The sequence below is a fragment of the Canis lupus genome, chromosome 16 (assembly GCF_048164855.1).
Source record: "Canis lupus baileyi chromosome 16, mCanLup2.hap1, whole genome shotgun sequence".
In the NCBI taxonomy this organism is placed as follows: Eukaryota; Metazoa; Chordata; class Mammalia; order Carnivora; family Canidae; genus Canis; species Canis lupus.
In genome coordinates this window covers 10059967-10129996 of record NC_132853.1, presented here as the reverse complement: position 1 = coordinate 10129996, position 70030 = coordinate 10059967, and the positions used below count along the sequence as shown (strand labels likewise).

Genomic DNA, 70030 nt, shown 5'->3' with positions numbered 1-70030 from the left:
CCTTTCGCTGTCATGAATCCTGCTGCTGTGAACTTGGACATGCCAGGATCTGTTCGAGAAGCTGTTACGATCCTCTCGGGGACATGCCCAGACATGATGACAGGCCCATGTGATGGCTTTCATTCTGAGGCTCTGAGGGAGGCTTGGGCTGTTCCCCGTGGCAGCTGCACTGGGAGCACCTGCTCACACGCAGGGCTCCGGGCGCCCCACAGCCCACCAACACTTGCTGTTCTCTACCTGTTTTTTTTTGTTTTGCTAATAGCAGTCCTCACTTCTGCCCGGGCATTCAATGCCTTCTCCTGGACTCTTCTTCCCTAAAATGGGAAATTATTGACTTTTTATTTTGCAATTAACCAATTCGAGGGTGAGGATAGTTGGGTCAGAGGAGCTCAGAATGGCCCATGTCGCATGCTCTGAGCTGGGCCCCAGCCTCCGGCCCAATGGCGACCCTCAATCTTACCTTGTCCCAGGAGCACGGCCGTGAATAAATGAATGAATCGTGCAGGGATGAGCACCACCATGTGTGGGACTGGCCAGTGGTCACCACCGAGAGTGGCCTGTGGCTCTGCAGGGGTGAGGCTCAAGCTGACATGATGAACAGCCAGTGGCTGGGGTCTGAGGAGGACCATCAGGAGCAGGGCCCTGGGAGGCAGGCATGCAGACAGAGCAGAAGAGGGGAGAGCACTCACGCCTGAGCTTCAGGCCGTCACAGCCAGGCCGGAGCAGGGACGGCCAGCGGCTCGGGCAGGGGCCAGGGGAGTGAGCCCGGGGTAGGCGAGGGCAGCAGGCAGAGGGGAATCCACTTGTCCCCAGAGACCCGGCAGACCTTTTAGGACGGAGAAAGGAAGGATTTTGACGGGAGGGAAAGTCAAAGGCACGTTCTTTGATCGATAGATGAATTTGTTGACCTTGATTTGCAAACTAGTCTGCTCCCACGTGCCTGGCTCCGGCTCACGGCTGCACCGCAGTGTCCAGAATTAATCAGCGTTGCCAGTGCCCAGCCCACTCACGGCTGCAGTCAAGGTGGGGAGAGATGTGGCTGGCAGGGATGGTGGGGGGATATTACCTAACCCCAGAGCGGGGTGCACCCCATCCCCTGTGTCTGGGGAAGGCTCCCCCAGGAATGAGTATTTGGGGTGCCCACCTTGGACAACCTAAGTCCCTGCCTAGATAGTCATCACAGGATTCTCCTCGGCTGGCCAGGGACTGGCCTGGGGGCTTCTAGGGGAAGGAAGGTGGGAAGGGGCCCCCGCGGCTAAGAGCTTGGTGCATTTTTCCTGCATATTATGTATCACCTGGGAGTCTGCCCACTGGCCATGGGCAAGGATGGGGTGAGAAGGACCAGAGGATCTCAAGCTGATCCCAGTGCCAGAGCCAACCCCTCCATGGCAGTGCTACCAGGAAACAAAAGTTTAGGGCTGGAGTGGCATCCGGCACCCTCCCCTCTCTCCCCAGGAGAGGTATGTGTACACATAGTGCTTGCACTTACTCATGCGCACACGCACAGATACTTGTATACATATGTGCACATGTATGTTCTTGAATCCTCGCCCTGGGTCCGAGCCATGCCTGTCTTCTCTCAGCCTCGGGGCTGAGGATCCCACGTGCTTCTGAGGCCGGCCAATCTTTGGAGGCCCAGGCAGCCGACTGCAGCCTCCTGTGAAAGAGACCCTTCAGACGCCTTGTCATGTCTCTGCACCAGTCATCGTGTGGACGCCTGGGGCTGGGAAGCACCGTGCCCCCATGGAAGGAAGAAGGCCCCCTGGGGGAGGAGGAGCATGCCATGGATGGGGTTCTAGTTGCAGGGTGAAGGGGTCTGGGGACCAGCTCTCAGAGTTCTGAGATTCTGAGCCTCGCAGATTCCTTCCTGCCCCAGGCCACTCTGTGCAGATGGCACCTGCCTAGGGGCCCATGGGTCAGGCAGGGGAGGGCACAAGAAGGTGGCAACCAGAGGGGCCCACGCATGGCCCATATGTGTGGTCTTTGCTGCAGTCACAGTGGCCAGTCCTCTATGTGCGCCTCGTCTGTGCCTAGCACTGTTCTGGGCCTTCTGTTAGCCTTACCTCACCAAGTAGCTCTGAATTGAGGAAGCTGACCCTCGGGCGGTGGGGATTTGAGACCCGAAGCCGAGCTGCCTGGAAGGGGACGGGAGCGCTGGTGTCTGCTGGTGTGGTGGGGCCACAAGGAGGGAGGGCCGACTCCCAGAGGTTCAGTGCATGGCCGGGGCCCAAGCCCCATGGTCCTCTGATGGCTGGTGCTCTCATTTCCCGTTGTCTGAAATTTCTCTGCTGTGCATATATTTGACTTCGAATCCAAAGCCTGCACACGCTGCAGTTTGTCGGCGGGTTTCTGGGAGCTCCTTCAACATGTAGGTGATCTAGACAGACTGTTTGCATCCCGCCCCCAAGTCTTAATTCATATGTTGAAGCCCAGACCCCCAGCATGAGGAGGTGGGACCCTGGGAAGTGGTCAGGGATTGACAAGGTCCGGAGGGTGGGGCCCCCAGAATGGGATTAATGCCCTCAGGATACTCAATGCCAAAGAGCCTCCCCAGACCCGGGTGGGGTACTAGCCTCTGCTGCTCAGGCCACCTCAGGACAGTCAGGGTCCCCTCCTCATGCTGGGTGGTGTTCTTGCCTTTCTCTTTGGTTGGAGGAATGGGATCACTTGTCCTCTGTACCACCCTCCCACCGCAGACCAGAGTCTGCTGACTACATCTCGTGCTCCTCTATCCCTGTCCTCCTGGACCGTCCTCTGACCCAGAGCCTGACAAGAGCCTTGGGTGGGCAGGTGGGCACTTTCTTCCGCATTGCCTAAGAGGGGGGCACACAACGTCTCAGTGTCTCTTCCTGGGGAGTGAGATGGTGTCAGCCCCGCCTATTCTCACAGACCCATCAGCCTTCCTCCTGGGGGTCCAGCATGGCCTGTGTTGGTCTGTATCCCACTGGGCAGCACGGGGTGTGGTCACCCCCCAGCTGTACTCCGACTGAGGCTCAGTCCCCACAGGAAAGGGCAGAGGGATGCTTGGCTCTCCCTGGGCCATGTCCAGAAGGACCAGGATGGCCTTCCTGAGCTTGAGCTTGGTTCTGAGCTCATAAATCCCCACATTTTTGGCCCTCGGTGTGTCCATCTTACTACAGTTGTTTTGTGCCCAAAGTGTCTCATCATCGACCTAGTGGGTGCACCTGCAAGCTGTGTCCTTTTGAAAAATGCTTTGCTTGTAAAAAAAAAAATCTGTATCACTCTATTATGATTGAATTTTCAGTTTGTACAAAGCCAATTTCTGATGGGCCCACAGGTCACAATTCCCATGACCCCTCAGCCTCTTCCCGTCCCCAGTCCAATCTGTGGACACTGCATCCCTCTGAAGATCTCTGGCTCTTCCACACACCTTCTCTTGTGACTCACCCTCTCAAGGGCTGAGATGAGAAGATCCGACCCGGGCTCTCCCAGAAACTGCTGCGTGGCCCCGAGGATGTGGCCTCTGGGAAATGTGCAAGGAGAGGGAACGACCTGCCCATGAGCTGTGGGCCCCCGGCCTGGCCCGTCTCCATCCCGGGCAAAGCCCAGTGGTCACAATTAAGCCAGGTCTCACCTGAAAGATATATTTATATGTAATCTCTCCTGGGGATTCATTAGCCAAACAAGAAATGTGTCATCTTTTCAGCCTGGTAAACACCTATTCCCATCAGGAGAGTCCTGGGGGTGCATCTTCCTGTTATCCTTTGTGCACGGATCACAGGTCTCTGTGAGGTGACTGGGGTCAACCCACAGGGTCTGTAGAGTCTCCCCATTCCCAACTTCCTCTGGGAGCCCCGGGGTGGAGGAGGGGACGCAGACGCACCAGGGTGGGCACCTGGCCAATGTACACAGTGGAGCCACCTCAAGGCCACCTGCGGGTTCCAGTTCCTACAGGGAACAAAAAGAGCTGGGAGCTGACAGTGACTTCACCACCCCCACCCCAGACTCACAACTCAGAGCTAAGCTTGGAGGGTTCTAGAAAAGTGCCTGAGGATATGCAAGTCCCCGCACACCCTGTAGCCCATCCCACCGCCCCTCCCAATTCTGCCTCCCCGGGTGGCAGCCCGAGGCAAAGTGCAGGGAATGCAGGACACACGGCTGCGGCTGCGTGTCTCAGTGTCCAGGCAGGCTCTGGACACGCCCACATCCAACGTGCTGCAGGTCACCACCTGGCAGCATGTGGAAGCTGCTGGCCGTGGCTGGCCAGGCCTGTCGGCCCCTGTGGCACACGCTTGGTCCAGGCATCGTCACGTTGACCAGGACGACCAGCCTCCTGGGTCAAGCTGGGGGATCCTTGGAGGGGCACCGAGACACAGAGGAGTGAGAACCCAACTCTCTCTCCAGATGCTGGAGGTAGGTGACACAGAAGTGCTTGAAAATGGCCCGGACACATGGGACAGGTCAGCTTGCAGATGTGCTGCCAAGGTGCCTAGACACTCACCCTCTGGGGGCAAAGTATCCCATTCAGTGTCAGCTCCTACTCACCAATGAGGCAACCAGATCACCCAGACCTAGTTTCTCCCAGGACCAGAAACACTCTGGAAAGAGGAAGACCCCTTGTCAGCCTCCATCTGCACAGAGGTGAGGGTCTGAGACACGTGCAAAGTGCACAGCTTATGAGGGGCTCTTGGCAGTCCCCAGGGCGGGGAAGATCATCCCCTTCCAGGCTTGGCCCTGTGTGCTCGGGACTGGGGGCCCTTCACGCAGACAGCCAGTTCCAGGGGCATCTGGACCCCTTGTTGACCTCTTACCTGGAAAGTAGAGATCCCATCTTCCACCCAATTCACCTGCTCCCTCCTTTGCTTGGATTTCCAATAAAAATCCCATCAAAACAGAAGTGAGGGTTCATGGGCTATGCAGGGCTCCGGGGTTTCTGGGCAGTATGTTTCGGGTTCCGTGCCTGTCCAACCATCATCCAAAATTGTGCTGGGCACCTGCTTTCCGCAGGAAGTATGCGTCCCCTGGCTGACAGGAAGGACGCATGCATGAAATGCTAGTTAGCATTCCTCCTTTATAGATGAGAAGCACCAAGTTATTTCCTTTCATTTGTGGTACAGAATTTTATTTTGAGTATGATTTAAAAAAAAACATTGAAAGGGGGAATACGAATACGCATGCCTTTTAAATTCCATCACATAACCAACATGCAAAATTATAAAAAGAAGACAGGCCCAAAATATTTTCATTACATAAAACTCAAAAACTCAGCATTAATTATTCATAACAAATTCCTCCGAGAAAGTCTGCCACAGAGACATGTGGGTCCCTTTCTCCCAGCCTGTACGCTCTAGGTCTGGTAACAGATTAAAAGGGAAATGATGGCAGAGCGGGGTCGGTGTGTAACGACTCCTGAAGGTTGGGGCAGGCTGTGTCCTGTTGACGGAAACCCTGGTGTCCTCCACATGCCACTTGCTTTCATCCCTTTAAGATGCTCCAGGGTCAACCTGACTCCCAGGCCATGTTCCTCCCTAGCACCTCCGCGCTGCTTCTTCTCACCATGTAAAACATAGGCAACGACTTGTGTATGTGCTTGAGAGTGTTACCCACACCTGTAGCCCCTTTTTCAGATGGCAGGTGCACCCACAACCACACAGAGATACATCCCTCTCCCTCTGCAGGACCCTGGGGCAGTGATGGGGGGTAGATAGTCACCAAGGCAGCCAAGAGGTGCTCCTGTCCAAACCAGATCCTCCTCTGCTGCCCTGGGGCCTAGAACCTTCCTACGGGTCGTTTCTGAGAAGTCCATGCTCTCTTTTGAACAGAGCTTTTTAGGGTCACTTGAGGGCCTGGAATGTGGGACAGGCAGGTTTGGAGATGATCAAAGAGAGACCTGGTACCTGGCCAGAGGGCCCCGGGGACCCTTGCATGCTGCATGACTGCAGAGGTGCCTGGCCACCCAGGTCTGGTGTCCGAGCACAGGCGGCACAGACCGAGGTTCTCTGCAGGTCGGATGCAGCATGGGGAAATCCTCAGGGGCAGGGGCCAGGGCCTGCCCTACGCATGGATGAACACATGGGCTGGGGATTGCACAGTCACCTCGAGGGTGCAGCCATGTCTCTAACTACGATCTTAGAGCACAGAGGTCCTAAAAACAGGGAGTCGTGAAGGAAAAGATGCATAAGCACGCTGTCCCTGAAATGTGATCTTTTCCCAAGGCAGGAAAGTCACACGTGGCGTGGGGAACCTAGAACAAGGGGTCTTCAACATACCACAAAGGGTTAATATCCTTGCATTTAAGTCCTCTTACAAATCCATTGGGAAAGGACCAAGAACCCAACAGAAAACAGGAAAAGTGCATGAAAAAGAGTTAACACAACAGGACAATTGAATGACTTTTCAATGCCAAGAAAATTATCAGTAATCATATCAGAAATATCAATCTGCGACACCGCGGCTGGCTCAGAGCCCACCCGTGGGATGTCGAGGAGGTATGGCGGGACACCTTGGGTGGCAGGACAGCAGCTCTCAGAAATAAGGATGCACGTGCTTGAGGGGTGTGGCTGTTTGGGTCCGATGCAGACACCTGCACCCCCTCCTCGTACATCGGAGGTGCCGTGTCCCTCCTCTCCCTCCTCCCTGGTGCCATCCATCTTCTGCTCAGGAAAGGGAGGGCAGAGGGAACAGATTCTGAAGGCAGGATGGAGGCCCCCAGAGTTTGGAGCAGGGACGGTCAGCCCTGTGTAAATGACACGGCCCTGTGTGTGGCGTCCCTGCTCTGGATGGGGTGTGTGGTGCGTCTGCAGTGAGGTGACGAACTGGTGTGAGCAGCGTAAGGCGGATGCCTCATGAGCACCTGTGCTGGCCAGGGCAAGGTGCCCAAACACAGATGCCCCCTGAGCGGCGGCACCATCAGCCTGCTACACCAGTTTGAGCGAGACCCTTGCGTCCCTAACTCCGCACCATGGTCCACCCCACATTTGCATAGCTCCTGGCTCCATGTCACACTCTGTAGAATCAGCTTCAAGGGTAAGGAATATCTTTATTTCCCCTCCTCTCTCTACACTCCCAAATTCACCTGGTGGATGGTTCACACATCTATTTTCTCTGCTGTTTGAGGGGCAGGAGGCTCCGAAGGACAGGACAAAAAGAAAAACCCTCTGACCTACAGATGCAGTGGCTCCCCAATGGGTGTGGGTTAGAGAAAGCGCCCTTCGCTCAAAGAATAAATACTCCACATTACAGCAAATGGCGGTAAGTGGACCCACACCTGCTGGGAGGATTCAGCTGTTCAATCAGTGCTCTTCCTCTGTGACCAAACACAGTCTATGATGAAGCTGGCCGCCCCTCCCCGGAAGCGGACCTGGGAACCCGGTTTTGGAGCCAGTCTGGCAGCTGTCTGTACAAGGGACATGGGGCAGGCTCCACCTCAGCTGACCTCGGGCCTGGGTGGAATCGTGGGGGGCTCATGCTAATTCTGTTCCCATTCCTACTCCGCCCCAACACGACCAGAGTGCAGGAAGCCCCCTGTGCCAGAGCAGCCACCACAGTGCTGTGGGCAATGCAAGCGTGAGCCTCCGAGCGTGGCCGCCAGAAGACCGCTTCCACAGGCACATTTGTTGATAGAGCCCAGGTCACAGGGTCAGTCGCTTGCAGAGGAAGGCAGGGTTTCTCACTTACCACAGGACAGAAGGGCCAGGATAAGGTCGGGGTGTGGGGGGTCACCCTTATCTTGGGCACACAGAGAGTAGGGAGCCGTTTGGAAGTAATAAGCAAGATGTGCAAACCAGTGCGGTCAGGAGACCCTTCCAGGTGGCCCCAGACAGGGGCGGGGAACGGGAAGGGGCTCAGTGCACCACAGCGGTTCAGGTGACCGTGGTGAGGACCTCTGTCTTGGTCTTAGTCTCAGGACAGGCAGGATGAGACAGATGAGCTCATGCTCCCGATCCTCACAGAACCAGCACCTGCAGTGTTAAAGGATCCTGTGGAACCATCACAGGTGTCCCCCGCCCGATGGGGGGTTGTTGACTCAGCAAGCCTCTGCCAGCACCTGCGCCAGATCCCAGGCACTGGCCCAACACCGAGCACATGGAAATGGCCCACCTCTCACAGTTTGTGATGCGCCTGCTCACAGCCGACCCCAGTAGAGCCAGGCCTCTCTGGTTCTGGTTCAAAGTGGGTTATAGAGCTGGGAAGAATCACCCAGATATTTTCAGCTAAATGCCCCTCTCACCCGACACCCCTGCTCTGCCTTCTGGAGAACCTGGTTCTGCCTACCTTGAGCTCTCACCTCATGCAGCAAATTTAAGTCAGGCCTGCCCTTGAAACTTCCTCTGCTCCCACGCTAGGCCTGGTGCACTGAGTCCTACATGCTTTGAGTCATCAGACCACCCGCGGCCCAGACACTCAGGACAGTGAGGGAAAGAGGAACATGGTGAACCGGACACTGGTGTGGAAAATGTGGATACCCAGTTACCTATGGGTGCCTTTCACCTGGTTTTCAGATGTCACATCTTGGTGTTCAACGATCTCAGATACAACTGGCAGGTACAAAACTAAATGAGTCAAGGCCTATAAAACACTTTAGAGGGGCCTGGCACTATAATTACTATGGAAGCATTGTTTTATGTAATAAGTGGTTGCTATTAATGGCTAAAGAATAGGAAACTTGAGGGATACCTTCAAGCTGCAAACAGATTACTTGTTTAGAAAAATGACTATTTTTCACAATCCATTCTGAGCTCTATAAATCAGAAGACAGAAGAGTTGCTTATTCATTAATAATTATTAACATTCACTCACTCATCAGATAGTCCCTGTGGCAGATTGATTTACCAAATGTGGTCAGGATGTTATATCCCATCTCCTCCATTCTTTCTATACTATTATGGTGGCCTCACAATCATCTCATGGTGAGGCCTGTGTCCCCTCTCCTTGAACCTGGGCAAACTTTGTGCCACCTTAACCAATAGGGTACAGAGGAAGTGATGCCAAGTCACAAAAATGCCATGTCCTTACTTCCACCTTGTTCTCTTGGATGGCCTCCCTTGGCACCCTGCCGCCATACTGGGAGGAAGCCAAGAAGCCACATGGGGAGGCCACGTGCAGGAGCTCCAGCAGACAGCCAGTGTCAATGGCCCACATGTGAGTGACGAGTGCTCAGGGGAGTCCATAACATTCGAGTCTTCCCCAGCCTTCGGGCCACCCCAGCTGACACTGGAATGGAAGCAAACTGTCCTTTCTGAGCCCCACTAAAATGGAAGATTTGTGCCATTGATTGTGAAGATGTTTTCCGTTCGTTCATGGAACATAGTTGCAAATGGCTGCCTTGTCTAGAAATTCCAACGTTGGGTTTATCTCAGGGTCGCACCAAGTTGGAGTAACCTTATGCATGGTAGGTATGGGGCAGAGTGTGGTTCATAGATGGGGCTGCCATCACCCAAACCTAACACATATGAGGTTGGCTCTGATTCCAGGCAGCAAGAGGAGGCTGGAGAAGCATAGAGAGGGCAGAAGGCATGTGAGAGACTAGTGGGCCATAGAGCCCTGACAGCCAGAGTGTAGGTAGTCAGTGGATGCCACACATTCTTTGTTATGCCAGGGTACAAGTCTGCCACCACTGCTGCCTGTGGTTTCATGGAGTATCAGAAATAAATAAACTTAGCAAACTCCATGAGCTACTGAAGGAGTCCCCAGATAGAATATTCAAAGTGCCACCTAGTTGTTCGTAGTGGCCAATGACAAAATACCAGACGACAGGGAGAAGGTGAAGGCTGGCCTGTTCCATATAAGGGACTAGGATGGGCTGCATCTGGAGACATGACAACCTCTCCTCCCTGCGCCTCTGGCTGGTAAACACATCTACAAGTAACAAATGGCTTCCAGGGTTCTATTCCCAGTTTAGACAAACTAATCAACCAATCTTGTCCCCAAAAGCAACTATAAATACTAGCACTCTGGATAGACCCCGAAGCCTCAAGCTCCAGGCAGAGGGTAAGTAGGCTGAGACTTGTACTCCTGCCACCCACAGGTGTGACAGAGTGCGCAGTCTGCGTCTATACGAGTAGGTTGGAGAGATGTCACAGAATCCAGAGTCTCACCACAAGGCAAGTTCCAAAACTGTTCAACAATGAGTAGTCAGGAAAGCGATACATTTGCAAGGAAAACGACCCTGAGATAAACCCAACGTTGGAATTTCTAGACAAGGCAGCCATTTGCAACTATGTTCCATGAACGAACGGAAAACATCTTCACAATCAATGGAAAGATAGGAAATCAAGCAGTAAATGTAAAAAGCATCCAAATGGAAATACTAGGAAAAATAAAATATCATGAATGAAAAGATTTACCTGATGGGCTTAAATAGCAGATTGGACATGATTGAGGAGAGACTCAGTGAACTAGAATATACACTAGAGGATAGAAATCACCCAATATGAAGAAGAAAGAAAAAGCACTACAGAAATAAATGGCACCTTAGCAATCTGAAAGTGCTTCTCAGCTAAGAATTCTATGTCCAGCGAAAGTAGCCTCAACAATGAAGAGTAAAGACATTTCCCATCAAGTACAACTAAGAGAATCCTCCTCTAGGATCCTACAGCACAAGCAACAGCAAAGGAGTTCCCTTGGGCAGAGGAAAATGATGCTGCATGGAAAAGTAGGTCTTCAAGAATGAACGAAGAGCGTCAGAAGTGGCAAGTATACAGGTAAATAGAAAATGAGTATTTTCCCCTTAACTTCTTGGAAACACACAAGACTGGTTAAAGCAAAATACAGATATTGTCTTGGGGGTTTATCATGCATGTGAAGTAATACATTTGATGATGATTACATAAAGGATGAAGGTGTGAACAGACCAGTAACCCAGGTAGACTGAAAAATGGGGGGGCATATGTTGTATCCCTAGAGTAATCCCCCTAAATAACAACACAAAGATGTGTAACTTGAAAGTCAAGAGGGAATTTAACAATAGTCACATAATCCAAAAGAAGGTAAGAAAGTAGAACAACAACATATCTAAAAAACCAGGATTTCAGAAAATCCTGAAAATAAATATAAAATAACACACCTAAATGTTAATAGAACAAACATACCAATTAAAGAGGCAGAGGTTAGGGATGCCTGGGTGGCTCAGCCGTTGAGCATCTCCTTTGGCCTAGGACATGATCCTAGAGTCCGGGGATCAAGTCCCATGTCAGACTCTCTGCATGGAGCCTGCTTCTCTCTCTGCCTATGTCTCTGCCCTTCTCTCTCTGTGTCTTTCATGAATAAATAAATAAAATCTTTAAAAAAGACTTTAAAAAGGCAGAGGTTATCAGAATGGATAAAATGAAAAGTGAGACCTGACTCAATACAGTTTACAAGAAAAGCAGCTTAAATATGAAGACAAAACAAATGGATGGTGTATGGATGGAACTTATACCCCATGTAGATGGTAAGGATAAGAAGTTAAAGTAGTTTTATTCACATCAAATACAATAGACTTCCAAGACACAGGAAGTTATCAAAGATAAAGATGGACATTTCATAAAGATAAGAGGGTCCACTTGCCAGAAAGAGGAAACAAGCACAGAGTCTCAGAATACATGAAACATTGATAGAACAGAAAGAAGAGAAACTAGTCCACAGTCAAAAAAAAAAAAAAGAAAAAAAAAAGGGCTGGCAAGAAAAGTCAATAGAAACATAGAGGACCTGAACAACATCATCCATCAGCTTGACAAAATTGATATTGAACTCTAAACCCAACAACTGAAAAATGTACATTCTTCCTAAGTGCACGCAGTCTGCTCACCAGACAGACCACATTCTGCTGCACAGAGCAAATAAGCCAAATGTAAAAGAATCGAAATCAGAGTGTGCTCTCTGGCCACAGCAGAATTAAATTAGAAATCAACAATAAGAGATCTCTGAAACTCCCAAATGATGCCGACAACATCTAAGTAATCCATGCTCGAGGAGGACTTCACAATGGAAACCAGAAAATATTTCACACAGAGAGGATAACAGAAACACAACAGGTGACAATTTATGGGGTGCAGTTAGAGTCAGGCATAGAAGGAAATCCATAGCTTTAAGTGGCTCCTGTCAGAAATGAATAAAGGTCCAAAATTAATCACCAAGTTTCTATCTCAAGAGCTATAAAAAGTAAAAAGAAGGAGAGAAAAATCAACTCAGAGTAAGTAAAATGAAGAAAATATTGAAAAGATGTCAGAGAAACAGGGAACCAACAGAATATAGGAAAGTTGACAACAAAGCCAAAAGCTGATTCTTAAAAAAAATAAATAAATAAAAATAAAAATAATTTTTTTTTTGAGAGAGAGAGAGCACAGAGGGAGAGCAAGAGGGAGAAGCAGACTCCCCACTGAGCAGGGAGCCTGACATGGGGCTCGATCCCAGGACCCCGAGATCATGACCTGAGCTGAAGGCAGACGCTTAGCCAACTGAGCCACTCAGGTGCCCCTCGAAAGCTGACTTTTTTAAAAGATCAAAGTTTATTAAAGTTTATTAAAACCATAGCTAGACTGACCCAGAAAGAAAATGAGAAAAAAAACAAATGATCAATATCAGGAATGAAAAAAATTGCTTATTTCAGATTTTTTTTAAAGATTTATTTATTTGAGAGAGAGAGAGAGTGAATCTCAAGCAGACTCCCTGCTGAGTGAGGATCCCAATGCAAGGCTTGATCTTACAACCCTGAGGTCATAACCTGAGCCAAAATTGAGAGTTGGATACTCAACTGACTGAGCCATCCAGGCATCCTGCTATTTCAGATCTTAAAAACACAAGAAAATATTACGAAATCTCCATGCCAATACACTCAACATTAACAATTTGATAAAAGGATATCATTAATAACTTTACACTGATGCACCTGACAAATTCCTTCTGATTAAATGGAACAAATTCCCTAGAAAACACAATTTGCAAAAATTTGCACTAGAGGAATGAGAAAGTCTGTGTATCTCTATAGCTGGTTTTTTTAAAATGAGTTTTTAAATTAGAAACAAACAAAGCTCCCCACTCAGAAAATTCGAGGCCCTGATGGTCTCACTGGCAAATTCCCTCAAACTGCCAAAGAAGAAATAGCATCAAGTTTCACAAACCCTTTCATGTAACAGAGGAAAAGGGGGAGATCCCCAACTTGTATGAGGCCAGCATGATCATGCTACCAAACCAGACAAACACACCACAAGAAAAGCAAAAACAGCATCTGAAAACAATATTCCTCATGGATGTCGATGCATATGAACAACTCAACATGTTGAAGGGCTGATCCGTTACGACCAAGCAGGTTTCTCTCAGAATGCAAGGATGATTTCACATTTGAACATCAGTTCATGTAACTGACCCATATTAACAGCATAAAGGAGAAAAAAACCCAGATGCTCATGTCAGTAGATACAGGAAAAGCCTTGGACAGAATTAAACTTCCAATCATAATAAAACTCTCAGCCAACGAAGAATAAAGGCCCGCTCTGTGAGCCCACGGAGAACCTCTGAGCATGCGAGGCTCGATTTGAGGACCAAAGCTTCATCCTGTTTGGGGGACAGGATCTGAACCACAGAAGTAGGAGAGCGCACAAGGCCGAATACGGAACTGTAGCCCCTTGGGTTCTCCCTGAAAACCGGACACTCTGCAAAAGGTATTTTCTCCAGGCTGTGACGCAGCACACTCAGAGACCAGCGGGCTGAGAAATGTCATTCTGTCCCTGGTCATCACTTTTGGGAACAACTTGTGTACCTTTCCTAACATGTCACCACTTTGCTGACAAAGACTGCTGACTCGTACTCCTCGGCGGAACGCAGTGTGGCAGCTCCCCAAATCCCAGCCACGAAACCCCAAATCACTGCTTCTGTTCTTATTGCAGCACTCCCTGTTCTCTCGATCAACACCAAGATCTATGGTAACATCCCGCCACTGCAGTGAATGCTGTCCCCGTTAAGACTGGGTGCGGGGCAAGGACCCTGTTGTCCCCACGTCCACTCAGCATTTTCTGGAGGTCTTGCTCATTGTGTGAGGGACAACAGAAAAATAAAGTCACTCCATGCAGACCCGAGAGAAAGTAAACCAACTTTATCTGTGGGTGGAGCTGCAGCTGGAGGGAAGAGGCCAGAGGCTGTGTAGACCCTGCCTGCACTTCTTGCAAATGCCCTCTGAGCAAGCGCCAGAAACGATGCTGCCCTGTGTACATGCTCGTCCATCCCTGAGGCGCAGACACTCCCTGCTGGAAGGTCTCTCTTTAGCCCTTTCCTAGAGACATAGAGTGGTTCCAGGGTGGCCCCTGGCAGCTCCATGGTGCCCTCTCCCCCCACACACCCTCACTGGCTGGACAAGCAGGAGGGAAGCTGGTGCAAGAGAGGGATGGGGCAGGAGCATCACATCGAGGTCCCGGGGATTCCATGACAGATACGTTTAAGCCCTTAGCATAGGCCAGATGGACTGCAGGGTGAAGAACAGTGGTGGCAGTGTGGTCCCTGCCATGGCTGAGCATCTCTGCAGGGACAGGACACTGAGTCCAGGAGCAAAGCCGGGTGGCCCTGCAGAAAGCCAGCAAAGCCGGGTGGCCCTTTCCTTCCCCAAAGACTTGCAACTGATGAGGGAAGTTGGCCTTGGGTGGTGGTGAGAGCCTGTCATCGTCACCCCCGGCTTGGTGCCTACACCTCCGGGAGGCCCTCTATGGTCGGCCTGTCACATAAGTGGGCTCTCCATCGATACCTGTCTTTCCCTGGAGTCAGTTTAACTGAGGTCATCGAGGCCCAGAGAGGCTGGGAGGGGAAGGTGGGGCACTCGGCTGGGCTTGGCGCCTGGATGAGAGAGAAGCCGGGCAGCCTGCCGGGCTCTGAGCACAGGCAGCGGACACCTTGCGTGGGAGCAGCCCCATTTGCTAGGAAATTTGCAGAGAGGAGAGGAGAGAGTTAGTGCCGTTGCCTAGGCAACCACTCTGTCACATTGTAATGAGGCTGGCAGGGGAAGGAGGCTTGTCTTAAAGGAGCATTGAAGCATATTGATTTGCCTTCCAGAGGGGTCTCAGCAGGAACCCGGCTCCTTCCCCGGAAGCTCATTGGTGGGAGTTCCATGGGGTGGGGGGACAGCATTGAGGAGGCACCCCAAGCCCCACCACACCAGCTGAAGAGCAAAGTGGCACCACAGCCGCTGGGCCACGTCCCGGCACAGCTTGGGGGCTCTGGGCTGGTGTGAGGGTCCTAGACAGGCAAGAGCCTCAGAGCCAGGCGCCATCCTACCTCCGCGTGCAGCCACAGCTTTGAGGTCCTCCCCATGTCCCCAGGGGAAAGCCGGTGGAGTAAGAAGAAAGACAAGAATCTACATTGGTGCGCAGAGAGGTGTGGCAGTGAGGGGTGCTGGCTGTGGCCACCTTGCCCCTGACTTCAGCCAGCCCAAAAGGGGCGAATCAAAGCAGAGAGCCTAGGGGGGAACCTGCTGGTGGCACAGGGTGGGGGTGGGGGGGTGGGGGGGCAGGCATGGGGACCACTTAAATCCAGACATAGGACAAGCTCTCTAGGGGATTTTGATGCAGGAGTCCATCTAAATATTACAAACCCTGACAATGTAAAAATAATATCAGCACTAAAAATAAACACTGAGCCAGGAGGGGAGGCCAGAGGAAGAGGGACCAGGGTGTGCCCAATGGGGGCCGAATGGAAACGCGGACTGGACACACGTCCAGCTCAACAGCACACGGTGCACAGGGATTTCTCTTTCTCCTGAGTAGCAAGGTTCTCTGGGAGAAGGTATTTGCGCGGTGGGGGTGAATGAGCTTCTAGTTCCCAATTTCTTCTGCCTCACTTTGGTTTCCCATCCTCCTGTCAAGTTCAAGTCCGATCTATGCTTCCCGGCTGTGAAGCATGTGGGGGATGACCTCATCCTTTTGCACTGGTGCCTGCTCATCTTTCCCGCTTGCTTCTTAGCCGTTGAGGATGTGCGTGTGTGCCAGGCATGGTCCCGGGCGCCTCCCACGTGGCGGCCCGCTGGCTGCACCCAGCCGGCAGAAGGGGGCTCTGAGGGCAGGGCCCGCGAGGCCAACGTGTCCACGTCGCAGGTCGAGACTTGGGAGCTGGTCTTAGGGCACACGGTCTGACACTTGCGCATTCTATTTCCCAGGTGCACCTGCAAAGACCAACTTCTGCATGGCGCCCACCCGCCCCCCCCCCACCACCCCAGTGACGACACTGGCTATTCTGGGTACTAGGCTTCTGTTGCTCTTGCTGTTATGTTCTTTGCATTTTATTTTCTTGAAGCAACACAAAAACAAGTGTATAATTTTAAAAGACCTGCTCTACTAAGATATAAAGTACATATCACACAATTCGCCCATTCAAGCATACAATACGATGGTTTTTAGTATATTACGTTATTTTAAAAAATGACGTGCCTGTGTATGTTGACCATAACATTTTCACCATTTTTAAGTGCTCAGTTCAGTGACTTTGATCACTTTCACCATGTTGTGTAGCCATTACCTCTTTCCAGGTCCAGAACTTGTTCACCACCCCACACACAGATTCTGTCCCCATGAGTCATTACTCCCTACACCCACCCAGGTCCCCCTGCCCCTGGTAGCCTCGACTCTGCCTTCCGTCTCAATGGCCCGACCCCCCTTGGGCCTGTTGGGAGTGGATTCTACAAGGTCTGTGCTTCTGGGTCTGGCTTAGGTCTCTCAGCACACTGTCCTCTTGGTTCATCCACAGGCCTGTGTCAGGATGCCCTCCCTCTTTAAAGCTGAGTAATATTCCCGCATATGAACACAACACATGGCTTATCTGTCTTCTGTCCAGGGACACGTGAGTTGTTTCGTTTCTTGGCTACTGTGGATGAGGATGCCACGTGCAGGGGCATACAGACCTCTCTGTTCCAGACTCAGCTCTCCGTTCCCTTGGGTTCACCCCAAAGGGAGGATCACTGGGTCATATTGTTGTACAATTTCGGATCTCAGGTCTCAATCTACTTGAGGAAATCGGCAGAGCCTAACTTCCCCGTTTTACAAAAAAAAAAAAAAGCCCCCAAGCAGGGGCTCGCATCCCTGACTCACGACCACGCTGTCTTGTCTCCTCTGAGCCTCTGCCCTCTTCTGCACACATGCAGGCTGGGAGCAGCCCCGGAGCATCGATGTGGAGGCTGCGGGGACACTCGGGGCATTGGACATGCTCCCTGAATCTTCAGCAGCCCCCTCCTGGGCCTTTTGAGTTTGCAAAATGTTTGTGACCAGTCCTGCATTTGGTCATCTCAACTGCCTACAAGGGCCTGATGGTGGCATCATTCATTCCCATTCCACAGCAGTTGAGACTCTCTGAGCCACTCCCCAGGAGGGTCAGGACAAGACTCCGGCCCCCCAGCTCTGGCACAGCACCCTCTCCACCCCCTGAAGCCTCTCCCAGTCCTTACCAGGTGCTGAGAGGCCATGGGAAATAAGAACACTCAGGCCAATGAAAGAGGCTGCTCTCCCCCTTTCTCCCAAGGCTGCTCCTCTCGGGCTCTCAGGGCCCACCCCACTGGAGGGCACACCCCAGAGAACAGAGATCCTCCAAGGCGGAACCACTCAGGGACCTGAGGCCAGGGCAGCCCCACCACCATCTTGTCTTCTCAAGGTACTTGAGCCCAGCCCCTCGCCCCGTGCCCGAGGATGCCTCCTCCAGTGCGGGTGACCTGGGGACAGCCTGGAAGTCGGCATCCCATCCTTGTTCTGTACCTCCCTGGGTGACATATTAGTTACCCCTCCCCAGGGCTCCAGTTCCCCCATCTGTGACATGAGAGGGTTGGACCGTATGGATCACCCCGGGCACCTCTGCATTCTGCGATTTGTTGGGCCTGGGGCCTTCTTTAGAAAGGTCACTTTCCAGGGGCTAAATACTAAACAATGGGACAGGGATAGAAATGGGTGTTAAAACACATATCAGAGCTTTCCAGAAAACAGGTGCTTGGGGACGTTTCACCCCAGAAAGGGTAGTTCTCGTGGGAAATGTGAACCCCAGGAGAAGCTGCCCTGGTCTAAGACAGAGATCTCCAGCTGGGAGAAATTGTAAAAGGACAGTATGGGATGACAGGAAGGAAGATACAATGCAGACCCCGGGGGGCCCCTTCCAGGCCTGTGTGTACCGGCTCCACATGTATGCACGCAGACCATGTGCACAAGGACAGATCCTGACCCTCAGACCCTGCATGGGGACAGCAGCCCCAGCACGCATTCTGCTCCCTTGGCATCCCCATGCTGGCCACCCCAGGAGGACAGGAAGGAGGACCAGATGACCAGCTTGCTGGTGCTGCCTGCACCCCCACCTCCCACCCTGCCTTGAGACACCCTTCCTGGGTCTGAGCATCCCTCTCTCTCATTAAACAGTGTCACCTAAGGGCGTGTGCAGCTGCTCTCTCTCTACCTCCCCAGCGGCAAGTCAGACCCTCCCCCCACCCGGCCGCTAGTCCCCGCCCTGCCCCGCCCCCCACTCTGCCCTCCCCATCCCACATCCTGGGGGGCCAGGGCCCCCTGCAGCCCTGGACAGCCAGGATGGACTCTTCTCTCAGTTAAATTTCCCCCGCCTTTTTGATGTCACATCCTGTCCCAGCCTGCTTCCCCGCCGCCGCCCTCCCCACTCCCGCGCGTGAGCGTGGCGCGCGGGTCCCTCTGCGCCACCCGGCAGCCTTTCTCGCAAACTTTTGGCACCCCCTCCCAGGCGCGCGGGTGCGGGGGGAGGGCGGGAGGAGGGGCCGCGGAGGGCTGCGCCCCGCCCGGGGACAGTGGGGACAGCGCGCAGGACGCGCTCGCCATGCAGAGCAGAGGCTCCGGGTGCTGAAGGCGCAGGGCCAGAGAGCCGGGAGCGCGTCCGCGTCCACGCAGCGCCGGCGCCAGCACCAGGGCTCCGCATGCCAGGACGGCGGCCGTGGCAGCGAGACATGCAACCGGCCCGGAAGCTCCTCAGCCTCCTCTTCCTCATCCTGATGGGCACCGAACTCACTCAAGTACGTGCATCCAACGCCATTTTACTCCCCGCGAGGAGGAGGGGGCGCGGTGGCCGCCCAGCCTGGCGCGGGGACGGGACCTGGAAGTCGGGAGCGGCCCGCCGGGTGGGGAGGGGGCCGCGTGCCTGCCGCGCTGGGCGGGAGGGAGGGGCGCGGTGTGCCCCGGGACTGCTGCGCCTCCCCACCTGGGCCCCCAGCCCTGGCCGGTGCCTGCGGGGCTGAGCCCCCTCTCCTAGGACCCCAGCCTCCCGCTCCGCTCCCCTGAGAAGTTCAAAGGGCAGCACAGGGGCTCCTTCGCTGCTATTGTCATCCGGGGGGATTGGGAGCAGGGTGTCCAAGCTCCTGGCATCTCCAGAGGTAGATCTGAGTCCCACCCCCCCACCCGCCGCACCCCTGTCCAGAGCATCCTGCATCTCTGCCTTTGGGTATGATGCCGCCCTTGGGGCTCCCCAAGCAGGCGGTGGTGGCAATTGTGCCTCCGAGGCCAGACGGGGAAGGGCAGGCAGCGCGTGCTGGGCTGGGTGCATTGTGGACTCGGTGTGCAGGCTTGGGGGGTTGTGGCCACATGCGCGGCGTGAAGTGTGAGTGGCAAGCCGCCGTGTGCGTGTGTGGGGACCGCTGGGCATTTCAAGCGGGCTTGCCATCCCCTGAACAATGTATCCATAGAAAGCCTGTCTCCGGCTGCTATTCTCCATTTTAAAAATCCATTTCAGAGCTGGCTGGTCTGGGAGGCGGAGAAGGGCCGTCTGGGAGCACTGGAATGGGGGTGCTGCTTTGGCACTGGGGTGCTGGGAAGAGGCTGCCAGCTTCAGGAGCCAAGCTGCTCAGGAGTGACATTAAAATGCCCTTTCGAGGGTGCCACTGTGCCACGCTCAGAGCTGAGGGACGCCGGCTGGTCCGGGAGGTGGACGGGCAGCCCGCACTTTGGCCCCAAGCCCCAGCTTCCCTGACACTCCCTCCCTCCCTCCGTCTCCCTCCATCTCAGGATAAAAGAGAAAACAAAGAGAGAGGGCAAGAGGTGGATCCCAGGAGAGAAGGCTCTGGAATAGGCGTGCTGTGTTCCACCCGGGAAAGCGCAGTGTCTAGAGGGTTTTGCTGTCCCACCTGCCCTCAGGGACCCCTTCCCTGGTGCCACCAGACTGCCACCTCCCCTAGAGAAGTTCCCTGCGTGGTCTCAGGGAGAACCGGGAAGTTTTCCTGGCTGTGGGGAGAGCCTGGCCAAGGGGCTTGTGTACTGTGGATGGACAGTTGTACATATGCACATGCACACACACACTCGTTCACATGTGTGCACACTCACACACACTCCACAGATGTGAACACACAGACGCAGAAAGGAGCCAGGCAGGTGGTAATTAGCAGCATGTGCCTCACTTAGACATTGTGGGGAAGAGATAGCTGGTTATCCGTGGGCCTGGCAGTGGCTGCCCTGAGGGCCCCCCAGGCCTCAATGGCCCTCCCGATTCTAGGCACCCAGAGGACAGATGCTTTCCATCCAGAGGGCTCATCCTTGCATCTTTTTCAAGATCCCCCGTTCTTGAAAGAAACTTTTGGTTCAAGTTCAATTGGAAGCTTTGTCTCAGTGTCCACCTAGCCTGCCCCCCACCCCCGAGGGTCCGCCAGCCCCTGTACACACACCTCCGCCTCCTGTTGCAGCCAGGTCCCCTTGCAGCCCTGGGTCAGCTCCCCAGGCCCCCAGCCTGCCCCTGGGCCAGCAAGGGGAATGATGTTTTCTTTGGGAGGCTCCCCTCTCTGAAATCCAGCTGCGGGATGTCTCAGGGGACCGTGTCCCTCAGTGCAGCCAGAGGCATGGCCTCTCCCTCCTTCCCTCGCCACCCCCCCCCCCTCCGGCCTGCCTCAAAGGGAGGTTAGGCTACCAGAGTCCTGTGTCGGAAGCCTATTGTCCCGAATTGTGGTGGAATTTTAGAACAAAGGCTCCACCGGCTAAAATCACTCTGGTTGTTCCAAGTCTATGAAGGTTAGAGAATAGCCACTGGCTCCAGAGATGCCCACTACCTGGGCTGCCCAGGTGGCCCCATCGGGGCTGGGCCAGGGGCCTGGCACCTTTCGTAGCACTCTCAAAGGTGGGGAGTAGAACAGGGTCAGGGCCGGGCTGCTCTGAATCTGACAGCTGCTTGGGGCCATCCACACTCCGGAGTCTTGCTTTCTTGACCCCAAAGTGACTCAACCCCAGGAAGCCACACTGCACGGTGTCGTGAGCAGAGCTCCGTATGCCCCTGAACACGGAGAGTGAACATGCAGACAGCGAAGCACCGGGGGCTGAGCCGTGAGGTGTCGGCTCCCCTGCCCACCCTGTTTGTCTCCCGCCTTGCAGAAGTCTCTCCCACAGCTGCACCCTGCCCACCCCGCCCATGGGACCCTGCCAGAGATCCACACACAAGGTTCTAGGGCCACCGTGTTCATGGGTCAGCACGCATGGAGGTGGAAACAAGTGAGAAACGTGCGGCTTGTACCTGCACTTCCTCAGCGCTGCTTGAAGGATGCGGGCGGAGGGCGGGGGAGAGGAGCACATGGCCGCGCCATCTGTTCTCCCGACAGCTCGCGGATGATGAGCCACTCAATCAAAAGCCGGCCGGTGATGGATGGCCTACTATGTGCCAGGCTGGTGGGCCCAGAGGAACTTTGTCCTCAGACAGAAAGATGTCTTACTTGGTCCTGTTCTCTGATTTCCAGTCAAAGGCTGGTGCTTCACGCTCCATGAGAAGCATCATAGGAAAAAAAAAAAAAAAAAGAAGCATCATAGGAGTTTCCCAGCGGGATGTGAGGAGTTGACCCCTCTGTCTTGGGAGAGGTTGGTGTGGGGAAGCTGACCCCTCTGTCTTGGGGACGGTGGGTGCAGGGAAGCTGATCTCTCTGTCTTGGGGGAGGTGGGGTTTGAGGGAGCTGACCCCTCTGTCTTAGGGGAGGTGGGGTTTGGGGGAGCAAACCTCTCTGTCTTGGGGGAGGTAGGGTTTGGGGGAACTGACCTCTCTGTCTTGGGGGAGGTAGGGGGGGAGCTGACCCTTCTGTCTTGGGGGTGGTGGATGCAGGGGAGCTGACCCCTCTGTCTTGGGAGAGGTGGGTGTGGGGGAGCTGACCCCTCTGTCTTGGGGGTAGTGGGTGCGGGGGAGCTGACTCTTCTGCCTTGGGGGAGGTGGGTGCGGGCAAGCTGACCCCTCTGTCTTGGGGGCAGTGGGTGCGGGGAAGGCTACCCGGGCCCCAGGCCCACCTGGTCCACCAGTAGAAGTATGCTCCTGCGTTTGAAGTTGTGAAATGGGTGGGGCTCTGTAGCAACGACCTTGACTCAGCTGCCCTTACATGTACCCCAATACCACCAGGCACCATTGGGGTGACCTTGAGAAAAGCTCCTAGCCTCCTAACCTGGACCTCCACCTTTTAAAAACTGGATGACGCTGGAAGATGTCGCAGCCCTCCCCCCACCCCCCGCCCCTGTCCTGCTGGGTCGCTAACTCACCGTCCCCGTGGTGTGCTGTTCTTGGACACCAGCTGGCTTTAGCACAGTCAGACCTGGGTTCACGTACAGAGCGTGTCCGAGCCGTGTGGTCTGGTGTCTGGGCTGACATGCTTTGTGGGAAGACCCAAGGCTCTGCCGTAATTGTTTGTTTAGGAGGCCGGAGACTGTGAACCCGGGGCTCTGGGGTTGGAGCGGGGGTGGGTGTTGGAGAGGGTGACGTGTGTGTGGTCCTGGGGGTCCTGGGGTCGCTCCTGCCTGCTCTTGCCCAGGGCCAGCAGTGAGCCTGGGCAGGAGGGAAGCGGGGAGGAGAAGGGTCCAGGCTGGCCACGCAGGAGGAATCCAGGAGGAATCAGATTTATTCTAACAGAGAAGCAGAGCTCCCGTCCCTAGCAGAGCTTGGCCTTTCTTAAGGACGCAGGCCTCCACGCATGCTTCCAGCCGTGAACAATGAGCAGAGTGCACTTGAGGGCCAGGTGTCACCATGGTTGGCACTGCTGGTCCAGGAGCCCGAGTCCAGACGTGAGCAAACCCTACTCCCCTTGGGGAGGTGTGGGTGGGTGCTGTGGACGGGCGGGGCAGGTGTCACGGAGCAGCTGGTGGGGCAAGCCCCTAGGAAACCCACCAGGACCTGTCACCCCAAATCTGTTCTCTACTCCTGAGATTCTGCTTGTCCTACAGAGGAAGATGCAACTGCTCCCCTGAGCAAACTTATTTTTTTTAAAGATTGTATTTATTTATTTGAAAGAGAGAGAAGGAGCAGGGGGAGGGGCAGAGGGAGGAGCAGACCCCCCCAATGAGCAGGGAACCCAACTCGGGACTTGATCCCAGGACCCCGAGATCATGACACCGAGCTGAAGGCAGACACTCTTTTTATAAGATTTTATGTATTTATTCATGAGAGAGAGAGAGGCAGAGACACAGGCAGAGGGAGAAACAGGCTCCTTGTAGGGGTCCCGATGCGAGACTTGATCCCCAGACCCCGGGATCACAACCTGAGCCGAAGGCAGACGCTTAACCACTGAGCCACCCAGGTACCCCCTCCCCTAAAGCATACTTAATTTCTTAAAATATTTTATTTATTTATTTGACAGAGAGAAAGAGCAGGGGGTGGGGCAGAGAGAGAGGGAGAAGCAGACTCCCCGCTGAGCAGGGAGCCCGATGCAGGGGCTCGATCCCAGGACCCCGAGATCATGACCTGAGCTGAAGGCAGACGTTTCACCGACTGAGCCCCCCAGGTGCTCCCTCCCCTGAGCAAATTTAATGAGAATAAAACAGCCCAGTTCTGTGACCTATTGGAGACTGACCTTGGGCTGATGACCCCGCAGACCTCCCATCTACCTGCCCTGGCTCCTGGCCTGCCCCCACGTCTGCCCTGGACACCGGGGTGGTAGCAATAGTGGGGCTGGGGGTTCAGGAGCACTACGGTCTTCCCCTAAACCCGTCAGCTCACAGCGCACGGCATTTACTCCTCCTTTGCAGGTGGGTCTGCAGGCCCCTTCCCCCGGGGCCGGCCCACCAGAGAGGAGCAGGGGGTGAGGAGTGCTCCCCACTCCCAGGTGGCCCCACCTTCCAGGGCAGGAAGATGCTGTAACACCAGGGGGCGGGGGGGGGGGGGCTGCTGCAAATCCTCCTCCCTGGCAGCTGCTTCATCTCTGAAAGCAATTTGCTTCTCCTTCCACTGACTTCAGCCTTCTCCAATAAAAAGAAAGGTAATTTTCCGCCTTGGGTTGTATTTATTACTAAAGTTATCAAGCCCTGTAATCAGTATTAACATCACCGTGTAAAGTAATACAAAACTAATTACTAGCTAAAGTGAATTAGATACATGACAACTGCAAGCCGGGCTGACGGGGAGGGGAGCCAACTTTGGGCTCAGATGCTCTTCACACTCTGAAAGCAGCAGCCACAGGGTCCTCGCCAGGGCCGGGCCTCTCCTGAAGGTCCCATGGTCCAGGCGGCTCTGACCTGCACAGCAAGTGGGACGGGAGGATGCCCGTCCCTTTGCTTTTCAGAGGGGCACGTGCATGAGAAACTCGCCAGACTCTAGAGCACATGGTTGGGACCTGCCTTTGGCTCAGGTTGTGATCCCAGAGTTCTGGGATCAAGTCCCATATTGGGCTCCCTGTGGGGATCCTGCTTCTCCCTCTGCCTGTGTCTCTGCCTCTCTGTGTCTCTCATGAATAAATAAATAAATCTTTAAAAAATAAAATAAAAAATAAAGCACGTGGTTAACTCCAGCCCGGATGCTGAGCGTCCCCGAGGCACACTGCCCACCGGGACCGTGTCTGGATGCCCAGGTCATTGAACTACAGACCTTTGCAGAGCAGCGCTGCGGGTCTGGGTTGGCTGCATCTCCAGTGGTGGGCCCCACGCTCCACCAGCTCTGACCTGGAAACGCAGCCTTTGAAGGGGAGCAGCAGAGCGCCAGGGAGCGTTTGGCAGGGGCCCCACATTGTCTCCTTCCTCTTACCAGGAAGGGGGGCAGTCTGGAGCAAGTCCCCATGGCAGGGTGTGTGTGTGTGTGTCTGGACAGCACACCTGGGCTCCTCACCTCCATTCTCTGGGGCTCACGGAGCAGCTCTGCTCCCCCGCAGGCGTCCCAGCGTCTGTGTGACAGCTGAGTCCAAGAAGCAGGCAAGAATGCACAGACGTACTTAGCTCATGCTGCTCGCCCCTGGCATGCCCGTCTGCAGCCCCAGTCACATCCTGTGTGGCTTTGAGCATCATTCAGGGAGCGCTCCCTGGGGAAAAGGGACCAGGCTCTGCCGGGGGGCGGGGGGGGGGGCTTCTTGTAAATGCCGGCTCCCCCTTCCTTTGCACCCAGGTTACATCTCACAACAACTGCCAGATGTCAGAGGGTGAAGGCACCTTCTTTGCTCTCAGGCAGTGCTTAAAGATGCCAGCTTTCCAATCCGCTTGCTCTGATCTCCGCCACAGGGATTGGGCCCGTGGGCTCCTTATGCACGGACGGGCCACTGCTACAGTCTAGCAGTCGGTCGGGAGGAGAGAGGGTGGCTGTGGGAGCCGGGCCTGGGGGGATATGAGGGGAAGCCCCCTCCCCGGCTGCGTCCACACTCAGATGTGCAGGTTAGAAGTGTGCCCTCCCGCCGTGCGTGGGGCGGGTGAGCAGATAGGATGCTGTTCCGGACCTCAGGCTTCCCGGCAGAGACTTCTCCAGTGTGCAAGACGGTGCTCGCGGGTGGCTCCGGAAAGCAAGTTACTCCCGCTTGGGGTGTCTGAGGGTCGAAGAGAGAACAGAGGTGTATTCATACACGTTATAAATAGTTTGCTCAGCACAACGGGGCGTTGGCGTTACATCTGACAGCAGAGCAGGACTCGGAGAAGAAACGGAGGCAGGCTTTCAGAAACAATCTGCTGCTCTCAGGTGTGGGTCCCTGAGCCCCTGGCCTGCCCCGTGCTCTGAGGCTCCCGATCCCCCGGCAGCCCAGCCTCCCGGCCTCGTCCTGCAGCCTCAGGGGGCATGGCATCGAGGTGGTCCTTTTCTCCAGAGATGGTGCACCTTCCCGGATAGCGGGCTGGGCAGCTTCCTGAGGCCGAGTCCAGGCTCCGCAGGCCGAGGGTCCTGATGGGCTGAGGGCAGAGCGTGGGCTCTGGGAGGGAAGAGCCTCTGGGAGCACCCAAGTCCTGCTCTGAGCGGACGGTGACTTCCTGGGTGTCCCAGGGTTACTCTCAGATATTTTCATAGCCAACATCAATTTCTGATCCACATCAGGGTCCACGAATTTGTGTCGGCATCAACAACTGATCCAGTAAAAACCAGTCTGTCCCTAATCCCTTAACGGACAGCAGGAAACAGTCACATCCATGGGACCCCCACCCCACGAAGCCCTGAGCTCAGCGCACAGGGCAACGTGCCTGCCGAGTTCTCTCATCCAGGCCCCTCACTCCCACATGTGGACTCCCTTCCAGGGGGCAACTAAGAGGACATGAAGTCGTGGCCTCCCAGTCTGGACATAAGCTCGTCGGAGGCAATGTTTATGAAAGCGGCATGGAACGTTCCAGAGCAGGAGCAGAGGGTGTGGGGGGGAACGGGGAGGGGCCACGGGCAGTCAGCTCTCTGGATGGACAGACTATCAGGACAAAGGGCTGGAAGGGGGTGTCGTGGCTCAGGAAAGAAGCAGCGCCGGTGATAGCTGCGGGTCACAGAGCCCTCTGTCCTTGAAAGCAGCCCCTATTCCGGGGGTGGGGGGCTAGAATAGACACCATGAATCCCAGCACCTCCAAAGGAGCCTGAGCCTACATGAATGGTGGAAGGAAGTGGCCTGGGAGTTGGTTCGGGACCACACGGGCCAGCTCTCCACAACTGGGCTAACGAACTTCCACCACAGTGGCACCCAGTGATGCCTGAGCACGTCTGGGGCAGGTGCACAGTGAGCTGCTGGGGCTCTGGCCTGCATCTTCTGAGCCCCTCTCCAGACATGCTCTCCCGGGGGTCGGGCACAGAGCAGAGCACACACCTTGCCTTTCCCTGCGGCCCAGCCCCGCAGCAGCAGTGTCGGGAGACCCTCCACCAGCGAGGGCCCTGCAAGGTGCATGGGACTTGGCCAGGAGGAAGGCCCCCTTAGGGATGGGTGTGAGCAGCAGTAACCCCGCCCACCGCCGCCCATCCAGGTCAACCCAGAGGCTGTGGAGGGGAGCAGCATAAGGGGATGCTTGGATCGGGCTGCCCATGGCTGCTGGGAGAGGGGTTCAGGTCACCTGTGGGCTCCTCTCAAGGTGCCCGGCTCCAGACCAGACCCTCTGCTGCTGCAGGGCCGTTCTTCCCCAGCAGGGAAATGAGAGCAAAGGGTGCCAGGAGGAGCACAATGGCCACGCATGGAGCCCCCCCTTCCACCCCCACGGCTCTCTGCCCACCTCCACCCCGCCCCTAGCAATGTGCAGATACTATGAGGAAAATGTGCCTGTTGTTTAACCGCAAAAGGGCATCCAAACTTTGTTCTCTGGGGATGTCCCTTTGTTTAGCCCTAAGCAAGGCCCTGTCCCATGGGCCTGTGCTCGGTCTGTGGAATGGAGATGGTCAGGTGGCCCTGCGGCCGTTGTGAGGCTTTGTCAGGCCGTGCTCTGACCCCCCACGTGTGCCTGTGCCCTCGAAGCAGGGGGGTGCTTCACGGGCATGTCACGTCCATCAGCCCTCCTCCTGAAAGCTCTGAAGCCCAGGGCCCTCAGGGCTGGCATTCCTGTTTTCACATGCTGCTGAATTTGTACAGGCCCCTCCGAGGTCAAGGCTGGAGGTCCCCCCAATCTAAACCCTGAGACATGACGGCATTGGGGGGCAGGGCCTCTGGGGAGCCTGTCGGGAGGTGCTGTGCCGCTGTGCCGGGCCTGGTGCCCTGTAACGAGGCTTCGGAGCACTCTTTCCCCGTTGCCATCTGCCCTGTGAGGACACGGCGGCAAGGACACGCCTTGCTCTCAGACCTCCAGCCTCCACCCCTGTGCGCCACCGATGTTTTTTGTTTATGAGGTGTCAGCTGGTGGTGCTTTGTCACAGCAGCGGGAGCAGAGAGCCACCGTGTCATCCGACAGGCGGAGGGGCACCACGCTTTTGAGCTTGGTCCTGGGAAGGGCTTGTTCCCGGTTTGACCTCGCACAGGTCTTGTCGTCTCTCTGAGCCTGACACAGCAAGCGCGTGGCCCACAGGCGTCCGCAAGGGTTAAGGGACATCACATCATGCACCTAGCATGCGGGTGTCTGGGGCACGGCGCCTGCTCGGTTAGCATTACCATGGCCACTCCAAGTTGTGAACATAAGTGAGCCCTTGCTTCAGGGGAAGCTGTGTGGAAATGGGGATTTAAGCACCTCCTTGGGAACATTTGGGGTTGGCCAACGCCGAGGATCCTTTAATCCAAATGCCTCATTCTTCAACAATTCATAGTTTGCTTTTGGAAATACTGTATAGCCTTCTAAATCAAATTACACTTGCTCGAGCCTTCTCAGATGACCCTTTCAAATGCATTAAAGGCATTTCTTACTGACTCATGGGTTCCAGTCATTGGAGAGGACTTTGGGATTGGAGGAGCTGGAAATGACTTACCTCCAACCTCCAGCTTATCAGAGCAGGGGTGCAAGGCAGAGAAACAGGAGTGCATGCCAAGGCAACAGAGGTGCAGGGCAGGGTGGCAGGGAAGTAGGACATGGTGGCAGGGGTACAGGTTGGGGCGGTAGGGTACAGGACAGGGTGGCAGGGGTGCAGGGCTTGGGGGGCAGGGATGCAGGACAGGGCAGCAGAGATGCAGGGCAGAGAGACAGGGATGTATGCCAAGGCAATAGGGGTACAGGGTAGGACAATAGGGGAGTAAGATAGGGCGGCAGGGTTGGAGGGTAGGGTGGCAGAGGTGCAGGGCAGAGCTACAAGGGTGCATGTCAAGGTGGCAGGGGTGTACGACAGGGCAGCAGGGGTACATGCCAAAGTGGTAGGGGTGCAGGGCAGGGTGGCAGTGGTGCAGGGCTGGGTGACAGGTGCAGGGCAGGGCAGCAGGGGTGCAGGGCAGACAATGGGTGCAGAGCAGAGCAAGAGAGGTGGGTGAAGGGTAGGTGGTAGGGGTCCAGGGGAGGGGGGCAAGGGTGCAGGAAAGGGAGGCAGGGGTACAGGATAGGGCAGCAATGGTGTAGGGCAGAGTGGCAGAGGTGCAGGGCAGGGCAGCAGGGGTGCAGGGCAGGGCAGCAGGGGTGCATGCCAAGGGGCAGGGGTAAAGGACAGGGTGGCAGGGGAGTAGGAGGGGGCAGCAAAGGAGCAGGGTAGGGGTGCATGTCAAAGTGGTAGGGGTGCAGGGCAGCACAGCAAGGGTGCAGAGCAGAGCGGCAGGGGTGCAGGGCACGGCAGCAGGGGTACAGCTGCCAGTGGGTCAGGAGCGGGCTGTCCCTGCTCCACACCCCTGTTCTGTCTACACAGGCCCTCCTGGAGGGGGCGATGTGAATGGTGCTTCTGTTTGCTTCTTTATAAACACGGACAAGGAAGGAAGAGGTGGTGAGGGGCCGAAATGCAGGCTGGGTGTGAACCTCCAATTCTCTGACCTCCCAGGCTCTGCTTGGCTCCTGGCAGCTGCAGGAGCCCCGAGGCACAGTCCACACTTGGCAGACCCGGTGGGAATAACCCAGAGCCACACATTGTGAGGCCTGCCTCCTGGCCGTGCCCAGGGGATGCCAGAACCTCTCCCCGCTGGCTCCCCGATGGGACTGCCGCTCTGGGGCTGGGGCCCCACATCCCCGCACCTAACTGCCCACACCCAGGGTCGAGGAGAGTCCTGGCGGGGAGGGGCCCCAGCCACTCAGTGGTCCTCGGGTCTTCCTGCCTCCGACAGTTCCTTGGATGGAGCATCAGCTCCATCATCTCCAACTACCTGGGCTTCGGTTCCTCTGTTGAGGAGCCCGGCCAAGTTGGCACTCTTCAGATTTCGAGTACCAACTGTAAATCCTTATGGGACATTAGTGACATAAAGGGAAATCAGATGTTCTTCAAAATCAGGTTGGTTTTTTTTTTTTTAATTCTTTATATCTGCCCATCTGGAGTTCATCGCCCTAGAATGTGGCTCTGCTCAGTGGGGATTGTTGTCGGGTCCAGCAATACCTCCCCAGCATTTGTGCATCTGTATCAATAGCAGCAGCTCTCAGTGGGTGGGGGGGGAGGTCTCTGGGGACACAAATCCCATCTCTGGCACGGACTTGAGCCCTGGTGGCTCGGCTGAGGGGCCTCTTGAGCAGGTTGTGTCTTGTGCAAAGCAGGGTACCCTTTACTGGGTGCCAAGCCTGCTCCTGCACTAACCATTGAATCTTCATAACACCCCAGAGAGAGAGATGACAATGACTGTACTGAACCCATTTTACAGATGGAGAAACAGGCACAGAGGGGCTGATGCCCTGGCCGGGGTCTCCCAGCCAGTGGCAGGCTGTCTGCCTTGAGTCTGCCTTCTCGGTGCTGAGTGGCTCACGGGCGATGCCTCTCTCTGGCCATGGCATGCACTTGGTGGCAAGTGCTGGGCATCTGCCCCCGCGTTGGTGTCGCTTCTGTCTGGGGGGTGTACAGTGCGCTGTCCCCCGTGTCTTGGCCTGGTTTGGGGGTGGGTCTGCCGCACCCTGTACTCGTCCATCTTGCTCTCGTAGGTCATAAGCAAGTACCCGTGGCTTCTAAATGGAGGCCTTGAGCGTTTGGTAGATTGGGTTGGGTTCGCTTTGAAATTGTTCCCACCAAGTAAGTGGCCACTGTCCACAGTGGGATTTGCGCGTGAGGGATTTGCGCTGGCGGGACGTGTGGCCCCGCGTCTGCTCACCGCGTGCTGGCTGGGGAAGGTGGCGGGGCGTTGGTAGTTGTGTGGATGCTGCCTCCAGCACCTGGCCCTGGCGTGTGGCCTGGTGTGACCTGGACCCCGTGGGTGCTCAGTGGTGCCTACAGTACCGGCACACGCTGGGAGATGGCGCCCTTCCCCAACGCTTGGACTCCCTTGTGTTCATTGGGGGAAACGTCAGGAAACCCTTCAGCGGGGTCGCACACCCAAAGCTCTGGCCTGGACCATCCTGGCTGTAATCGAGTCCCCTCTCTGGAAGGGGATGGAGCAGAGAGAAGCCCTAGGCCCTCCGGTGGGCCCAGGAAGCCTGGCTCCTTGCAACTGCCGCTGGGGAAGGGAGACTGATTCTCACCCGGTGGAAGAGCGTGTACTGAGTGATCTGGGGAATTCTTCTCTTCCCCAATGGCTGGGAAGGCCTCATGGGCACATGGGCACGACTGGAGGATGTGCCTTGCATCCCCTAGAAGGCTCCTGCAGATGCTAACGCCCTCTGAAGGTGTTCGACCCCATCAGCCCCGGGGTTCCGAGGAGACTTGCACGTGCCCCGGAATGATGCTGTAGAGGGCTGGGGACCTGTGCCAGGCTGCCCTGCCCCTCTACCTGGGCACCAGGACTTGGGACCTCCACTCATGGCCCCCAACCACAGACCCCAAGGCCTCACCCAGGACCATGCTCCTCATGGGCGGGTCACCTTTAGCTCTCCTGTCCCCATGCCTGAGCCCCAAACCTGCACCTGCATGCACAGCCCCCTTCCACCCGCACCCAGGAGCCCACACTGGTGGGTGCCGGCAGACTCCTTTCCTCGCAGAGGCCCGAGAGCACCTGTCCCGGGGGCCTCCCAGGGAGTGCTCCCCTCTACACCCCTTTCCCTGGAGGTCAGCGCTGGAGCTGGAGAACCCCCTCCCACTGGGCTTCGGGGGTCAGCAGGGCTGGCGTTCAGGGCCAGGAGTCACCCCCCAATGGGTCCGGGGCAGGAGGGCTGGGCCGCGCTCCTGTTGGGGTGGTCCCAGAGGAGGGCCCGGGCCTGGCTCGGTGCGCAGCCAGTCTGGACTGTGAGGCCGCCGAGGCGCCCGCAGGACTGGGGGGGGGGGGTCAGCTTTCCTGCCCCAACACCCCTGTCAGCCCCTCGCCTGGGGTTTGCAGGCCTCGCTGCCAGCAGCCAGGGGGCGGCGGGGAGCCGGAGCGCAGAGGAAAAATCCACCCATTTCCTGGGCAGATTGCGTCGGCCGCCGCCCGGCCGTGTCCCCGCCTCCCGGCCGCGGCCCCCGCGCGCAGCCCGCGAGGCGCTCAGAGCCGGAGCCGGAGCCGGAGCCGGAGCGCGGGGCGCGGGCGCGGGGCGCGGGGCGCGGAGGGGCGGGCGCGGGGCGCGGGGCGCGGAGGGGCGGCGGCACCGCGGACACCGGGCGGCGGGCGGCGGGCGGCGGCCACTCTCCCCCGCGCCCGGGGCGGCGCAGCCATGGCCGGGGCGCGCGGGGCGGCGGCGGCCACGGCGGGCGGGCGGCGGCGGGCCGAGGGGGCGCGGGGACTCGGCCGGGAGCCCCTGCCCGCCGCGGTGGCCGCCGCCTGAAGGCTGCCCGGGGGCGCGGAGCCGGCGCCGGCGCGCGCGGGCGCAGGAGCGACTCGAGGCGCGATGTCGGTGCCGCTGCTCAAGATCGGGGTTGTGCTGAGCACCATGGCCATGATCACCAACTGGATGTCCCAGACGCTGCCCTCGCTGGTGGGCCTCAACACCACCAAGCTCTCGGCGGCCAGCGGCGGGACGCTCGACCGCAGCACAGGCGTAAGTCCCCGCCGCCCCCGCCGCCGCCCCCGCCCCCGACCCCGACCCCGACCCGGGCTGGGCAGGGCAGGGCAGGGCGCAGGGCCGAGGGCACCGGCTGGGGTCCCCGGCGGCTCCCCCCAACCCCCGCGGGCGGGGATGACCTGCGCCGCGCTCTCCGCCGGTCCCCCCGGGGTGCCGCCTCCTTCCTCTGCCGGGTTTCCTCCGGGGGTCGGGGCCTGGGGACTCGGAGGCTTGGAGTCCCCTTCAACTAATAAAAGTCCGTCGCTGACAAAGGTCAGGAAACTGAGGCAGGGGACTTGGGGACTCGTCCAAGGTCACTCAGCAAGTAAGGGGTGGGGACGCGCCGCTCCACCCTGTCGGGGCTGGTCCAGCCGCGGGAACTGAGCCGCCCTACTGTCAAAGCCCGAGCAGCCTGGCCTGGCCGAGCGGGCCAGCAGACGGGTGGGGGAGCTGGCGGCTGCGAGTCCCCACACCGAGCCCCTCAGGGTGCAGTGGCCGGGGCGGGGCCCTGGGAGGCACCGGCTCTGGAGCTGGCCCCCACTCCGTTCGTCACCCGTCACCCCTCTGCCCTGCCGCCCAGGTGGCTTTTCCTCCCTTGTCAAGGCCTTGAGGGAGGGGGAGAGTGGCCAGGGCGCCTGTGGGCAGGGCTGACTCTGCTGGTGGCTGGAGCTGCTGGAGCGGGGCTAAGCGGGAAGCACCCCTGAGTGGAGGAGGATGTGAGGAAGGGCCCCAGGCTGGCTCCCTGTCCGGGAGGCTCCTCTCCTGCCTGGTTTCCACTGCCCAGGGCAGAGTGCTCTGGGAGGGGTCTCCACGTGACCCCTCCTAAGACCCTCGTCATGTTCACCCCACCTAGGTGGGGGTGGGTTTCAAGGATGGCATCCGGTGGCTCTCGTAATGACTTTGTTCCTGCGTCTGGGTCCTGAGCCTCTGGGGTTGGCAATGAATGAAATAAATGTATAGCTACTATAGATTCTCCTCCCCATCCCTGTGCTAAAAATAGCAGGGAGGTGACCTGAGGTGCCGGGGCAGGCTGTGGGGGAGGGTCTGGGCTCAGCGAATGTTTGTAGCAGTGGTGTCCTCCCCTGTGCACCTCGTACTCGGGACCTGAGCTGGGCTGCAAGGTGACATGGACCGGGCACGGCTGTGATTTCTCCATGGTCCTTGAGCATACCCCAGGACTGGGGTTGGGTGTGACCTGGCACAACATGTCCCCAGAAACTTGGTGACATCCACCAAATGACTCGTGGGTGGCAGCCCTCGCAGGGTTGGAGGCCAGGCGTCTCCTTGGGCAGCCTCTGCCAGGCTGCTTGCGGGACGGCAGCCGGGGCCAGGGGTCGTTGGGGCTCTGGACTAATGGGCTGTGGGACCCCAGCTGTTACCGCAGGCGCCCCATCCCTGAGCGGCAGGGACGGCAGTGCGAGGCTGCGCCAGCCACCCCTGCTCGCCTTCTGGGGAGGAGATCTTATTTCTGAATTACGTGCTGCTGTGAGTCAACCAGCCACTTGCTCTCCAGCCCGACTCCTTACCAGCTTGCGGCCTCTCCCCATCCCGTCTACCTCCCCTAACCATTTGGTCAGTTGCCAGAACACCAACATCCCTGGAATTGAAAAATCCCCTGGATTTGAAAAAAAAAAAAAAAAAAAAGTCCAGAGTCTTGCCGGTTTGATTTCCTTGTAGCCCCAGGCATCCTGATGGGATGCGACCCCTTTGTTCTTGGGGGCCCCGTCCCTCCCCGTGCTTACACCGCGGCTCTGGACCGTTTCTGTCCTCTGCCAGGGCTCAGACTCTGCCCATCCTCCCTGCTTGTCGTGCCTGGTGCGCTGCCTTGTGATCTCACTTCTCTCCCTCTCGCTCCCTCACCCACCTGCCCCCCCTGCAGGTGTTGCCCACCAACCCTGAGGAGAGCTGGCAGGTGTACAGCTCTGCCCAAGACAGCGAGGGCAGGTGTATCTGCACAGTGGTCGCCCCGCAGCAGACCATGTGCTCACGGGACGCCCGCACGAAACAGCTCAGGCAGCTACTGGAGAAGGTGAGTCTGTGTGGGGCGCGTGTGCGCGTGCGTGTGTATCCGTGTACGTCCGTGTGTGTGCCCACCCTGGCTCCAGGGTTTGGCTAGTCTGCAGGGTCTGTCCCCACTTCAAGGCCTCCCGCTCTTAGCGTATCCACACCCAGAATATTTGTGTGAATGAGGGGTTAGTGGAGACCCCCAGGGATGGCCCCAGGGGAGGTGAGCGGACCCTGCTGGTCACTCCCCTGAGGAGCCCCGTGGGAGTGGGGAGAGGTGACGTGGGCTGCTCCCCCATACCATGCCATGCCACCATCTCCCCACCTCCCCTGGCGCCCAGGAAACCTGGGGGCTCGGAGCTGTGGCCGAGCAGCCAGGTGGGAGTGCGCCCCGGGAATCCCTGGAGCTCCACCCGATGGGCTCTTTCTGCTGCCCGTGAGCAGGTGGGTCAAGTGCACACTGGGTGCAAGTGCACACTGCGTTCTCACCTTTGCGGCCCGCTGGCTCAAGCACAGGGTTTAAATCCATTGTTTCAAATAATCTTCACAAGAATCCTGTAAACTTGGTGAAGTTCTTTCACCCTGTTTCACCACCCACATTCTCACATGGACACCGCACACCCACACACACGCTGTGCACAAACCCACCTACACATCCCATGTACACAGCACACATACGCCCCACATATGCACATATGCGCACGATATACGTACAAACACACCTCATATACACTCCACATACCCCCACATGTACACACCAGATACACACATATCCCACATACAGCACATAGCACACACACCCCATGTACACAGCACACATACGCCCCACATTGGCACACAATATACATACACGTGCACACACCTCATATACACACCACACACCCCCACACATGTATACACCAGATACACACACATCCCGTGTACAGCACATAGCCCATGTACACAGCACACATATACCCCATATACACAATATACATACATACACATCTTATATACACACCACACACCCCCACACACATACACACCTCATATATACACACACCCAATGTACATAGCGCACATATACCCACACACACAATATACATATATACACATCTTATAGACACACCACACATACCCACACACATACACACCAAATACACATATGCCCCATGTACAACACATTCCCCATGTACAAAGCACATACCACACACCCCACATACAACATACATACACACTTATACATGCCTCATATACACCCCACACACCCCACACATACACACCAGATACACATGCACCCTTATACCACACATACCCCATTATAGCACATACCACACACCCCAACATACAACATATATACACACACATACACACCTCATATATACCCCACATACACCCCAAACACACATGCACCTGCACCACATGCACACCACCCACACACACACATGCCACATACACACCTCCCACTCACCCTCCCATACATACACACACCCCACATACACATCACACACGCACATACCACTAAGCCAGGGCTGTGGCTCCTCACTGGGGAAGGTCATGGCCCAGCGGCTGGTGGAAGGACAGCACTGCTGTGCCGTGCTAGGTCAGAACTGCTCAGCTTGAGCTCAACCACAACCCCTCGTACAGCTGCAGGCAAAGCAGGTCCCTGTCTTGGCCTCAGTTTCCCCAATGTGGAGGGAAGGCATGGGTAAGTGATTCCTGGGCACTTCCGGCTCTGTGCGGTTCCCGGGGTGAGTGTGGGGGGGCCTGGCGATGGCACCTGCCCACCCTGTAAGGGATAGTGTGGTCTTTGTTCTGCCCTCCCAAGCCCACCCAGTATGTCGTTTAGAAAGAATTAAAGTAAAACGCATTTAGCAGATTCCACAAACGTTCATTAACACCAAACTAGACTGAAGCCTAATTGGGCCTTTAATTATTCAGAATTGCAGAGGAAGGAGGTGGAGCTGGGAAGGGCCTCTGGGACCTCCGGGTTGGGGGGGAGTTGGGCGGGGACCAGGCAGGGGTGGGTGCCAGAGGGTGGGAGATCCGGAAGACTGGTTGGGTAGGGGGGCCCTGGAGCTCTTGGAGGAGGGGCCCTCTGGGTTCCAGAAAGCTCTGAGAGCCCCTGGGAGTGCAGCCTTTGGGGCCCTCCTTTCTGCTTCATACTGTGTGGTGTCAGGGCTGAAAGATTTAAAGCCCCATTTTATACCCCGGTGGGCACTGTGTTTTCAGAGGGCAGCAGCCTTTTGTTGTAAAGGAGGCCTCTCGGCTTCCTGCTCTGATTGTGTGGCGGGGGCAGGGCTGCCAGCTGCCCCTTTTCCTGCCTGCAGGTGCACGGAGCTGGGGGTGTGCCCCCTCAGCGGAGGGGCTGGGGTCCCAGCTGAGCACAGGGGTGTAGCTCTGGGCTTCTCCGGCCTGGCTGCATGTGGTACTCCGCCCGTGGAGTCGCAGGCCGCACACCCAGGGGTCTGGCTATAATTGGCCCAGAGTCCCTGGGAGGGCCTGGTGGCCAGGACCTGATAGACGCCCCAATACTGACCTGCGGCCAGGGCCAAGGGCCACGAGACCCCCGCCGAGTGCAGAAGGCCTGTGGTGGCCACGGGTTCTGCTCTCTTTGAAGAAGCCACCAGCCCTGACTTTGGAAGTGTGGGCTTTGGAGTCAAGCCGGGCTTTGGATCGTGGCTGACTGCCGTGTGATGGTAGACAAGGTGCTTGCCTTCTCTGAGCCTTGGTCTCCTCTTCTTGCACAAAATGGGGCTCGAAAGAATGTTTGCTTCCCAGGGTTTTATAAAGATCGAATGGAATAAGCGCCACGATGGAACATCGAGGGTGTTCAGTGAATATTAGCAAGTGTCTGTTCCCCTGAGGCAGGTGTGTGTGCTGCACGTGGCTGCCCCTCCCCACTTCCTGTAGCACCCGCTGCCACACTGGCAAAGCCTGGGGAGGACGGGGTCACTTGGCAGCTGTGTGACCTTGAGCTTGTCAGTTGGCTTCTTGGGGACACATCCTGCGGGAAAGAGGATGGATGGCCAGGGCCAGGGTCTTCTCCAGGGAGGACACCCACCTGGGACTGGTTGTGCCCTTGGGCCCAAACATCTGCTTTATGAGCAGCCAGAGAGGGGGGTCCTCGCTTAAGTTGGGACGGACAGCATTAAGGAAAATCTGCATTCTGTATTAAGAATTCGGGATAGCTTGGCATCTTAAGCATTTGTTTTCTAAATCTTAAATTTAATCTTCTTTGAAATGCCTTAAAAGCATTCCTTCTCTGGCAAACAAGAAGCCCGTAGCGCTGCGTGAGGCCCCGGTTGGAGGCTGAGACGGAGCCGGCGCGGACCCATCCGCTCGGCACACAGAAGCCCTTGCTCTTGCGGGTTTTGCCAACACATCAAGAATCCTTTGTCTCAGGAGGGGAAAAGGGTCTTGACTGGAGCGGCCACTTCTGTTCCTCCTCCCATCTTTGTGGCTACAGGAGGCACTGAACACATTAGGCAAGGCCATGGGCTGCGGCTGTAGGAGTGAATAAAGCCCCAGTCCCCTCCTGCTCCATGTTTCCTGTCCAGCAACGTGGTTGAGACAGATGTGTGGGTCACTGCTGGGCAGGCATTGTGCCAACAAGGTGATGCTCTTTCCGAGTGGTATGCAGCTGCTTCTGGCTTGGCACATCATGGAAGCCTCTCTGGAGGAGGTGACGTTTGGCTGGGCTGTGCTTTGAAATATGAAGGGAACCAAAAGTCACAAATGTTCTCAAAGGAAGTCCTGCGGGTCATTCGCTGTGACGGAACCAGACAGGTGCGGGGGGGAGGGGCAGGGAGATAGAAAGTAATAGAACAAATATTTTCCAGGTCCCCATAAAACGACTCAAGAGACAGGATCAGAGCACGTCAGAGTCACCCACGTGTTGTATTTTACATACCTGGATTTTTAAACTGGATTTGTGTGTCACTTTTAAATAACGAGCCATAAAAATCCCAGGCATTTTAAAAATGCTGCAATGAGTAATATCGGTTTTTCTCCTACTGAGAAGCCTTTCTTTCGGTTGCGCTCTTACTTTGTTTTATTTGCGGGGGTGGAGGATGTACCGTAAGTGGTAGAAACCGCACTGTCATCTTTTCACTGACCGAGTTGAGCTACGTGTCACACCCAAATGATTCTGTTCCTGAAAGGGAGAGGATTTTCGAAGGCAGCGAGGAACCAGAAATGGAGATTTGCTTGTGCTTGTGAGGGTAGCTGCTTCGTCCCTGGTAATTGGATGAGGTTCTGAGAAATGACCCAAACGCCACCGCGCAATCCTGAGTTCCATCCGCCTCCCCACCGCCCCAAATGCATGTGCTCAGAAGCACCAGCCAGTCTCCCAAAAATAAAATGCATTGGCAGGTGGCTGCATGAAAACTGTTTTCCTTTTAAGCTCTCTGGAATCCTGTTGAATATTAAAGTTCCATCTTGAGGCGAGACTCAATTCAGATCCGCCTGCAAAGATGTAAAACAGCGATTCTTCATTTGCTGGGTGATTGATTCCTGACTCTATGCTCTGAATGTGTGTGTTTGCAGAGCAGTCATCTACCTATGATACCGTGGGGCGTGATGGATGGCGCGCAAGATGGGGACAAGGGTTGATGCACAATCAGGGGGAGCAGTTTCCTCGTAGCCTGGCTCCACGCTCCTGCGATCGAGCTTCATGGCAGGACTCCAGTGAGATTTAGGGGGACAGGGAGCCTCCACCGGGGGTGCAGGGAGCCCGACAGCACTATTCATCCTTGTTGGTTTTTATGCCCACCTAACCCGTTTCATCCTGCAGAATAAAGAGACTGAGACACAATACCATCCCCCGGACAATTAAGGAGGGAAAAAAAAAAGGTCACCCAAAGCCATATACACCTGGAGCTGTGAGCAGGGAGGACCCGGGGCTCCTGTTGCATCCCTGGCTGTGAGAGCAAGCATTCTGGAACATGGCAGAGGAAATGTTTACCAAACCAATTTGCTCTGTTTGGGGAGTTCTTGGTCATAACACTCCCCGACGCTGGTGATTAACTGGTAAATAATGCATGGGCCGCCTCTGGTTCCCAGTGCGTCGGCCGCATGGAAAAAAAGGTCACTGTCATGTATTAAGAGGCAGATATGACGGCAGGCGTGGGCGCCTGTTGCCGCTCCTTTCCTGAACCTGTTGCCTTTTTGGCAGGTGCAAAACATGTCTCAGTCCATAGAGGTCCTGGACAGGCGGACTCAGAGGGACTTGCAGTACGTGGAGAAGATGGAGAACCAAATGAAAGGGCTGGAGTCCAAGTTCAAACAGGTGGAGGAGAGCCATAAGCAACACCTGGCCAGGCAGTTCAAGGTATGTATCCTCCCTCTCCTTGTCCTTTCCTGCCATCCCCTTCCCCTCCAGAAATAGAAACTCGGGGTGGGGGAGGAGCCCTGCAGAAATTGCCCTTTGCCTTGAACGCGGCCTCCATCCTTGGGAACGGAGAGGCGGGCTGCCCTCGCCCTGGTTTGGCAAAAGGGCCCATGAAAGGGATGGATGGATGGATGGAGCAGTGGTTTTCAGCTCCCGTTAGCTTCTCAGGCTGGGGTCCCAGGACCTGGCTTCTCAAGCCAGTGCACAAATGAGCTGGGAAGGGACACGACTGGTCCTTGTCATTCTGCAGCTGCTGTAGGTAAATCACATTAGCCAAGGATTAACTTAATTGATTAGAGCCATTTCTGAGCAGGGATCACTCAGGGCAATTTTTCACATCTGACCTAATTTAGCTATGACAAGGCACACTGTAGATTTGCAGGGAGGAAAGAGAGAGACACCAACATCTTTCTCACTTCCTGGTAAGTGGTTTTTGTTTTCGTTTTTCTTCTCTCCGGGTAACTCTGGACATTAAGGCCAGAGTTTGACCTAAAATTATATATACATATATAGAAATATGTATATATATATGCCTCTAGTTTGCTCAGCTTCAAAATGATCAAATTGAAAAATTATATGCACCTTAATTAAGGTATACATGCATGTTAATTAGCAATCTAGGCCGGATATAAATGAACAGGTCAAATTACACAGCCCCGCTTGACTAGAAATTGCTGATGCTCTGTCTTCCTGTCCTTTTTATGCTAATGTTTTCCTTTGATGTGCTCCCTGCATGAAGCAAGAACTAATCCGCTTTTAAAAGCGATACATTATATAGACGAAACGGCAGGCTAACGAAGTAATAAATCTATATTATAAATAAAATAATGGCAGGCCTGATCCTCTTGAGGAGCAATGAGCCGATTGCTCACGTTGGAGGCAGGTGAACATGTTGTCCTTGCTTCTGACACGTCATCGTGAATTATCTCGGAGAGAAATTTCGACCCGCCTGACCAAAGAGTTTGTGTCTCTCCCTGAAAGGCCAGCATTCCCTTCGCCATGGTAGATTCCAATTCCTCTGAAGACGGGGGCATCTTTAGCCACCATGGGCTAGCTCGTCTTTGCAGGCACTGTCCACGCAGGCGTCTCTCCCAGTTCCAAAATTTGGGGCCGTATGGCCCCGGGGGAGAAAAAAGCAACCCCTGGCATTTGACCATGCTTTAATTGCATTATGAATTCCACCAGGAACTGTGAGGGAATCTCTATAACCGTTAAAGCCGTTGGTTTGGACTAAATCTGGCAATGAAGTGTGATTTTTTTTTTTAAGTGACCATGAAAATATTTGTCTATGAATGGCTGTCTGTTTAAGGCAGGCTAGTGAGGTAGCTCTTCAACGGTATTTCATTTTCTTGCTTGCAGGGCTAACTTAAAAGAGTTTTTTCAATGCTGCAGTGACTGAAGAAGCAGTCCACTCCCATGTAACCATGAAAGAGGGTCAGAGAGCTTTTGCACCATGCATTTTTACTATTATTTTCCAATACTTAGCACCATATCACTAAGGAACCTTGAACACAACCAGGATCCTCTTTTGCATGCGACTGTAGATGCATTCCATGGATAGTTTGAAACCCTTGTCAATGCATTTTTTGAAAAAGAAAAAAAAAAAAAGAAACTTTGTGTGTGTGACTAAAAGCATGTAACCTTAAGATGTTGCATTCTAAACTGACAATAAAGACCTTTCCCAAATATGTTGGTGTTCTGAAGACTGGTTAATATGCTCTTCTAACTCTCTTGGGCCAGAATACATAAACCCATAAATGAAACAGGAGTGTACACACATGCTCCCTCGCCCGGGGAGAAGCCAGGCCAAGGAAGGGTGTTGCAAGTTTTTGCACGCAGAGCACTGAACCCAGCTTATTTTAACCTTGCAGGCGATAAAAGCGAAAATGGATGAACTTAGGCCTTTGATACCTGTGTTGGAAGAGTACAAGGCCGATGCCAAATTGGTATTGCAATTTAAGGAGGAGGTCCAGAATCTGACGTCAGTGCTTAACGAGCTGCAAGAGGAAATTGGCGCCTATGACTACGATGAACTTCAGAGCAGAGTGTCCAATCTTGAAGAAAGGCTCCGTGCATGCATGCAAAAACTAGGTAGGACCAGAACCCTGCGGGGCCATGGCGCTGCACCTGCCACCTCCGCTGTCGTGCAGGCATAGGGAGTGGTGCTGAAGTTGGACAGCGCCCGCCTGGCTTCTGGGAGGCCCTGGCCGGATTAGGGCTCCTGGGTAGGGCTTCCGCTTAGGAGCGTAGGTGGCACTCACCCTCAGCCACTGACCCACCCCGTGCAAAGGGCAGCTCACCGACCCCATGAAGTCACACATCTGGAAAAAAAAAGCATTAGACGCCACATACCATCTGTATGTGTGTGTATGTGCGCTTGCACATGTGAGTGCGTGCGTCTGTGTGTGTGGTGGGTGAGTTTAGGACACAAGTTTAATAGGGCTGGAAACATACATCTCGGATTCTCTCCAGGTTGGGAACAAGGGCTGACGAAACTCCCGAGATAGCAGATCATGCGTAGTTTGGATACACAAGGAAAGAAAATCTGGTCACGGCGCCGTAAGAGGACTGGCCATTCACAGCGAGTAAAAGCATTGGTCCATCCCAACAGCTTGGATGGAGGGAGCCTCTGAGTCCATGGGCTCCTGCACCCTGTTGTTGCTTTCTGGGGGACGCCCCCCCCCCCCGCCAGATTCTGGGCTGTGTTTGAATTCCCACTCACCTTATCAACATCCCTGTTGGTTGCTTTCACAAATCTTGACTTGTTGGCATCTGAGCCCACTTCTGGCACATTTCAACCTCCAGTCCATTCTTAGATTTTCATGTGAGGACTAGCTGGCACTTCTCACCTCCTGTTTTTTGACACCATGGTTGCTCATGTTCATACTGTATATTTCTTAGGATACCTTGGGGTAATTTTTTGGGTAATTTTCGTTTATGAAGAAGTTGCCCTTAGGTTTTATCTGATATTCTAACTTGATTCCCTCACCTACCCCCACCACCACACACCCCAAACGCCTTCTTATAAACTTAAAATGTCCCAGAGTAGTAAATACTTTTTAAAATCCCTGGTGCCTGAGGTGAAAGGGAGAGAACATCTGAAGGGCAAGGAAGTAGTCGGCCAGCCCCCCCGTTGGATGGAGCAGGTCTGCATGTCCAGCTGGTCTTGAACGCCACTGTAGGCCTCCCAGCAAAGGCAAACACTCGAAAGTCCCCCAGACCCGAGGAGGACCATGAGAGGCGTTAGAAGTTTAATCTGCTTTAACGTGGGCACTTCTGCTGTGTCACACAAGGGATTGTCTACTGCGTTTTTCCAGTGATGTGCTTCATGGAGCCCCAGTCCTGGCGTGTCAGGGGCCAGGGGACCTGGGATGGCCCCCAGGAGGGGTTGGGGCCGAGCAGTCTCCACAGCGCTTCCCGTTCTGACATGCCAGGGGTCGGTGTGGATGTTTAGAATGTTCACAGTTACGGGGCTATCCTTATGACTACGGGTTATGTAGTTATTTCCACTGGGCACAGGTTGGGGTTTCTACTTAGAACTAGCCTACGCTGACCACCTCTCTCGGTCCAGACCCTCCAAACACCCCCACCCAGGGGTCTCTCTCTGCCTCTGAAGAATCCAGGGGCGGGGGTTTATTGGTTATCTTATCCCCTCCCTGGGATACAGACTGTGTATACCAGCGAGAAACTGAGATGGGACCTCTGCACTTTCCCAGTAGGCGGTCAAGGAGCAAAGCAGAAATTCTGAGTGGAAAGTTTTAAACACCCAGAAGCCACAGGCCTCTCCAAGGGGGATGCCACCCCGCTTGGGACGAGCAGCCTTTCCATCTGTACCTGGCCTATTTTTAGAAGCTGCATGCATTTTCCTTGCAGCTTAGGATCTTGGGGCTTTCACACAGTTACCCTTGGGGCCGCTGAGATGGTTGGTCTGGGAGTAAAGAGAGAGGCTGACTCCCAGGGGCTGCATGCTCTCCCACCGGAATGCAGCCGTGTTTTCTTGCCTGTGTGTTTCTTTCTGGAGAAAAACCTGGTCTTGTAGGTAGACCTGCTGAGCTGGAATCTGCAAGGAGCCTAGGGATCTGCATTTAACTAGCACCTGGGGGATTCAGATGAATGCCAAAGCGTGAGAGCCCGGAGCTACAGCAGGCAATGTTGTAAGGTAGTGAAGCGTCACTCTGCAGCCGTGGGACTCTCCCCAGGCCCTGACTGTCTCCAGTGGCAGCCACCTGTTTATCTGTACAGTGAAGGTAGAGGAGTCCCCGTGCCATGGGATCGCCGTGTGAGTCCAGGGATGCCTCACATCCTGGCACATCCCCTGTGCCCAGCAGTGTGATAGGCAGGCAGATAGGCGGGCAGGTAGATATAATGGGTCCATAGATGGACAGACAGGTGGGTGGGTAGGTGTGGTGGTAGATAAGTAGGCAGATAATAGATTGAACAGTAGCTCCTCCCTCTCCCGAAGTCTCCATTCAAGCTCAGTAACTGGAGGACCACATTCATCTCCCAAATGGGCAGCACCTTAGCAGCCTGTTTGCTTGCTTGGAGGTCCCCTGAGCATAGAGCAGAGGAGCCCGCCTCCTGCACTCTGGGCCCCCTCCCCTCTGCACCGACAGCTGTCCCAGGGGCTGGGGCTCCTGCAGGATGTAGCCTCCTCCTGGTAGCCTGCCCACCCACCCACCCCACCCCCCATCCCGCTCTCTCAGAGCCTTGGCTCCTAGATCTGAAGTCTCCTCCCCAGTGTAGACGCTGAAGCTCCCCCCAGAGTGCTTTCAGTGGGTTCCCTCCCTGTGGCCACCTTCTCTTTAGGTTAGCATGACAGGTAATTCCTGATCCCAAAACATACACAGGGAAAAAAGAAGATTCTGTTTGTTTTCTGTTTCTATTTGCAAAGATTCCTCTCTCTATGGGATCGTATGTTTTTCCCAGATGCTCAGCCGGAAATGACTCTGAAACTCCATTTCTAAAACTGGAGGTGAGGCTCAGCATCTCTGGGCATCCTCTGCAAGGAAGGCAGCCTCTGACCACTCCCCTGAGCTCCCCTGGTTTCCAGACAGGAGAATGCCAGAGCTGCCTAGGGACCCTGTCCCCCAGGCTGGGGCATGAGAGTTCACTGTCACCCCATGGAGAACCTGCCGAGGCAGATGACCCAGAAGCCCAACTGACTGAGCCAGAGACTCAGGATCCAAGGCAAGATGCTGTTCATACACCAATATGCTCTGAGCATCTCCTGTGCCTGGTTAGCTTCAGGCCTCAATATTGTTGTCTGTACAATGGGGGCAGTGGGGTGGGGGAAGAGCTGAGTTTTAGCTGAGTTACACCATCCTGGGTGGAAAGGAAGTGCCCTGACACCCAGAGCCCCGGCATCAGAACCTCTAGGAGTCTCCTTTCCACTGAGAACACAAGTGAATGAAGCCCGGTGGGCTTCAGCCTCCCCACCAGCCCAGCATCCCCGTTGATAACCACCAGCGTGTAGACGTCTCTCCAGTTTAGGTGTCAGGGCAGGGTGCTTTGCCTTGGCACAACATCCTGGGTGCTCTTTCCTGGGGGAGGCAGGTCTGAAGGCTCCTTCCTCTTCTCTAACCCTCGAGATGCGGCAGGCTCAGGAAGGCAGAGGGATGGGCCCTGACCTGCACCCAGGGGTCTGGAGGGGCTGGGGGAGGGTGCGGCTGGCATGGGTGATGATAAGTAGCACAAGTGGGTTTTGCATTCAGTGGAGGATCCAAGAGCTGAGTTTGGGATGCCTCCGCCTGTGGAAGCCCCCACGGGAAAGAAGCAAGCCCACGCCTGATGTGCCACTCACGTGTTGACCCAAGAGGGATCCTGGCAGGGCAGGCTTCCCCTTCTGAAGTCCTCCCAGGAAGCACTCGGAGTTGTGCCTGGTGAGGGGTCTCCTGGTGCCACTCCCAGGCTCTGGGTCCGTGTGTACAGCTTGCGTGAGGTCTGCTCCGTCCTCGGGTTGTTGCACCTGCAAGGACGTATGTCTGCCCAAGCTCCCAGCTTTGCACTGTTCCCAGTCCACCAGGGATAAAAGCTGGGACCAAGGGAGAACAGAAGCCCAGAGCCCAGACTGCCTGCTACCGGGCTCTGGGCCCCTCACTCTGATCTGTGCCCTGGTCCCTTGGTGGGCTTGCCACCCTGGGCCTGCTCAGGGCTCCCTGTGGAGACTGTCCCGGCTGTTGTTCAGAAGTGGATTCCTTCTAGGAATAGCAAGAGGTGAATGATTTCATCTGCAGGGCACTGCTTTGTCCCGGATCCCGGCTTTGCAAGGTGTCCCCCACACTGAGACCCGTCCTGGGCTCTGGTCCTGGGCTCTCAAGGGCTGCCAGGCCCTCCCAGCTGGGAGCGCTGGCCCTGGAGCTCCACCTCCTTTAAGCTGCACCTGCTCAGGGTGCAGCCTCCTCCCCTCCTTACGCACATCCTGAGCCCTCGTGACGGAGAGGGACACTTTCCTGAACTGAATGTGCCAAGACTCCTCCATGAGGCTCTGCCATGGGGCTTTTATAGATCCTGTTAGCTCCTGAGGTCTTGGCAGAACCAGTCTGGACAGAGAACCAAAAATAACTCCCTGACTCAAGCGGGGGGGGGGGGGGGCAGCCTGCAGCCCTGTAGGCCCTGGAGACCTGAGCCTGCAGCCAGTGGTTGGAAGAGTGGGGCTCCCAGGCCAGCCGGACCCTTTTCTTTACACTCTGATCCCTCCAAGGGGCTGGGGAGGCTGGTGCTCTGCCCGTGGCGCCAGGAGCACCGGGGTGAGGGGCAAACTTCAGCCCTGGGAAGGCCGGGGGCTGGCGCTACCTCAGAGCCTCCCCCTCCAGATCATACCTGACCTGCAACCTGTGTCCCTGCGGTGGCCCAAAGCCCCCAGTGGGCAGGATGCAGTGGGGCGGGCGGTCCAAAGCAGCCCTGACACCGACTGTTCTCCACATCTTTATTCTGAACCCATGGTCGGGAGAGCGGCCGCTATGTCCACTGAGCATCAGGCACCCTTCTAGAAGCTCCCCCCACAGCTACGCCCTGTGCTTACGGAAAAAGGAAACTATCTGTGCCAGAGTTGGAGGAGGGTGACCCTGCGTCACCTCCCATCCCCTCTGCCGAGGTGTGTGGGGAAGGACAGACGCGTGAGGGTTTTCTGAGACGTGAATCATTTTACCTCTAAGTACCTGGGAGATGATTCACTCGCTCGTTCATGGCCAATCCCGCAGGCAGAGCCTTGAGGAAATAGTAAGAGTGCAACAAGCTTGTGGCCTTGGGCAGCGAGACCTGGACGCAGGGGTCTGAGGCCCCAGGAAATGTGTGGTGGCCAGCATGAGTCAGTGAGGACCAGGTGGGCAGTGTTCCAAAGGCAGAGGCATGGGTTTGGGCCAACGATCCAGGACAGGTGGGAGGGTGGGTGGAGGGGCCTGCCAGGTGGAGGAACAGGCTGGGCAAAGGCATGGAGGTGGGAAGGGCCAGGCATCCGAGTGGAGCTGGGGTGCTGGCCCACCATCTTCACCTGCCAGGTGTGATGCGGAGGACAGACATCTGGTCTCCTTCGGAGAAGTCATCTAGCACAGGGGCTGTGGCTGCGCAGACTTGAGTTGGCATCACACTGTGTGGCACCTGGTCCCATCGCGTGCTATTGGATGGAAAACCCACGGGCCCACGAAGCTCCCTGAGCCATGACACCCCTGGGGGTGACGGCACCTCCTTCCAGGCTGCCGGCAGGACCGCTGGCCCCTGGTGGCTGGAGGTGGCCCCTGTCAACATCTCCCGATTCCCACCCCAGTTCAGAGAAGCTGCTGTCTCCCGGAGGCAGCCCGGAGTCCCCAGGTCATAGGAACCAAGAGAGCGCAGGGGTCACCAGCCCTGACCACCTCCTTGGTCTTCCTGTCCCTGTAGATGCTGCTGACCCCTGAGCCTTCCTCCATCCCCTTGTCCTCCCACAGACAGGAGCCCAGCGAGCTTGCTGGCATTCTTAGCAGGGACCTGGCACGCCTGCAGACATGCCACCAGCCCCACGAGCCATGAGTCCTGCCAGGAAACCGCGGGCTGTGAGGGGACCGTATTTATGTGGGAGAGCACACGATTGCTCCTGAAAGTGGCACAGACAGGAAATCTGGAAAGTGGGGAGGGATAGGCGGGTAAAAATAGGTGTGGACCGAAGACAGCAGCCACGCGTGAGCAGGGCGGTGCCACCGACAGGGATTTGGGTGCAAAGCCAGCCCCGCTCCTACCTGCACCTGCAGGCAGCTCTTGTCCCTCCCTCCAGCATCTGTGTCCCCCCGCCAGCACGAGGAGATGGGGAGACGGGGACCCCAGGCACTGGGCTGGGGTGTCGGGGGTCTGTCCTGTGTGATGATGCTAATGCTTTAAGTTCATAGAGACCTGTTTCTGAGGCCCGGCCCACCCTATGCTTTGTGGGATTATCCCAGCTAAACGGTGTCCCCGGGTTAAGTCACTGACAATCTTCTGAAAGCTCCCGGATCTTCCGGGGACCTTGCTGAGTGCACTGTGTCCACGTGCTGATCCGGCTGCCGTGGCGCAGGAACGCCTTGGCTCTCCAGGCTGGGGCTCACTTATCCTGGAAGACCTAAGTGGCAGTGCACAAGGCTGGTGTCGGGTGGGAGTGGAGGGGCTGGGTGCACCCAGCAGGCCGGCGGGGCTGTGGGAAGGGCGCTGGGCAGGGAGCACCGGATCCCGGCCTCGGCTGTGTCCCGTGCTAGCGTCGCCCTGAGTCCCTCCGGGCCGGCGTCTGTGAGCCGGGTGGGGCTGAGGCCGCATTCGAGGCCCCATCTGTCCCGCTGCCCTGCTCGTCCATCAGTGCCTCCGGAGTCCCTGCCTTCTGGCCGCAGGGTTCCCCCAGGCAGAAGGGACCTTCTCCCCCTGCAGGGGACGCTCTCAGGGTCTCCAGCAAAGGGGCGGAATTGGTCTTTCCCCTACTCCGGTTCTAACTGGCCGAAGGGTGCAGGCCCGGGGGCGCCTCCCAAAGAGGTGCCTCAGGAACAGGTGGAGCCCTGCCCGGAGCCCTGCCTGGAGCCTAACAACCTGGGGACCAGGGATGCTCTCTGTCCTGCAGCCTTAGAGGCTGGGGCGGCTGCTGTGCCCACTGCCCAGAGAAGGAAACTGTCCTGGCGAGGCTGGTCCTCCACATGTGCTGCTGTAGCGCCTCCACCTCCACCTCCACCCCCAAGTCCCTCAGGACAGAGGGCGTGAGGCCGGGGGTGGGAGGGGTGGCAGGGCGGCTGTTCCTCCCCTTCCCTGCCCAGCCTGGCCTCAGTGGCTCTGTTTGGGTGGGGAGGGGGCTTCTCTGGCCTTTGGGGCTGCGTGTGTCACCACATCCTCCTGCAGTGGATGGTCGGGGTCCGGCCAGGGGACTCACTGTCCTGTGCTGTGCACTGTCTTCCAGCCTGTGGCAAGCTGACGGGCATCAGCGACCCTGTGACTGTCAAGACCTCTGGCTCAAGGTTCGGGTCCTGGATGACAGACCCTCTGGCCCCAGAAGGTGATAACAGGGTAAGTGCCTCCTGCACCGGGCCTGGGCCTGGGTCTCCATCCCCCGAATATCTGGCCCTCACTTCAGTGCCCACGTACCCGGACACCCACTCAAGCGTTTGTTGGCTTGAGCGCAGCTGGGCACCCCTGGGGGTTGGTTCCCCGCAGCTTCAGGGAGGGGCTCAGGTACTGGCTGAGGTCACAGACCACAGGGGTGGGAACCGATATGGGAAAGATGGTAATTGTCAGGACAGGTGGACCCCTGCAAACCGTCTCCAGCTGGAGAACAGGGGAGGGGAGCCCGAGTCTGGCTCTGCATCCGGAACCTTCCAGACACTCCCAGCCCCACCTGTGCTCCAGGAGGAGCACCCATTAGGAGCCTTTCTTAGTTTAAAGGCATCTCATTTGTGTCTCATTTGTTACTCCTTTCAAGGCTGATGGAAACCCGTGTTCCTCTTTGATTTAGGGAAGAGACCGTGTTCTTTTTTCCCCAGACATTTCCTCCCTGAGTAAAAACTCGGAAAAGGAAAGAAAAGCAGGGCCTGGGGTGTGACCTCCTGGGAGCCTCCCTGGGGTGTGGGGGAAGGCCAGCCGGCTGAGTGCAGAGACGCCATCTGGGCCATGTGTCCTCTGGCCATGCGCCCTCTCACTGGCTAAGCTCCGGGTGAACTCGCCACAGTCTGGGGTGACTCCTACCCACCCCCTGGTTTTCAGGGGCTTACAGGATGTTTACAAACTGATCACTTAAAAAAAAAAAAAAAAAAAAGCTACTCTACTCTTTTTCCGGGTGGGATCCAGAGTGGGACTTCTGGGCCTTGTCTGGAGGACTCTTACTGGGAAGGGAAGGGTCAGGGTCACTTCCTCTCTCCCAGATTTCTGGTCTCTGCAGCTCCCCTCCCCCACTGCCAGGCCTGCTGGGCAACAGGAAGCAATGTCTCTTGCATTTCGGACTTGAGGTGGCAGCTCACTTTCTCTTGGGACGTTGGTGGGCGAGGGGCCATGGCCGCGGGCCCTCTGGAGGCCCCTGATCTGTGTATCTCCCCTCCTGCCCCCAGCGCAGGCAGGCAGCGCAGCGCCTCCCTGGAGCTCATTCCAGCCTGGGCGACAGAGGACACTGGAGGGCCCGACCCAGGACTGCAAAGCCAGGGTGCGAGTGCAGACAGGTGTTCATGGGGTGGTTTCTGTTTTATGTTCTAAGTGGGGACAGTTAGCTGATGCTTGCTAGTTCTGTGACCGTCTAATGGGCTGTTATCCCGGTTGGTCTTCCAGTCCACACCCTCCCGGGGAACCCCGGCTCTGTTCCGGGTTTGGTGATGGTGAGGCAGCAGGGCTCTGTGCTGGCACAACTAAGCCCTTCTGTGTGCACATTGATAGTTAACATGAGAGAGGCTGGTGGTAGTGCCCCAATGCGCGTGCCTGGCCCTCAGCGGAGCCCTCTGCCTGCCTGTCCAGGTTGGGCCTCCAGTGACCCTCCAGTCACCTGCCGGTGTGGAGGTCAGTCACCCTTTACCTCTGCTGTTTGATGAGAAAACCCCAGTCCAGTATCATGCCCACGGTCCTGGGAAAGGCTGGTCAGTGGTTTCATTAACAAGTATCTACAGCAGGTGCCAGGCTCCAGGCTGGGCACCCCCAGACCGCCCCCTGCCCCCCTACCTCCTGCAGGCTGCCTGCCCACCACGCATGCCCCACATACCCGGGCCCAGGCGCTGTGTCCACATCCAACATCACACGCAGGCCTCTGGCCCCACTGCCATAAAGAGCACTGCTCAGATCTCTTTTCAGATCCCAAGTATCGGGGCTCCTGGAAGGCAGGCTATTTGCCTGCCCCAGACAGGGAGGATGTCGGCTCACAAAGCTGTTGAGGGGTGGTGGATGCTCTTGATAATTAGACACCTGTTCTCTGCTTGATGACTCCATCGCCCTCCAGAAAAGGAGGCCCTGGTGATGGATGGAGCCTTTGGAGAAGGGGCAGCGGGAGGAGGCTGTCTTGGGAGCTGCCTGCAAGGGAAAGGGAGGAGCTCACTGGCGGGGACGCTGAGCTTCGGGGGCCTTTGGCAGCTCTGCCCTGCGGCCCTGTGGCCTGGGCCATTCTGAGCCGTGTGCTCAGCACAGCCACATCCCGCTCCCAGCCCGCGAGGGACGCGTCCCCCGACCCTGCCATTGATCTGGAAGAGAGCTGTTTTGTTTTGATCTTTTTCATTCTCCCTCCACACCTAGGAAACCAGTAACTTGCTCCAAAGGGAAACAAGAATCCACGTCAGCTTCGGGGCATGCTGCCTCAGGGGCGTGGTCAGAGGCAGGGGGTGCAGGGCGGGGGGCAGGGAGCGCCACGCAGAGGGTTCCTGGTGGGTGCCCGCCTAGGAGGCCGCGAGGAGTGGGTACAGCCGCCGCATCCCCACACCTTCCCGATGCCTTTTCACTGAACTGCCACAACTAGGTTAGCTCAGGCTCCCTTTGCACCCTTCCTTCCTTGAGTCCTTTATTAAGCACTAGCTGTGTGCCTGGCTCTATGCTGGACTCTAGTGTCCCTCTACCATGTCCAGAAGCTGCCTTCTCTCAGTGGTGACTGGTCCACCTGCTTCTGATGGCACTGATGCCAGCCTGTGGCCCCCCCCCCGAAGACCCCCTCCCCTGACTCTGCCTGTGGACCACCCTTCTGGAGTCCACACCACCTTCCCTCCCGTTGGCTGGCTTCACCGTAGATGTCCCAGGCCAGCTGCCAGAAAGGCCAGCCCCTCTGTGCCTATGTCACTCCTCTTAAGACACCACTCATTGGATTTAGGGCCCACCCTAATCTATCCTGGGATCCTTCATGACATCCGCAAAGCTCTCTTTTCTAAATAAGGGTCACATTTACAGGTTCCTGAATGTGGACATATCTTCTGGGGGTGACCAGTCATCCCACTACAAAATTGAGACCTTCCTGCCTGGGGGTGTAGGGGGGGTTTAAGAAATGCCCTCCGAGGAGTGAGCTTGATCAGTGGAGGGGGGAGCAGCAAGTGTGGGGCACAGAGGCACCAGGCTGGGGGTGTCCGAGCCAGGGACTTGGCCTGGCAGGTGCAGAGGCAGCCGGATGCTGCACGGAGGAGCCTGGAGCTGAGGGGTCAGGTTCATAGAGGAGTGATGGTCTGGAGTACAGTTCTAGAAGGTTCAATCAGGCAGTACCAGGCCTGGGGGCCAGTCAGGATGTGACAGCATCACCGGGGCAGTGGGGCCCAGGCCAACAGCAACACCGCTCAGGCACCAAGCCAGAGGGTCCAGCCTTGCCTGCACATTGGCATCTCCAGGAAGCTTTAACACGCATGCCTGCCCCCATCTCTGGAGTCCGATCCGATCGTCCTAGGAAGTGAGCGTGCCCAGGGGCTCAGAGGGCTGCCAGGTTCCAGCTCTAGGAGTTTAGATATGGGGGTTCTGGACGAGGCCAGGGAGTTGGGTGAGGCCTCCTGGGGGTGATGGGATTCTGTGTGAACTTGGGACTTGGACGAGAGGGGAGAACGAGGCATTCCAATCCAGAGATCGGAGTGAACCCAGAGGGGGTGCCTACTGGGAAGGAGGGGATCCCTTATCTCAGGGTCCCTCAGGGCTGCGATGGTCTGCCTTCTTTTGTGTCTTACAGCCACAGGCCAACAGCTGTGGTTGTTAAACATTCAGGGCCTTGTACTGATTTCCCCTCCCAGCCTAAATTGCATTTTCCAGAAGCCTTGTGCCCTACGTCCAATTTGCTAATTTCCAGGGAAAAAGAGACAGTTTACAAATCCTGAGCAATTCGGTGCCCATTTCACCCATCTCCCCCACCCCAGGAGGGAGGCACCAGACCCTGGGGGTCCCCTGTGTTCTCAGGCCTGCTCGTGGGGGAGGAGGTGTTTGCACACATTCAGGAGTGCTCTCTGTGCTGAGCGGGAGAGAGCCAGTCCCTGCGGGCATGGGTCAGGGGAGGGCTAGAGGGGACAATGTTGGAACCCCGTCTTGGAGGAAGCAGTGAGCTCCCTGTCTCAGGAGAAAGCCAAGTGGAGAGACAGGAGGGTGTGATCAGGGCCTCCGGAGCCCCCCGGCAGCACTGCGCTCGCCCATTCTAATCCGAGACCCGCATTACCGTGGGCTGGTCTGCGGGGGCTAAGGGTAATAAAAGCCTCAAAAGAGACCTAGTTTTTTTTCATTTTTTTTTAATCTCATTAAAAACAAAAAGCGCATCTGCCTCTCAGCATCCAAATGGATGCCTCAGGAACAAGGTTAGGATTTTTTTTTTTTAATTTTTAACGCATGTGTAATGCTGTGTCTGAAAGCCCGGCATCCGTAATCTCTCCCGCAGCCAGCAGAGCCTTGATGGATAAAGCAGCTGTCTTATTGCCAGACAGATGCACTGGGGATGGCGTTAGCCCGGCAGATTTTCCTCTGAGTAACTGCATTGCTTTCTAATTTGCTCCCATATTGGTTGAAAATGACTAAAGCGTTTTGTACAAAGTCTAGACAGTTTTCAAGTCAACTGGCATTTAAGCAATAATCGGAAATCTCTTCCTCTGTAACCCCAAACGTGGGCCACCCCTGGGTTTGTTATCTTGGTGGCTTGTGACACTCTGGGCCATGCACAAAACCCTCATTTCTCTTAGAGCGGAGGCCCCCGGGGTTGAATGTGACAGTGATGCCATGTGCTGAGCCCCACATGCCATGTTAATGCCTTTCTGCCCCGCAGACGGGGGCGACCCAGTCTGGGCCGCAGTGACAGCCTGGTGGGATGAGAAGCCCTGTCCTGGCGCCCTTGGCGATGGGTCCCCATGTCACAGGAGCCGCCTGGGGCTGCGAGTGTTCTCCTCTTCCAGCACCGCTGTCTTGCTGGCTCTGGGGTTCATACACTGATGACGATCCTTCCTTCCCCAAATAAGTGTGAGCACCTGCTGTGCCCTTGGCCAGGGAGAGCGCAGGGAACCCATTGCCTGGGCACTGCACAGGCAGAGGGGGCCCAGGGGTGATTCTCTCGCCACCCACTTCCCTGAACTGTGGACTCAAGGGCTTGGACCCCCTTCACAGAGTGTGCTCCTCATCCTTTCCCTAAACTGGGCCCTCCATTCTAGGCAGGGGAGCCGGTCCTATCCCCTTGGACAAGTGCCCTGCGGGTTCAGGGGAAGGACATGACATGACGTTGCCTGTCTTCGTTATCTTCCCCTGGTTCTTTCTTTTTCTCATGGGGTCGGGCCGCTGCCGAGCTAATGAAACGGAGTCTGAAGAGGGGAGGCTCGGGGGGAGAAGCCCCGCACATGTCCCCCTGCCTTCCCCCCAGAGCCGCTAATGGGTGTGCTGCTCTCTCCACAGGTTTGGTACATGGACGGCTACCACAACAACCGCTTTGTCCGCGAGTACAAGTCCATGACCGACTTCATGACCACGGACAATTTCACATCCCACCGCCTCCCGCACCCCTGGTCTGGCACGGGACAGGTGGTGTACAACGGCTCCATCTACTTCAATAAGTTCCAGAGTCACATCGTCATCAGGTTTGACCTGAAGACGGAGACGATCCTCAAGACGCGCAGCCTGGACTATGCCGGCTACAACAACATGTACCACTACGCCTGGGGCGGTCACTCGGACATCGACCTCATGGTGGACGAGAACGGGCTGTGGGCCGTCTACGCCACCAACCAGAATGCCGGCAACATCGTCATCAGCAAGCTGGACCCCGTGTCCCTGCAGGTGCTGCAGACGTGGAACACAAGCTACCCCAAGCGCAGTGCCGGTGAGGCCTTCATCATCTGCGGGACGCTCTATGTCACCAACGGCTACTCAGGAGGCACCAAGGTCCACTACGCCTACCAGACCAACGCCTCGACCTACGAGTACATCGACATCCCCTTCCAGAACAAGTACTCCCACATCTCCATGTTGGACTACAACCCCAAGGACCGCGCCCTGTACGCTTGGAACAACGGCCACCAGATCCTGTACAACGTCACCCTCTTCCACGTCATCCGGTCTGACGAGTTGTAGCCGTCTCCCGCCCGGGAGGCCGAGGGTCTGGGTCCTCACTCACACGGACATTCCTGTGGAACGGCTGCCGAGATAACCTAACGATACTAATCATACTAATTTTGGAAAAAGCAGCAGCAGCGTGGGCTCCGGCACCGTGTGGTGGTGGCGTTATGTCCGTGCACCTCCGGTTCGAGTGAGAGGGCGACACACTTGGGAAGAGACCCCCACACACACACACCCCCGCCCTGCCCCGTCTTTGCAGCTGGAACTGCAGTCCAGAGATCCCTGGTCCCCCCACCAGCCCCCAGCCGCTCCGGCCCAGCCCCCATTCTGGTCAAATAACCTACAAAAGTAAGGCAACGACTGTTGGCCCGTTCTCGCCCGAGAACAACCACTGTTAGGTCGCATGGACATTCCCCTAGATCGCGCTCAGCTCTGGTGGACGTGCCTGCTGTGTGTCATCGAGGGCCCGCGGGCCGGCCGCGCTCGGCGTCCGCAGGGGCCACCATAGGCTAGTGGGACTCATCTCATCACAGCTGCTGTCTCTCGACCGCGTGTTGTGTCTTAGCCAAGCTGCACTGAGGCTCCGCGTCCCCATGGACCCGTGTCTGGCGCCTGCTGGACGTGGCGTGCACGGCGGCAGCACCCACCTGTTTGAGCTCGCGTCCCCCGTAGATATACTGTGCCACGTCTGTCTGTCGTTTCCTTGAGGTGGTAGCTCTGTGTGTTCAGTTTATGCAATGAATGTCGTAAATGCCGTGCCGTAGTTTGGGGTTAATACGTGGATGGTTTTTGTTTCCAAAAAGACAAAAAAAAAAAAATTTTTTTTTTCAGTGTTCACCCTTAGAATGAGGTTATCAAGTTCATGTGGATAATAAAGGAATTACTCTCTTCTTGTTAAATTATCTAAATAATGTAACTGCGGATAGGAAGGGCTTATCTAGGGAAACCGAGTTTCCGCTGAAAGAGGAACGAGCCCAAGGCAACAGCGCGCGGAAAGTACAATCCTCAGTGAAAACGAGGGGAACTTTGTACCGTCCCGTTATCTAAGGAACAATAAAGATATTAGGAGATGTCTTCGCTTTGCTGGTCGTTTCTGAGGTTTTAAAGACGACAGAGCCCTCCGGAGCCCGGGTCCGGGTGGGCGTCTCCTGAGAGGCCACGTTTGGGACACGTTCTCCACTGGGTCTCTGACCCACGTCTCCCGGAGGCCAGAGGACCAGCCTGGGGCTCCGCATCCCTGGGGTGGATCAAACCCGAGGCCACACCCCCGGGACCCCACCTCACACCGCCATGGGGTCTCCCCCAGGGCACCTCTGGATGGGGTCTGGGACAGCCACCTGCAGAAAATGTTAGCAGAGGTAAAGCAGGCCCTCCCTGGCCGGCTGGCTCGGTGGGGCTGTGGTTGGTCCAAGAGGTCAGCGGCCGGCCTTCTCTGGGACCTAGGACACAGAGGACCTTGCTCGTCCAAGGGGACTGGGCCAACTTGCAGGCCGTGCCTATGGATGAGGAGGTGGGTCTTGCCTCACCCCCCCACACACACACCAGATCCTTCCCTGTTTTCTTGTTGCTGCTGATGCCTCGGTGTCCTTCCGCCAGGGTGCTCAGGGACTCCCCGAGCCGTGACATCAGGAGAAGAGGGCAGGTAGGGGGAGGCTTGGGCCTGGATCAGAACCTCGTCAGCTGCACGGCGCCGTGAGCAAGACGACCCCCACGCCACCGCAGGACAAGCTTGCAGGTAAAGCTTCTAGGAGGGAGAGACAGGCTCATACTTTTATGTCTTCACAACTGTACTTGGAGTGAGCCATCCAAACTCCTCCCCGCTGGTTGTTTGTATAAAAGCCCTGAGGTTCAGTGAAGGCACAGTCCAGTCCACGGGGCCACTGGCCCTTCCTGCTGTGCTGGGGACCTGGCCAAGCACGTTGGGCAGGGCTGCCCTGTAATCGCAGTGGCCACTGTGGGCTGACTTCTTCACACTTTCTCCTAATGACGGTGGGAAAAGCATATGTGAGATAGAAGGAATCTGTGCTGAGTTCCCAAACAAAATAATGACCCCAGAGGTCCGGAATGGATTTACTGTCTCGGACGGAATATTTGTTAGGGAAAATACTCCTCCAGGATATTAAATACACAAGAGAAATGGTTCCATCTGGAGAGCAAATAAAACAAGCGGCCAGCCACTAAATCTCCCGGGTTCCAATAACTGAATATATTGGCTGATGACAGAGTAGCTGTGGATGAATTTTCATTATTAAAAGTCTGGCTTAAGGGGGACACCTGGGTGGCGCAGTGGTTGATCATCTGCTTTCGGCTCAGCGCGTGATCCCGGGGTTCAGGGATCGAGTCCTGCATCAGGTTCCCAGCAGGGAGCCAGGTTCTCCCTCTGCCTGTGTCTCTGCCTCTCTCTGTGTGTCTCTCATGAATAAATAAATTTAATTTTTTTTTTAAATGAAAGTCTGGCTTGGCATCAAACCCATGGTTCTTTGGAGGGATTTAGAGGTCAGGGCATGAGACACTTAGTTCTGAGTGAGACTGGGCCTGGGGTTCTCCCCATTTCCTAAAGTCCACTCCTGGAGGAAGACTGAGACTGATGATCCCATGTGTACATGTGCCCATGGAACCCACTGTGGCTCCCCTAGGCCCCTGGTGCCCATGCAGAACCCACATGAGGCCCTGAGAGGAGCCCTTCTCCCTGCCCACGCCCTCACAGGCCAGCTGGAGGCAGGTGACTGCCATGGGTGCGGCAGTCACCTTGGGTCCTTGGGGAGCTCAGGGTCCCCTGTAGACACCAGGCCACACCCCTGAGCAGGGCCAAAAATGAGGGGCCGTGGTGACTACAGGTCACTGAGCACACAGGACAGGCAGGAGATTGCTGCTCTGTTGGAACGATTGACTGAATTCCATTTAAAGGTCGCAAGTAGTCGCTTGAGCACAGACCAAGTGAGGTGCCAACTGGGCATGCGTCTTGCCCCAACGCACCCCTCTGACTTCCCGCCACCTGTAGAAGAGGTGCCACCCCCTGTCCCCAGACCGGGGAACTCGGGCTCTAGGGCACCCAGTCATCTCTTGGGGCAGCTGAGATTCCAACCTGTGAAACAGCGTCCACGTCCACAAGACATTGAGAGGCATCCATGCCTTCCAGACCCTCACAGGTCACTGGAGGCGGCGAGTGAACGCTTGGGTAGGGCTGAGCTGAGGACAGTGAGTGGGTCCTCAGTGCTCGTGGGGGAATGAGCGCCCCAGAGGCAACTGCCAGAGCCTGGAGAGGGAGGATTCAGGTTGGCTCCTTGCCCAGCTGCCTGGTTGGTGTGGCCCAGAGAGATGTGGCACTTTCCACTGAAGAAGCATGACCAGGAGGACGTGGCTGTGGCAGGATTCCCGGGTGCGCTGGAGGGTGGCTGCCCGGGAGCCCGAGGAACCCAGGAGCCGGACGGTCCATCTGATGCTGAGCTCACCGACCCCCGCACAGCAGAGCCTCCTCATTGTGAAGCAGTCAGGGCACACCCGCTCGCCATCAGTTAAGGTGTCCCTTCCTTGGTGGCCCAGACCTGCGGTACTGAGGACACCACCTCCACCGAACAATCTTGTTCACTTTTCTGAGTAGATTGTGTCCTACAGGGTTTCCTGTAGCAAGGTTTTGCTTTCCTGAGTCCATCGTTAGGCATTATTTTCACAGGCAACACATGGAGTCCTTTGAAGCCAACAGCAAGGAGAGGCGTCGACGGTGGCCGCACCCTACTTGTACATGCCCCCGCCTCTTGCTGTCCTCACATAGCACCTCCTCCTGAAGGCAACATTGGAGCACGGACTATGCCTCGCTTCTTTGCACGGCTGCGTGGCTCCCCTCGTGCGGATGTAGCACAGCGCATGGAACCCGTGTCCCCAAGGCAGTGCTAGGGGTTGTGTCCAGTCCTTTGTGCCTGAACACCAGCCTGCGCTTGAATTGTTATTTCCCCTGTTACAAGTCGGGAAGCACCTTCCCCGATGTCTCAAGGTCATTGGCAGTATCCACCGGTGACCTCTCGGTTCCTGCTTGGCCTTCCTACTGGGTCGTTGGCGCTCCTCAAGGTGAGGACCTCTGTTCATGGGCCAGGGGTTACACTGTGCCTGTGATTCTGTAGGGGGCAAGTATCCTCTGTCTCAATTTGGGCTGTGGTAGGATTTTTTGCGGTAGTCAAAATTATCAAATTTCTTCTAAATGCTTTTGGCTTTTGAGTCACAGGACAGTTATAGGGTACACACTCATGTTCCTTGGGGACATGTGTGGTCTCCCCTCTAACACTGAGACCCTCGGTGCTTTGGGATTTCTGGAGTGATCCACACAGTTTCAGAAAAAAGATAAATGGCCCCATCTTCCCCCATTGAATCCTATGCTGAGTGTCTCATGCGCTTGGGTCTATTTCTGGATTTTTTTCTTACTGAGCCTCGTTGGATGCTGTCACTGGAAATCCTACGCAAAGGCCCAAGGGTTTTGCCTCCATGGCTTGGGTGGGGTTTCCCTGTAAGTGAATGTTCGAGATTTCTTGGACGTAGATGCATGCTCTGTGGCCTTCTAGAGACTTGTGTGCGGTGACAGTGAAGTCACCGGGGGCAATTCCTTAGTCAGAGTGGAATTTCTGCCTCCCCCAGTTTCTGTGGATCTGCAAGGATTACAGTGGTTTCAGGGCAATATGTCTCTGAAGCAATTATTTGCTGTTCCAAGCAGGGGGCCTGAATCCAGAGATTTTGCCAGGACTCGAAGAGCAAGGTGAGATCCCATCTTCTGAGGGATCTTTGGGAAAACCCCTCATCCTGCATGGTGCTGCATTACTTCCGTTTTGCAGAAGCCAACCCAGGGAGAGGACACGGCCACCAGAACCCACTGTCGTGTGGCAGGCTGGCCCTGAAACCAGGGGCCACTGGGCCCTGGGCGTGTCCACAGGCACACACAGCATGTCCTCCGGCTGTTGAGTCACTCGAAGCTTATTCATCACACAGTAGGCAGTGGAAGGTGCCAGAACGGTGTGCCTGACGAGGATCTGGCTGGTCCTCCAGCCCCGGGTGCCGGTGAGTCACTGCTGCTGGACACGGAGCAGGGCGGCAGAGGGAGGGGAGGCTGGTGTCCGTCACTGCTCCACTCTTGTGCGGGGAGGCTGGCAGATGGGAGAGCAGGACTTTCCTCCCTGTGCCCATCACCCTGCTGCCCCTCAGGTGCACATGCGTACTCATGTGCACAATGCGACAACACAGGTGTGCACACATACGTACACGTGAGCACACACACAAAGACACACTTGTCACAGAGCAGGTTAGCAAGCTCACTTCACTGCCCTTCCCAGGACTAGTCTTCATGGCACAGTGGGAGTTAGTCCCGCCCACTTCACCGGGAGGCTTCTGCCCAAAAGACTTCATCCCACCCGCCTGGTCCTCTGAGCCTCGCAGCCCACATGCACCCTGTACCACCGCAGCCAGGGAAGGGCTCCACCCTGACTCCACCACGTGCATCCCCACTGGGTGTGGAGGAGGGGTCTCAGCTTCCTCGGCTGACACCAGCCTCGTGGGAGGGGTGCAGAGCAATGTCCCCTCTGATGCTGGCAGACGGTCCCCATGCTCAGGAGGCAGCCACAGCTCTGTGGCACCCCTTCCCCGCTGGCAGGAGCACTAGGCGTCAGAGACTTCAGGGTTGGTTCACCCGCTTTCTGGGGAGGACGCTCTGCACTTAGGCTCCATGTGACCTCCGGGCTGGGAGCCCTTGGGTCCTTCCCAACATCCCACTCCTGCTGGGCAAAGCCTGCGTCCTGGCAGGTGACCCTGCAGCCCTTGCGCCACCATAAAGGCATAGCTGTCCTCACTTAGCAGGTAGAGACAGGCCCGGGGAGACTGGTTAATGCCTGAACCTATTAGCACAGTTCATCAGTGGCTAACCCAAGGTGGGCATCTGACAAACACAGAGCTGTGCATGGAGAAGTTGGTCCCCTAACCGGCCAGAGTTTCTGGGGCTGGCAGTTCCCTGACCCTGGGCCACGTTTTTCTTCCTTCTGGATCCAGGCCTGGCTGGGAGGGCTATGGCCGCATAGGAGGCTCCAGGAGCTGACTCCGTGAAAAAACAGTAATTTCCTTATTGATCTTCTCCTTCCTGCTATGGGCCCAAAAATCAGGTCGTAGAGAGTGATGTGCCTGCTTGCTCTTCATTGTTTCATTTTTGCTTATCGAATTCGGTACCATCCCTAGGGGACATCCCCTCTTTCCCCTCCCTCCCTCCAGCAGCTTCTGCTGCAAGGACCTTGCTGGCCGGCCACTCAGCCCTCAGCGGCCATCCCGAGGCACGGAGATGGAGGTGGCCACGTCCCCCGCAGCGCTCCCCGCCCAGCCCCACCACCACCGCCTTTCTTTCATCAGTGGACAGGCTCTGCTATCAGCTCCTGGCTGCCTGTCTGGCTTAGGCCGCCGCCCGTTGTCCCTGTTAAATTGGCTGTGGCAGGCCATAATAAAGAAGAAAAACCGTGGCTGCACGGGGTCATGGGAGGAGCGGACGCTCACTCGGGAAGGGCCCAGAAAGGAGACATTCAATTAAAGTTTCCTGCAGCTCTACGGCTCCTGGCCCAGCCCACGCACCACGAGGCCTCAGAAATGACTGAGGGCAGGGGGGGCAGGGTCATGCCGCCTGGGTCGCACCGCGTGGGGTCCCAGCTCTGTACTGAGGGCCTACATGGGATGCCCCAGCCGAGGAGACAGAGACAGTTACAGAAGGTGTTCACCAGCCTCCGCCTCTCCATTAATGAAAGCAGCAGCTCATTTTGCCCATAAAAAGACCATAAAATAACAGAAAGACATAGGCAGCCTCTTCGAACCATTAATAATTCCATAAGGACAGGCTCAATGTCGTCTGAAAGGTGATCTTTCTGATAAGAACTACCCCATTCCTGTTCCCTGCCTCCCCAGTATGGCAATCAGGGCATATTCACAAAGAAGCCAAAGGGACACAGACACACCGCGCACCCAGGAGGAGCTGGTAAATGCTGGAGGCTAGGGTTACCTGCTCAGATCCCCACCCCGGCACTGGCCCTTCCACTGACCCTGGAGGGATGTAGCTTCCAAAGCCGTACAAAGGGATTCGGGTGGGACCACCATGACAGACACCCGAGCCCACCCTCACAACACACGGGCTCAGGGCCTCGGGATGGGGATGCTGGGGTGAGACGGGGGCGCTGGCCTGGCTTGCTACTCCTCGGCGCTCCTGACCCCTGAGCACAGTGTGCTGGGCTCCAGGTGAGTGCCCTGAGTTCAGGACGCCTCCACCTCCGTGGCCATCCCATCGCTCAGGTCGGAGCCATCAGCCGAACTCGGGGAAAGGTTGGCAGCGCCCCTCACCTTGCTGCACTCAAGGAGCGGCCCCAGTGGCCACAGAATGATAAATAAATAAATAAATAGATAGATAAATAGATAAATAAATAAATAAATAAAGTAAAATAAATAAAATAAAAAAAAAAAGAATGATAGCCAGAGTAACACAGCAGAGGTTGGATCTGCTGGTGCCATCTCTGACGTCACGTGGCAGGACCCTGGGGTGGACTGCTCCTTCTACCTGGTGTGTTTGCCTCCCAGGTGTTCACAGGGGCCAACTTCTCCACCTGCAGATCAGCTCAAGCCTGCAGGAGCATGTCCCTCAATCTGTTGGTGACTCACCGTGCGTCCCCGGGGCCCAGCTCCATGCCTACACACGATGGGTGCTCAGCAAACGTTTGCACAGTAAATGAATGACAGTGGGCACCTAGTCCTGCCTAGGCAGGTGCCTGGGCACCTTCTACTGCCTAGGAAGCCTGGCTGAAGCTGGGCGTGAGCCTTTGAGATGCAAACCAAACTCTGGCCACCATCGATGCTCCATTCCACTGGAGCAAACCTCTCTAGACCTCCTCGGGGGTGCCCGCCATGTGCTAGCTCTGGGAACCAGGAAGTTGTCCCCTCCCCTGGGGCTCACCGTCCCATGGGGCAGCAGGACCTGGTCCAGCTCTGGCCTCGGGGTGGAGCCTGCACTTTGCCTCTCTGCTGCTCAAAACCAAGAGCCAGGAGGTGACACGGGACGATCAAGAAGGTCTCAGGAGTGCAAGTCCCTCTGGGGGAGCAGAGGCCTGCCCCACACCCTCTGTGCCTTCGCCCTAGGCCCCGCACCAGCAGAGGCCGGAGGAGGCTGGAGGAGGCCGGAGAAGGCCAGGGCTCCCTCTGTCCCCGCCCCCCAGCCCGCCTGGCAACACAGCCTCTGGCTACCATGTCTAGGAGGAAGGCGCTAGAAGCAATTTGGTGTGTGTGAATTATTCAGAGCAGCCGGAATGAAAGGAAGAATTGAGAGAACGTGTACAGATACAGGGAGTCAGAAAATAGATCCTACGCCAACGAATTCATAAGGTTGATCGTGAAAACAAATTAGCGGTGAGTTACAGAAACATTATTTGATTAGATGCAACCAGTTGTTTGGAGAACAATACCCATAAATTGTGTTTCTCCAAGCAGGCTTACCCCGCGCGGCTCCTCGGTCTTCTCAGTGATGCTTGCTGGCGGCCGCTGCTCTGTCACATGGGCTCCTGGAGGCCGCGGGCCCTTGGGATGCACTAGCCGCGGGGCCCCCAGGCCACACACCTGCACCCGCACCAGCTCAGGTCTGCAGTACGTCGCCGGGAGGTGGATTCTTCTATTTCCAGTTCTCACCTCGTGAGCCCCTCCTGCCCGTCCCCGCCCTGGCTCCAGACCCTGTCCCTGACCCGTGACCTCCACCTCCACAGATGTCACCACTGTGCCTGAAGGCAATCGCTCAAGCCGGGAGGACAGACACCTGCTTGGAAATATGTGATTTCCTTTATGGTGGGACTATCCCAAACGGAGTTCTGCTGGCTCTGGGTCTGGGGCAGGCTCAGGTCACACTGTTCATTTCAGCTTAGCCGTGAAGGCTTGTTTGCCCCGAGGTGGGCCATTCCTGCGGGAAAAGTGGGAGCAGAGCTGTTGTGTGGATATTTGGGCCATCAGTAACAAACACACCAGGCAAAAGCTTCAGGATTCTAGAAATTTCCCCGATGGTAAGACATTGTGGTGGGGCTCCTCAGTCTGGTCTAGAAGTTTCTCTGATGGCAGGACATGGTGGTGGGTCTCCTTGGTCTGGCCTAGAAGTTTCCCTGATGTTAGGACATGGTGGAGGGTCTCCTCAGTCTGGTCTTGATGTTTCCCTGATGGGAGGACAAGGTAACAGGGTACTGGGGCTGCAGCCTTGCAATGACGTTACTCGTCAAGGTTGCCTGTGAGCATCTGTCCAGGACTCCTGGTGGACACACAAGCGTGAGCAGGGAGAGGCGGGCATGCCCCCGGACCTGGAGCTGCAGGTCAGGCTCATCTGCGGGGTTTGCTGAGCCTGGACAAATCTATGGCTCTCACACTCACCTCCCCTTCTGAGCTACCAGAGCTCGAAGCTCAAAGATCTAAGGCTCCTCTCTCCTGATGTTCCGGGGTTCCACTCGTGGGCACCTGCTGCCCTGGGGAGCAGAGAGGCCCCATGAACCCAGGCGTCTGCACAGAAATGGGGCAGCTCAGCCTGTAAATGGCCAAAGGGCCCAGTTCCCCTGGAGCTGCTTTGATGCTTTGCTTGGTCTGGGACATAAGTATCTGCTCCTGATTAACCAAATAGCCCTTCCACCCAGTGTCTCCAGGGCATCTACTACGTGCCAGGTGCTGTCTGGGGAGCTGGGAATGCTGTGGTGAAGGTGGCAGCGAAGTCTTTCCTCTGCAGGCCTCCAAGGTTGGGGGTGGGCAGCCAGAAACCAGGGTCTGTCAGGCAGGACAGCAGAAGTGGTGAGGGGTAGGAGAGAACATGCTTCTCCCAGGAGGTACCACCCAGCGGGATCCAAGTCCCTGGGATGGATGCAAGCCTGGTGTGTGTGTCTGTGTGTGTGTGTGTGTGTGTGTGTGTGTGTGTGTGTGTGTGTATAAGAGCTTGCTAGCTGGTATGGCTGGAGCCCGGAGGGAGGGAGGGAAGGACAGATGTGCACTCGGGAGGTCACTGGAGAAGGTGGGATGAAGAAGCACCACTGGTGCCTGGCACTTTGCCTCTCTGAGAAGCTCTGCTGGGAAAGGAGGGGCAGCCGGGCAGAGGCACAGGCTAAGGGCAGGTCTGCCTAGGGGGGACGCCAGAGCATGTTGGGGGGCTGTCAGAGAGCTAGCAGTTGCAGGAGAACAATCCCCAGAGTGCTGGAGGGGGAGTGACTCAAGGAGACATGAGCCTGGGTGGATCTGGGGATCCAGGCACCTCACTCCTGGGAATGCAGAACTTTGGCCGACAGACTGGAGGTGGGGTCCCAGGGGAACGGGAGCTCCTTTCTCTTGGTCCCTATGTTCTCAGGGCAGGGAGTGCAGGTCAGTATTGGGGACAGGTGGGGGATGAGGATGTGGGGACTTGGAAGCGAGGAGGGAGGATCATGGGGGTGAGCACTGGATGCCTGCTGAGCGCAGAGGCCAGGGAGTCAAAGCCTCACACCCCTGCTTCCTCCCAGGGATGCTCTGCTGATGCTCTGTTGTTTCCAGGCAGCCACAGCAAACAGAGCAACAGATTGTGGGGTTAACCACTTGGGTGCCAAGCCAGTCAACGGCCGTGAGGAGGCCAGCCAGACGGCACAGAGCCAGTGTGAGTGAGGTGACCCAAGAGGGGTCACAGATGCCACACGGGTTGCGGCACGGGGTGTGCGGAGCATTGAGTCACACGGCCCCATCTCAGGAGTTATGACTCTGGAGGCTGGAGTGAGGATTTCAGTGGAGGAGACACCCGGAGTGACTGGGTCAAGGGCATGACCCACTGCCAGGGTGGCCCTGGTCAAGGGTGGGAGGGGACGAGCAGGCCAGCAGAACCAGGGTGCAGAGGGGCCACTGGGGCAGGACCACGCACAGCACAGCGGTGGCAGGTTCCACACGGGGCGTAGCCAGGGCTTCAGGGAAAGAACACAGGCCTTGCCTGCCTGGAGAGATGGGCTCGCCATAGGGAGACTACAGAAGCGACATCCCAGCCCCCAGGTCCCAGCTGTCCCAGCAGGAGGGGGAGGGAGGCGTCTGTGGGAGGCAGACCCTGAAAGCCGGAGGTTCCCCGTGGGATTGAGGAGGAGCAAGGGGGGCTCACATAGGGGACGAGGGTCTGAATCCAGTGTGACGAGGACGGCACTGGGCTGGGACCAGGAGAAACACGGGCACGCATAGGCCTTAGAACATAAGCAGGCAGCTGGGAGCAATGACCTGCCAAGCCAGGTGTCTCTGTGGCTGGCCACCTGTTTGGTGTCAGGTGCGGCCCCCGCTTCTGAACGAGGAAGGACGAGACATGATCAGCCTTAACAGGTGCAGCCACCGAGGAGGCAGGTGCAGGGAGGGGGTTTCAGCGGATGCAGAACAAGCTTTCCCTTGATAGTGAGCTCCCTGGCGCGGGAGGTACACAAGCAGAGGGGAGCAAATCGCCGGTGACATGAGGTGCCAGGGAGATGAGCCTGCCGTGTGAATGGAGGGGCTGGATCGAGGGACCTCTGTTCTCTCCCAGTCTCTGCGGCGGGTGAGCCTGCGTCTCCCTGCAGCCTCTGCCCGCCGGGCCTCGAGGGCGGGCAATCCGTGGGCTACGCAGAGAGTGGGCACCACATCGGTTTTCCATACGTCAGTAGCGGCCCCAACCGCCCCACCCGGCTCCCACAGCTGAGCATGCCCCCCAAGGTGACACCTCAAAGTCAGCAAAATATGATTTTATTGACTGGAGATGCTGGGCGCGCTGACTCCTACACAGGAAGAAGCAAGGACACCCCCGTTGCTTTCTCAAACCGGTTGTAGAATGCGCCGTGCCTGGAGAGGGGCTGCGTCAGACACTGGCCACCTCGCACTTCTAGAACCGCTGACTCTATAAATCAGGGAGATGGGTTCAGAGGCACCTTGGCCTTTCATTCTGGATATAAAATGATCTACTGCGAAACTAGGAAGGAGTCAGCCCTGACATCCCCGAGGCTGCCGGAGAGCGCAGCACAGGGCCCGGGGGGTGGGTCTTCTAAAAGGCACCTGCCTGGGTGGAGGATGGTGGCCCTGTGTCACCCCCAGCCTCAGCCCTTGGGAAGACCCTCATGTCTCTGGGGGAAGCTGTGGGGCCTGGCATGAGCCTTCTAGAGCCTTCTAGAGTTTGGTCACAGCCACCCCCACCTGCACCTGATGGCTTGCCACTTCCAGTGACAGCTTGTGCTGCTCTCGGGGATTTAAATAGAGACCTTCATGTGTGGCCACCGGGTCTCTGGCCTCCGGTGTGACAGGTGGTCCATGATCTTTCTGCTACTGAGGGTGAGTGGCGCTGCATGAACGCCAGAGGGGGGACAGGACCAGATCTTGCCACAGTGGTTAAAATAAAAACCATACGTCCATGTACCCCGTGGGCCACAGCTTCACAGAAGCTGGGGGTGCAGTGTTGGGTGGTCTCAGGCAGGTGGCTCACCTCCCTGAGCTCATGTCCTTGTCACCCCAGTGCAGAGGCCTGCCCAGGTTGGCTGTGAGGACAGGATGCACAGCCCCAGCCCAGCACAGAGCCAGCATGTGTCGCCTTCATGCCAACAGCATCCTGGGGCACAGAACCTGATGGCATGGCCGTGGCAGGTCACAGCCTTCATCCCGTCATCTGCCAGGGACAGGGCGGCTGGGTGACTGGCTCCAATCAGCACCCTCAGATGGGAAAGTCGCTAAGGGAGGTCCTTGCAGAGAGCAAGTGGGGAGTCCTTTTCAGGACAAAACTAGGTGCCCAAGGAGCCGGGTCTGTGATGGACACTGCCTGTCGGCAGGCAGGACTTCCCCAGATGCTGGCTGTGGCCCTCGTCGCTTGTGGTTGTCGCCGTGCTGTGGAGGGGATCCTGCTTTTCCGTTCGCAGGAGAGTACACAGGGCACTTCAGTTCCCATCCAAGTCACCCAGCAACAAGGAGCTGGACCCAGAGTGGGCAGCAGGCGGCCACGAAGGGCTCTGAGCGTGAAACCAGGCCTCGCTGGCATTTTGAAGTAAACGAGTCCAGAGCCAATGAGGCTTCATTGAGAAGCCAAGAGCCTGAGGTCACCACTCCAATTTCTACCCAGGGAATGGCAATTACGTGGCTCCCAGAAGCCTCCACGCAAGAGCTCAGGCTGGAGCCAGAACGAGGGTCTCCCCTCTGAGGCTCGCTGGACCAAGACGATAGGTGAGGGGCTCCACCAGGGCCAGCGCGCAGCCCAAGCAAGTGGGACCCCACTTCTGTTTCTCCAGAAAAGAGCAAACACGTTCTCTCAGGAAATCAAGCCCGAGCAAAGGAGGCATGCAGTGGGGAGGGGATGGGGACAAGTCGGGGTCCTGGGGGAAGCCCCAGCGGGAAGCATGAGCAGGAGGGACCTGATGGGGCGGCACAGGGGCCCCTGATCCAGGAGGGACTGCCGGGAACCCTGCGCTCATCTGTCACCGCCTGATTGGTGGCTCCATCTGGGCTTTGGCGGGACTGACGCTGACATGGGTAGCCTGTTTCGAGCATCTGGCCATATTATTTAGTTGCTTAATGATGGCAGGAGAAGCAGGGAGTAATCATCCATGTTAACATGTAATTTATTCTACATCCGTAATTATGTTTTGCAACCAGTAATGAAAGAGCACCAGGCCCCCAGCTTATCTGCCGCGGTCGGCCCCGTATCTCAGCCTTGACGGGGATCAGGGCCCCTTGGAGCTCCGGCCTGGTAGGTTGTGTGGGGCCCAGAGGTGCTCCTGTCAGGCCAAGCTGGAGCTGGGGTGGCAGGGGTCAGGGTCAGGGTCAAGGTGGAATGCACATGGGAAAGGACCTGGGGACTCTGCAGAGGACGGAGTCACAGCCCCCAGAGATGCCCCCAGCCTAACCCCTGAGCCTCTGGACGTATGTGGAGACCTGAGATGAGATGCTCCCAGCGGCCGGTGGGCCCGGTGTTGTCACGGGGTCCTTACTGGAGGAAGGCAAGGGTCAGAGGGCAGGTGGAACAGGGATCTTCCAAACCAAGGGGATCGAGGGGTGGGGACTCCAGCACAGGGGAGGGAAGGGAGGGATTCCCTAAGAGCTCCCACAAGCAATGCCCCCATCCCCGACCTGGGAAGTATATTGTTGTGAGCCAGCAAGCCTGTGTGGTTTAAGAGTGGCTGGTCTGAGAAGCTCACACAAGGCCCCTAAAGCAGCCTGGGGCCTCCCACTGCCCGCTTGGGTCAGGGTAGGGGTGGGGGGTTCAGGCGGATGGATTATCAGGAGGAGGGGCAGGAGGTAGGCTCTGTCCACACGCAGAAACACTGCCAGTGTGGAAACCTGCCTTCGGCTGCCCTTGGGATGGAGAGATAGGGCTCTCTCTCTTGCCGAGGCCCCGCACCCCCCACCTACAGGTGACAGGGGAGCAGGGGGTCTTACTGCAGAGAATAGGGGGTGTTGGGGGTGGGCACCAGTCTCGGGTATGGCTGTTGGGGTATCACTGCCCATCCTAACAAATGTCACCATATCACCCTAAGGATGGGGGCGGGCAGGCGGGAGGGGTTGTTCACTTGTCCTGGGGGGCAGGGCAGTGCATGGACCATGCAGTTCCTCTCCCGGAGTCAGGGCACCTGGCCACCCCCTAATACCCATGGAGGCAGGGCCACATTCAATCCCTCACCACTGGGTCCTGCTCCTTCCCCCCTCTACAAGGCCTGACACTGAGGGAGGCAGGGACTCTGTGACCCTAACCCCTGGATGCTGTTTGCAGAGA

General features: G+C 56.5%; 1 protein-coding gene across 3 annotated transcripts; it reads left to right on the top strand.

The window, feature by feature from the left end:
* The first annotated feature begins 18684 nt into the window (after positions 1-18684).
* Positions 18685-56370, top strand: OLFM1 (olfactomedin 1). 3 transcript variants are annotated; one of them, XM_072778547.1, is made up of 6 exons: positions 18685-18928; positions 34366-34515; positions 39646-39801; positions 41733-41952; positions 49244-49350; positions 54637-56370. In XM_072778547.1, the coding sequence occupies exons 1-6, from the start codon at positions 18833-18835 to the stop codon at positions 55309-55311; spliced, it is 1404 nt and encodes a 467-aa protein (XP_072634648.1). In that variant the 5' UTR covers positions 18685-18832; the 3' UTR covers positions 55312-56370. The 3 variants fall into 3 exon arrangements, with proteins under 3 accessions (XP_072634648.1, XP_072634649.1, XP_072634646.1); XM_072778545.1 differs by lacking the exon at positions 18685-18928 and adding an exon at positions 32244-32483; XM_072778548.1 differs by lacking the exons at positions 41733-41952; positions 49244-49350; positions 54637-56370 and adding an exon at positions 41221-41549 and having other exon boundaries at positions 18710-18928.
* Positions 56371-70030: the final 13660 nt, after the last annotated feature.

Bases quoted from the DNA above. Each gene is read 5' to 3' on its own strand.
- OLFM1 (XM_072778545.1), top strand. From the start codon at position 32,334: ATGTCGGTGCCGCTGCTCAAGATCGGGGTTGTGCTGAGCACCATGGCC. The intron at 32,484-34,365 runs GTAAGTCCCCGC...CCCCCCCTGCAG, and splicing joins CGCTCGACCGCAGCACAGGC to GTGTTGCCCACCAACCCTGA. The intron at 34,516-39,645 runs GTGAGTCTGTGT...CCTTTTTGGCAG, and splicing joins TCAGGCAGCTACTGGAGAAG to GTGCAAAACATGTCTCAGTC.